At 41.8% G+C, this 72,089-nt stretch overlaps 3 protein-coding genes across 4 annotated transcripts; 2 read left to right on the forward strand and 1 right to left on the reverse strand.

The window, feature by feature from the left end:
* The first annotated feature begins 4,812 nt into the window (after positions 1–4,812).
* Positions 4,813–10,704, forward strand: LOC149290415 (uncharacterized). Of its 2 annotated transcripts, XM_089489250.1 has the most exons (4): positions 4,813–4,834; positions 5,285–5,456; positions 7,767–7,887; positions 9,313–10,704. In XM_089489250.1, exons 2-4 carry the CDS (start codon positions 5,385–5,387, stop codon positions 10,212–10,214), a joined length of 1,095 nt encoding a protein of 364 aa, XP_089345376.1. In that variant the 5' UTR covers positions 4,813–4,834; positions 5,285–5,384; the 3' UTR covers positions 10,215–10,704. The 2 variants fall into 2 exon arrangements, with proteins under 2 accessions (XP_089345376.1, XP_089345375.1); XM_089489249.1 differs by lacking the exon at positions 4,813–4,834 and having other exon boundaries at positions 4,856–5,456.
* A 3,618-nt stretch (positions 10,705–14,322) lies between these two features.
* On the reverse strand, positions 14,323–40,382 carry LOC149290416 (uncharacterized). Its single transcript, XM_089489292.1, has 5 exons — positions 40,374–40,382; positions 27,336–27,456; positions 22,959–23,554; positions 15,096–15,167; positions 14,323–14,466 (listed from the first exon to the last, which is right to left on the reverse strand). The coding sequence occupies exons 1-5, from the start codon at positions 40,380–40,382 to the stop codon at positions 14,323–14,325; spliced, it is 942 nt and encodes a 313-aa protein (XP_089345418.1).
* A 1,304-nt stretch (positions 40,383–41,686) lies between these two features.
* LOC149290417 (uncharacterized) lies at positions 41,687–42,918 on the forward strand (the record flags this gene model as incomplete). The annotated part of the gene is made up of 1 exon (XM_089489293.1): positions 41,687–42,918. A coding segment is annotated over one exon (1,011 nt), but the record flags the coding sequence as incomplete, so codon positions are not given.
* Positions 42,919–72,089: the final 29,171 nt, after the last annotated feature.

Consider the following 72,089-nt stretch of genomic DNA (forward strand, 5'->3'; position numbering starts at 1 on the left):
AGGCACGGCCAATGTAACTTGCTTATGTAACTTGCTGTGATTTTTACAAACTCATGCGCAGTGAAGAAAAACCACAGTCCCTTGCCCAAGTACACACTTCTGAGAAGTACAGTGAACCCCAGGGCAAGTACATTTCTGCCATCTGTCTAAGAATAATGTCAAAATGTTCTCCATTTTGATCATGCCTACAAATATGCATTTATATTAATATTTTTTAAAAAAACCTCAATTTTTTGCGCGTCCTCCATTTTTATAAAAATGTGTCCTACATTTGAAAATGTTGCCCTACATTTGTCCTACATTTGTCCCGGTTTGGAGGTCCTCACTTATGGCAACCCTACTCACAAGGCATCTCTTAGCATTTGCCCAACACTGCTCTTGAACATGCAAAGATCAGGCAAGCAAGATCTGCTTTGCTGTTTGCAAAAAAAGATGGAAAAACAATGGGCCCTCGGTATCCTTTGGGATTTAGTTTGGATAGCAAAATCCATGGGTGCTCAAGTCCCATTATATAAAATGGGTGACCTTGGGTAAGTCACACTCTCTCAGCCTCAGAGGAAGACCAATGGCCAACTGGAAGGCGGACAACACAAACACACATCTACATGATGGAAATGGCATTCATTCTGGGCCATGAAACCCACTGCGGGGGAACCTTGAGCAGCAGACACTCTCTCAGCCTCAAAGGAAGACAAAGGGCAAAGTGGAAGGCAAACCTGAAGGCAAGGAAACCCTGGGAATAGGGTCACTAGACACAAGTTCAAGGCATGCAGCACACCCCCAGCCCCAAAGGCACACTCTCTCAGCCTCAAAGGATGGCAATGTTAAACACCCTTCGACAAACCCTACAAAGAGACTCCTGTGACAGTGTTGCCTTAGGATCCCCAGGAATGAAATGAAGGCACACAATTCTCTCCCCAAAGTCTGGGAGGAAAAGAGGAGGAAGGCTTAGAGGAAGAGGAGGAGGAGGAAGGCTTAGAGGAAGATCCTAAGTAGGAGGAGGAGGAACAGAGAGACCTCTGGAGGATTCTGCAGAGGAAGAAGAAGGAGAAGAAGAAGAAGGGGCTCCTGAGCATATGCAGAGGCCTCTGGGGCAGAAGCCACAGGGAGAAATCTCCTGGTTGTACCTTATTATTACTATTATTAGTAGTACTTGTAGCATTAGTATTATTAAATTTTCTTTATTTATCAAGACATGGAAAGACGTATTTATAAAGAGTATCTCAGTGAGTCTCTATATTATAGCATCAGGAAAGATTTTAGGTGTTGTTCAGGTTTGGAAATCCTGTTTGGGGTCCCTTCTGACTTTGGGGCCCTTTCCTCCTCCATTTTGGGTTCAATGAAGGCCTCAAACTGCCAAGTACAGAGGCAGAGGCAGCCATTTTGTGTTCTGGAGGCCATTTTGTGCTGCTTGTGACTCTGGGGAAAAATGTTCTGGAACCTTCTCTGAGCCTCAGTTGAACAGAGGCTTCTCTTTCTCTCCTGAGGCTCCAAAGAGAGAAGGAGGCCAGGCTCCTTGGGCCAAAAGGAAGGAAGTGTGTGTCTTTTGTGTCTCTTTTCTGAAAGGGTTTTCTTATTACACAGCTCTGCTCCTTCTGGGGAACATGGGTTTTAAAAGGGATCAGAAATGGAGAGGATAGTTTTAATACATGCATTATTATTATTATTCACAAACATTGGGCTTTGGCTTCTAAGAGGAGGCTAGTCCCCCCAAAAAGGCCAAAAGTGGCTCCTTTTGGAGGTTTTAAAAGTCTCCCCAGTTTCCTTATTAATAGATTTTCAGGCAAGAAGGAAGGAGACAGACCATGATAACCCATTTTACCAAGAATGAAACAAACAAACATAGAAGCAAACAAGAACAAGAAAAATAAGGATTAGACAGAAAAGCAAACTGCTTTTATTGAAAAAAAGCAAAACCATTCTTAACAGGATAAAAGTACGAATTGGGTTCTTCTATCCTTTATAACCGACTGAGGCTTTGTCTGAACTACAGAAATAATCCGGTTGGAAGCCACTTTTTTTCTTTTGTAATTTGTTTATAAACAATCCTTTACAAACAAAAATGAAAAAAACATATCAAGACATTTGCATAACAAATACAGCTACAACAACAAAAAAGTACAAATACCTATAACATAGACATACAACATGCAATAAATAACATCCTGATATACAAAACTGTCAGAAATGTACTATTAAGTTACTTCCCAGTTAAGCTAAGATGACCCTTTTATTTAATTTACTTAAATTCCTACAAGGTATCGATACGTGTTAAACCTTTAATGTTCCTGTAGACTTTCCATATGATATCTGGGATTGTAAATAAATAATTAGTATTACAAAATAAATCAAAGCATGACCAGTCCTCTTTAGTTTTCTCACCTGGTTTATCCCTCATGATTGCGGTTAAAATGTCCAATCCCTTTGCTTCTCTTAGTTTAATTATCCACTCCGCTATTTTAGGAATTTGGATGTTTTTCCAATACTGTGAGTGACCATCTACAAAATTAGTCTGGAAAATCTTTTAGCTACTTCCTTTTCCAGTTTACATGTCATATTGAGCAAAAAGATCAAAGGGTTTAAAGGTATTTCTTCCTGTAAATTCCATTAAAGAAAATGCCATCAAAGAAAACCATTATCCTGAAACATGGAAACAAGCTAATATAACTTTGCTGTTAAAACAAGATAGAGATGCAACTGAGGTAAAGAGCTATAGGCTTATTTCCTTATTAAATATGGATTGTAAATTATTTTCTATGATTTTGACCCATAGACTCAAAAAAAGGTTCTTAAACACTGGATTCATAAGGACAAGTCAGTGGTAATATACAAAACGTCTGAAATATAATTGAATATTTTCAAAGGCACAACAAAAAAACACATATCTTTTTAGAAAAGGCCTTCAATAACATAGGATGGGGATATGTTATTTGTGACACTTGAAAAATGGAAATAGGAGCTTCTTATTATAGATGGATAAAGGCAATGTATAAAGATCAAAGACTAATTGTTAACTATAAAAACCAGAAGAGTTTAAGATTTCTAAAGGTAAATGGCAAGCTTTCACACTATCACCCTTTTTCTTCATTCTGATCCTAGAAGCACTGAATAATAGGATAGGATTAGACAATAAGATCAATGGGATAAAAATTAAAAACAACTGAGTTTAAAATGAGAGTCTTCTCAGACGACATTTGTATTCCCTGGAGAACCCAGAAAAGAGCACAAGGCAATTGATGGATGTAATAGTGGAATTGGAATATGTTTCAGGACTAAAAGTAAACAGAGACAAAACAACATTAATAACATAAAATATGGGGAAAAGGAAGAACAAATCCTGGAAGAAATTAGTGGATTTAAAGAGGGAAAGAAAGTTAAATATCTAGGAATAAATTTAACAAATAAAAACTCAGATCCATTTCACAATAACTATGAGACACATGGAAGGAAATCAGAAAAGACCTAGAAAAATGGGGGAAATTACACTTATCGCTATTAGGAAAAATATCACTGATCCAAATGAGTTTCCTTCCTGAAATACTGTTTCTGTTCCAAGCGATTCCCATCATCCAGAATGAAAAACCATTGAATCTATGGCAAAAGGGAATCTCAAAATTTATTTGGAATAAAAAAGAGCCAGGATAAATACGAAAATAATTTGTGATGACAAAAGTAGAGGAGGGCTGGGTTTACCAAACTTAAAACTTTATTTTGCTGCTTGTTGTTTAGTTTGGATTAGAGAATGGGTTCTGTCAGAGAATGAACAGTTGTTATGTCTGGAGGGTGAACATTTAAGATTTGGGTGGCATGTATATCTAATTTACGGTAAAGAGAAAGTTCATAAAGAAAGCACAAATCATTTAGTAAGAAAAGCTCTATTGAAGATCTGGGGAAAAACAAGTGTAGAATATGTCCAAAAATACCTTTTGAAGGAAGGAAGTCTTTTTAGAATGAATGTTGGAATGGTGATGGGAAGGGTGGAGGGATAAATGTTTTGTTTTGTTTTGTTTTTCTTTTCTTTTGGATTTTTGTTGTTGTTGTTATTGTTGTTGTTTCTTTCTTTTTTTCTTTGAAGTAAGAATTATTATATATAGATATGTGTTTATTTGTTTGTTTGTGTTTGATCAAATTTAATAAAAAATTAATTTAAAAAAAATACCTTTATGGTGTTTGCCGCATGAGGCTCTTTTTGGGAGGAAAGGTATCCAGAAAACTAAATGTTTGAGATACAAGGATGTACTGAAAGAATCGCAAGGAAAACTAGAGATCAAAACACAAGAAGAACCTAAAGAATCTGGCCTAGATTGTCCCTGGTATCTTTATCGTCAAATGAGGGAGAGGTTTAAAATAGATGTGAAATTAGGAGGAATACAAAATGAAAAGTGGAATTGTGGAAGCCATGCTCCATGTTCATTCCATGCCTGATGAGAGTGTTGGGTGCGAGGCATTGGAGAAGCATCCAGCTGTGTTTCTCTAGCCAGAAGCAAAGGGAAGGCATTCTCCTCTGAGGGCCACTGGGGAGGTCAGGAGGTTTCAGCAGATGATGCGCTCATTTCACATCTAGCTACAGGGACATAGCCAGGGTCCTCTCCAATTCCCCATCCCCTGACCCCCTCCACTCTCACAAGGCATGGAGTGTCAGGACCATGGTGAACAGGTCTCAGGAAATGAAATGCATGTGGCCACTAGGTGGCGCTCTTGTGGAAGTCATTGACAGCTCTAGTGGCAGTTAATGTGTCAGCATTTAAACAGTGCATCATTGGAATGTTGATGCAACTGCCAACTGTCATTCTCAACTGTCACGGAGGAAGAGTCAGACAGTGTGTGCCTCAGAGTGGGTTGTTACTGGTGTGGATGGTGGAGGGTGTCGATGTATATAGTGTTGTACACAGTGGAACTTCTTATATGAATAAAAGCCTCATCTGAGAGAAGATTACATTGAGAAAGCGACAGGTGTTTCTTCAGCTCACAAGCTACTGACTACAGTCAAGGTCGAGAATCTGGCGCCATACGTTAACGTGTTGCCTCACATGCTGTGCAACATAGCAACGTCAAAAGCGTTTTAACATGGAGTATCTCTTGTGTACGGCAGCTGCAGTGAATCTATGCTAGGTCCATGGGGCTTTATTTGGTGCAGAGAGAGGAAGGGCATACCCATCTCTGCATTGGCCCAAAGGAGGCATATGTCACCTGCATATCTCACTAGCAGCATGCTGTTCTCTGTGTCTTTGAGTGATGTAGGGCTTCTTGACAAACCAAGCCTAACCCTAGTCTCTTTTCTCAGGAACTTCATCTCAGCCTCCTTCTACACAGCTTTGTGAAATATTTTGCTGGAAGAGACCCAAGTGCAGGGCCACCAGGACACCCTCCCCCTTTCCCACCTAATGGCCAACACAGAGGCCAAGCAGAGGGAGTTGGGCTCCAAGAAAAAGAGGCTGTCGAAGTACAACTCTTTGGTGAGTTGACATCCTATTAGTTTCATTTGTGTCACTGCTGGGCCAGCTCATGAAAACAAGTGGAGAACATATTGTCCCAGTTTGGCAGAGAAAGTCCTGGTAAATCCTCTGTCACCCCACTTTTTCAGAGGCTTTCAAAAATGTCCAGGTTTCTCTCTCCTCCCACTTTCCCCCCTTCTCCTCAGCTCTCTTGTGTTGCTGCAAAATGACTTCCAAGGAGTTTGCACCCCATCAACCCAAAAGGGGGGATAGGAGAGGAGATAGGTTGCCAGGGTCTTCCCTTGCCAGGAGGCTGTGGCAAAAGCAAACTGCTGTGCCCTTCATAGCTTGTGTGACCTTCCTCATAAACAACTTTGGCCATCCTCACCACCTTCTGGTGTTGCTTGTCCACATGTGCCTTGCTTTTACTGTCTGTGAAATGTTGGGGATATGGGAGACCATCTCTGAATCTAAACTGAGGGTGGGCCCAGTGGACCTCAAGTCCAGCATCCTCCCCAGAACAGGTTTTTAAAAATGACATTTGCCTCCAAAATTTGGCAAGAAATGGCTAAATGCACCATAATACTTTTGTGGCTAAACATACTATATGTGTTGGGATAGTTAGTATCCTAATCCATAATCAATATCCCAGCCATGGCCTAAATTATATTTTTTATTATATTTTATATTATATTTAAAAGATTCAAGACAAACTGGATCTCAAATGCAGTAGCTTTTTTGTATACGTCTCATATGATGGGCACAATGGGACAAAGTCTTTAATGAACATCTGTTGAGGAAACCTTTCATTAATAACTGGCTAACTGTGAAAAAATGTTTTACATTGGACTTCCACTTTGGGTTTCCCCATAAGAGGCTTTTTAGCCAATGGGGAAAGAATCAGAAATGGATAAGGTATAGAGACATATGAACTCATGACAATGAAGGAAATGTTATATTAAGATTAAAGGAAGAAATCATGACTAAAATAGGCCATATGAATTGGTTGAATTATATTCAACTTAAAGAAAGAATCATAGAATCGTAGAGTTGGAAGAGACCACAAGGGCCATCCAGTCCAACCCCTGCCATGCAGGAATTCACAATCAAAGCTTGCCCAACAGTATGCAAAGGAATCTTGTAGCACCTTGAAACCAACTAAAAGGAAGAGATTGGCAACATGAACCTTCATGGACTTGTGCCCAATTCATCATGCGCATGATAGACCTTGTCACAATAGGTCTACCAAGCCAGATTTACAAAGGATAAGAGTTTATTTGGTTTTGAGAAAGAATATAATGAATATTAATGAAAGCAGTTGAAAAAATATATTATGTAAAATATATAACATCTTACTGAAGAGATCCCTTGAAGAAGTGGAAATTAAAGGTTCGATGATAAAATGGGCATTTGGGATACAATTTAGACTTGGAGAAATGGGGGAAAGCTAGATTAAAAACAAAAAAAATTACTGTAGCACAAACAATAAAAGAAAATTATTTTAAAGTTGTAAATAGATGGTATCAAACACCATGCTCACTAGAAAAAATTATAAAGTAAAGGATAACTGGTGTTGGAGATGCCAAAAAGAAATAGGTACATATTTGCATATGTGGTGGCAATGCGCAAATATAAAGTCTTTTGGGTCAAGATTCGTTTGGAAATAAAGTTAATATTAAAAATAGATTTTGAGTTTAGATCAGAAATATATCTGTTAAACAAGACCATATTACTAGACCCAGAGGAAGAAAGGAAATATTGGGAAATATTATTATACTTAATATCGGCTGCCAGAAGGATAATAGCAAAGAACTGGAAATTACCTATAACCCCACAAATAGAGACTTGGCAAAACGAAATCCGGGAATTGAAAGATCTAGACAGATTAACAGCATTAATAAACAAGAAGGATATGGTTAAATGGGAAAAGGATTGGGAAGCTGTCAGACTTTATTTAGCGGCTGCTCAGTAAGGAGAGGTACAAGAAACAAAACCTTTCTATTCATACCTAGAGATAGGGGAATAAGATGTTGTTTTAAAAGATAAAATTATACAGTTTCTTGTGGAGAGTTATCAGGTATAAGCCTAATATATAACAGATTTATAGCTTGTTGATATATGTTTTTATTTATCTTGTTATAAACATTGTAAAAAAAAGATATATATATTTTCATAAAATAAAAAAGGCAGTAGCTTTTTTCTTGCTAACAGAATTTAAAGTTTATTTCCTGGACTGAATTCTGAGGTGGTGAAATAATATTTGAATGAACCATGTGCTTTCTTCCCCTTTTGCTTAGTCACTCTCTGGATGAGGGCTATTTTCTATTTCAGGTGACCTTTGCAGATGTGGCAGTATATTTCTCAGAGGATGAATGGAAACTGTTGACGAAGAAACAGAAACTTTTGTACAATTATGTAATGATGGACAATTATGAGAATGTGGCTTCTGTAGGTAAGGAACCTGAATCCATTGCTCTTTCTATAAAGACTGAGGGCCCTTTCATACTCTATTATCATGTCGCTATGGTTCCACTAGAATTGTAGAATCATAGAGTTGGAATAGACTACAAGGGCCATCCAGTTCAACCCCCTTCTGCCATGCAGGAATACACATTCAAATCACCCCCAAGAGATGGCCATCCAGCTGCTCTTTAAAGACCTCCACCAAAATCTAAGGGAGTATATTCCACTGTCAAAGAGCTCTTACTGTCACAAAGTTCCTCCTAATGTTTAGGTGGAACCTCTTTCCCTGTGGCTTGCATCCATTGTGGTGTCTCCTTTTTTCTGTAGCAGCAGAAAGCAAGCCTTGCGCAAAATGACACTCTTTCAAATATTTAAACATGGATATCATATCCACTTTTTATCTTCTTTTCTCCAGGCTAAACATAACCAGCTTTCTAAGCTGCTCCTCATAGAGCTTGATGGCTTTCATACCCTTCACCACTTTGGTTGCCCTCCTTTGGACATGCTCCAATTTGTCAACATCCTTTTTGAATTGTGGGGCCCAGAACTGGACACAGGATTATTCCATGTGAGGCCTGACCAAAGCAGAATAGATTGGCACTATTACTTCCCTTGATCTAGAAACTATTCTTGTATTGATGTAGCCTAGAATCACATTGGCCTTTTTAGCTGCCGCATCACACTGTTGGGCCATGTTCAACTTGTGGTCTACTAGGAGTCCTAGATCCCTTTCAAGCCTAGTTTAATTGTGATAGCAACATCCTGTAGAATATTTGAATCTGTACTTCAGTGAGGCAGTATTGCTCTCTAGTGTCTAAGGATTCTAATTACTCCATCCTAAACTGCCAATTCTAGGATTTTGTGGAAAGAAGCCATGGAGATTAATGCTTTTCACACCCAAATGGTACTCAGCACATCCCTGAGCAAGTTTCCTACCATTTTTGGCCCTTCTTCTATCCTTTTAAGGCTCTGGAGAGTCTTCGTGGGGGAAAGCCCTCCTTTGGGCCTGCAATGGCTCAGAGAGGGCCCAACAGTGGCAAAATGGCCTCCTCTTCCCCAAACAGATGCTGTTGGATGTTGGGGGTAAAACATTATTTCAACCCCCCCCCCCCGCCCCGGCAATACAATGTGCGGTTGCCCCTGAGATCTCCTCCAAACCTCATCAGTAGTCCATGCCTGTCTTATAATGTTTTAATGCTGTTTTAAGGCTGCTCCCTGGCACTTGACCCTCAACAAAATTGGAGTCCAGGTCCCAGCCCCCTTACTCTGCCTTTGCAAATGAGTTATTGGAATCTGACTCCAACTTAATTTAATATCAAATAGGAAGGAGTAAACACAGGGCTAAATCTTGGGCTAACACTTTCCTCCCTTACCTCTGATATTCAGTATTATCTGTCATTATCCTTCTTTACAGAAGAACTTGTCAATCATGGGAGAGTCCACACATCAGAGAAGCCATACAAATGCCAGCATTGTGGGAAATGTTTTTCTCAGCACTCAAAACTACTGACACACCAGAGAGTCCACACAGGGGAAAAGCCATACAAATGCCAGCATTGTGGGAAAGGTTTTTCTCAGAAGTCAAACCTAGTGACACACCAGAGAGCCCACACAGGAGAGAAGCCATACAAATGCCAGCATTGTGGGAAATGTTTTTCTGACAAGTCAGCCCAAGTGAAACATCAGAGAGTCCACACAGGAGAGAAGCCATACAAATGCCAGCATTGTGGGAAATGTTTTTCTGACAAGTCAGTCCAAGTGAAACATCAGAGAGTCCACACAGGAGAGAAGCCATACAAATGCCAGCATTGTGGGAAATGTTTTTCTCAGCAGTCAATCCTAATGGCACACCAGAGAATCCACACAGGAGAGAAGCCATACAAATGCCAGCATTGTGGGAACTGTTTTTCTTTGAAGTCATACCTAGTGACACACCAGAGAATCCACACTGGAGAGAAGCCATATAAATGTCAGCATTGTGGGAACTGTTTTTCTCGGCAGTCAACCCTACTGACACACCAGAGAGTCCACATAGGAGAGAAGCCATACAAATGCCAGCATTGTGGGAAATGTTTTTCTTTGAAGTTAAACCTACTGACACACCAGAGAGTCCACACAGGAGAGAAGCCATACAAATGCCAGCATTGTGGGAAATGTTTTACTTCAAAGTCAGACCTAGTGAAACATCAGAGAGTCCACACAGGAGAGAAGCCATACAAATGCCAGCAGTGTGGAAAATGCTTTTCTTGGAGGTCAGGCCTATTCAATCACCAGAGAGGCCACACAGGAGAGGAGCCACACACATCCAAGCAGTGAACGAACATTATTTTTGTAAAGAAGGAATACAAAAATACTGTTTCAATCCGGCAGTGATAAGAAAAGGCCCTCATGATTTTATTTGTACATTTTTTTCTGTCCATATGTCTGTTTATGTTTTAAAGTTATGTTTTGTTAAGTTTAGGCTTTAATTGCTACTAGTATAGATAATTGTTTTGGGTTATAAATTTGGCTGGGGATTATGGGTCATGGTTTATGTTAGTTAGATGGGGGACTGGGATTTGTTGCAGCTAGCTAGAATAGCAATGATAGCATTCAGAATTTGTGGGATGTTGGCTGAAGAAAGTTGGGGACCAGTAGTAACAGAAAGGGATCTAGTTTCTTCAAATGTCTGGGGCAGGGAGAGATTGTGCGTGTGAGAAGGATGGCAAAGTGGGGCTGGTTAATAATGGGGGATAGATGGTGGGAATTGTAGGTGGGGGCTAGGTTTGGTAGAAGGTGGCGTTTTAGGTTTTGGGGTTTCAATATATTCTGGGCAGTTCTGGCTTATACATATTTCTGATATGTGTTTTCAATAAAGGTCTTTGCTATTTCAACACACTGGATTCTTTGATGCACAGAATTTGTGAATATGCACAAAACTGACACTTTCTTCTCTCCTCAATCCTCAGCTCCATTGCCAGCTGTAAGAACAGCAGAGACAAACACACATCTGTCTGTCTGTCTGTCTGTCTGTCTATCTATCTATCTATCTATCTATCTATCTATCTATCTATGTGTGTCTATACAGTATACACAGAGAGACTATTTCCAAAGCAGAGCCTTCCTTTCCTGCCTTTCCTGGGCTCCATTGCGGCCTCTTCAAAATCTCCTCAAAAGACGGAAGGAAGGAAAGAAGGGAGGAAGGAAGGGAGGAAGGAAGGAAGGAAGAGGAGGCTGCTGAACCCTGGTACCCTCCTTCCCTTCCCTCAAAGGCCGCCAGTGGAATAAACAGCAGCAACAGTAAGGCCCTGGTGATCCCTGCACATGATCAGAAGGGGCCTTTGGATGTATGTGCACATGTGCAGTCTCAGACCAATGTCTGTTCTGAGGGATGGAAATGGGGGACAACCTCATTCGCTTAGAGGAATGGTTTGAGGATTTTCTGGGGGGGGGGGGGGGCTTGGGGGTTATAAGAAGAAAGGAAGCCCCTCTTTCCTCAAAGAAAGGCATGGGGCTGCCAGGCCTCCTCTCCCTCTTCCCTTCCTTGCCTCCTCCTTGGAGGATTCCTTGGGGCCCAGGTACTTGGGGGTTATTATGAGAAAAGAGGGCGGGGGGGGGGGTCCCTTAGAGAGAGGCATGGCCATGGAGGGGATCGTGATCCAAATATAAAAAGGTCTTTGAGGAGCACCCTCCCCCCTGGAAATTGGAATAGAGGAAAGACCCTGGAATAATGTGTCCAGTTCTGGGCACCATAATTTAAAAAGGATGTGAAGAAAGTGGAGCATGTCCAAAGGAGTGTGACTAAAATGGTGAAGGGTCTGGAAACCATGCCCTATGAAGAACACCTTAGCGAACTGGGAGTGTTTAGCCTGGAGAAGAGACGGTTAAGAGATGATATGACAGCCCTGTTTAAATAGTTGAAGGGATGTAATGTTGAGGAGGGAGGAAGCTTGTTTTCTAATGCTCCAGAGACTTGGACCCGGAACAATGGATGCAAGCTCCAGGAAAAAGAGATTTCACCTCAACATTAGGAAAAAGGAACTGACAGTAAGAGCGGTTCAACACTGGAACACACTCCTTCCTCAGAGCGCAGTCGAGTCTCCTTCCTCGGAGGTCTTTAAACAGACGCTTGATGGCCATCTGTCAGGGATGCTTTGATTGAGATTTCCTGCATGGCATAATAGGGTTGGACTGGATGGCCATTGTGGTCTCTTCCAACTCTACGATTCTATGATTCTATGAGTATATACAGTATAGCCCCCGGAATTCCAAAGCATGGAGCCATCAATCTGCATTAATCCTACAGTGTAGGTGCAGCTTTATTATCTGTCTTTTATTGCCCTTTGTCCATATGAGTAAGAAGGGGAATGGCCTCTGCCTGCATTGAGATCCTTCACTATCATCTTAACTGAGAAGCTCTACAGACCATCCCTAAGGGATGGCCTGCAGTCGCCCCTTTTTGCGATGGATCAGGGCTGCGGCAGGCTCACCCCGTGCCCCTGATCTGGCCTTTCAAGGGTGCAAAAAGCAGCTCCTTTTTGCACCCTTGAAAGGGCACCATAGCTGCATTGCCACAGTTATTCAGCACTTGTTTGGGGCTGTGTCATGTGGAGCAGCACATGGCATCAGGGCGTCCTGAGAGACAGAGTTGGGCATGCAACTTAAGAACACTATGCCCTGACACCGCCCCTATGCCGGTCTTAATGGCCGGTGTGTACAGGGCCTGAGTAACATCAGAGGCAGCATGTAGGCCTGTGGCTCCATCACAAAGTGTTTTGAGCACTGGTTTATGACTCTGGAGACCAGGGTTCAAATCCTAGCCCAACCATGAAAGCCACTGAGTGACCGTAGTCAGGCTACACATTCCCAGCCTCAGAGGATGATCAAGGCAAAGCCCCTCTGAAGAAGTGTGACAAGAAACCTCCTGATAGGGTCTCCATAAGTCATAAATGACTTGAAGGCACACAGCAACAGTTATTTATTTGTTTATTGTAACCTAAAACATAACATAAACTAATGACATGACATACAAAATGACATAAAATATATAATAAGAATTCCTTTCATTCTTTCTCTCCTTCCTAAGATATCTATGCTTGGTGTTTATACATATTTTTGGTAATGTTCCTTCCTTATATACACATGATAATAGATAATAATAAAGGCTGCACCTACAATGTAGAATCAATGCTGTTACTTATATACAAATGATTTTTGGATCTATCTTAAATATATGGCTCTTCCCAAATTCTGAATAACTATAAAACAGCTTCTCTTACTTAATCCTGAAAACCAAGAATTGACATTTCTCCCAACATGTTACTTAAATATTTTATTACCATTTCCCAAATACTGACAAGTTTCCCCAGGGTTTCGGGTTTCATGGCTTTTATATGGGGTAGATGTATTAGATAATGCGTTTTCACTTTTGTATGTTTTTAACCTTAATTTTAAATTGTTTTAATGGTCTTATTTTAAATTGGTTTTTTTTATTGTTTTAAAGGCGTTTTATCTTGAGAGCTGCCTTGGGAGAAAGGCGGTGTATAAATAAATAAACAAATGCATGAGACATATCCATTTGTCTCTTTCAGCCATTTCCAATAGTTTTAATGACCAATCTTGCACCAAAAGGATTGAACTCTCTTTCCAATTCGATGCTATTAAGATTCTGGCTACCAATGTCACATAATTCAATATCTTAGCATCTCTGCCGGACGAAGAAGCCAGTGAAGCTTTGAAAGTTTGCACGATGCAACTTTTTTCCCATTTTGGGTAGCCAATAAAGGTATATATTTTGTATTGTGGACAAGTCTTGGTTTCCAAATCTTTGATCATCTTCACTCATCCTTCCCTGGAGACATTATTCCAGCTTGTCCACATCCTCTTGAATCGTGGTGCCAAGAACTGGACATAGGATTCCAGCAGAGGCTTGACCAGAGCAGAATACAGTGGCACTATTACTTCCTATGATCTAGAGTCCTACTGATTCAGCCTGAAATCATACTAACTTTTCTGGCTGCTACTCCACACTGTTGACACGTTTAGCTTGGTGTCTACTAAGGCCTCAAGATCCGTTTCACAAGTGTTCCTTTCAAGCAAGGTGTCACCCATCCTAAGCTGAGCCTGTCATACTTTGGACATGCCACGTAAAGACCTGAATCACTAGAAAAAGACAATAAAGCTTGGCAAGGTAGACCACGGGAGCCAGGGTGCAGTAGTGGACTCCTCCTGCCCTTCCTCTGGCCTCTAGTTGTGGACGATGGATCTGGAGACCAGGGTTCAAATCCCCGCTCGGCCATGTAAACCCACTGGGTGATCTTGGGCAAGTCATACGCTCTCAGCCTCAAGGGAAAGCCATGGCAAACCTCCTCTAAACAAATCTCACAAGAAACCCCCATGATAGGTTCACCTTGGGGTCACCATAACATCCTGCATTTTGCATTGCCTAGGCCTCTTTTGCGGTGATGCTGAACATTTCTAGGTCCGCGTGCTGGGGGCGGGGCTTCTGCCCTCTGTGGGTGGGACTTCTGCCATCCATGGGCGGGGCTTCCACCATCGGAGGCGGGGCTTCCAGGGCAGGAAGAGACAGCTGGAAGCCGGGGGAAATTAGGGGGGTGATGGGCAGATGCTTTTGCTCCTGCTCCTCCTGCCCTTCCCCTGGCCTCCAGCTGTCTCTCAGCTGGGGGAGAGTAGGGGCCCCTGGTGGGGAGGAGCAATGGGCCCGCGCCTCTGCTGCTCTCCGCGAGGCTTTGCCAGTCCTGAGGTCTACTTCCAGGGACCATTGGATTTGATTCAAATTTCTGCATGTCTTTCGCTTCAAATTGTTTTAAAAGGCTGTTGGCTCTTCTTTTAATTTGCCATATTTTAAGATTAAGCCCACTTAAATCACTCTTGTCTTAAATTGCATTGCCATCTTGTGGCACCTGTGAGACTAACTGAGCAACAGAAGTTGAAGCATAAACTTTTGTAGACTTGATCTCCGTCCTCAGATGCATGGAGTCAACAGGTGCCCAGGAAAGACCTTAGATCCTTCCGGAGCACCCTCTCACTCCTTGCATCTGCCGAAGGAGATCAAGTCTACAAAAGCTGATGCTAAAACTTCTCTCGAAGGCAAAAGACCTGGTCCAGCTCCTCTTGGCTTCTCCACTGGGTTTTTGGCACAACTGGCCTCACTTTTATCTTTCACACAATCCTTTTCCTCCTCCATTTCTAGACTACATTCAGCAGGTAGTGAACTCGGGCTTGGAGCTGCTTCTCCTGTGGCCTTTTGTATCTCTCAACTAACATGACCTATGGATGGGAAAATGAATAAGAAAAAGGAAATAAAATCTCACCTATTTTTTAATTAAAATTCCCTGCCGGAGCAGGAGAAGCAAGAGCTGGAAGGCGACAGTCTGAACCTGATGTGAACATTGTTTTCTGGGGGCAGGTTGTAGGTGGCACATCTGGTTCACATGGTCATCATGATATTACTGGTTGCTCTTTTGTAATTGGAAAACAACAATGCATGCTCTTTGGTTGCAGTTTTTCTCCTTCTCATTCTGTATTAATAAACATAACACTGAGAAATAACAGACACGTAAAGGTAATGATGCAATAAACAAACAAATGAGTTCCGACAACGATTTCCAAATCATGTCAGACAGGAAAACCCAGCAAGACAAATCATTTGGACCTGTGTACCTTTCTACAAATAGACGCAGGAGGTTTAAAGGAAGATGTGTCTATTTTTGTTTACATATGCAATGCAGATATCCCAAATCTCCAACAAAAATGTTGTATAGTGAAATATTCTCTTGTATCTGGGAAATGTCTAATTAACAATTTGTAAGCCACTCTGATAGCCTTGGTTGAAGAGCGGGGCATAAGTAAACTATTATTATTATTAGTTGTGTGTTTATTTTGGTAAGGAATTCACTTTATATACTTCCCCCCCAGTAGTGATAGGCATTGATCTGCACCTTTTAATATATCTAAATGATAGGCTCTGACCTGCACCTTGATATCAAAAGTGCATCTTGGCATGAGTAGCTGTATGGTCCTAGCATGGGACCTAAATAACAGGTTCCCACTGAAACAAGGGGAAGCCATGGGTTTTGATATGTAAATTAATTTCCTTTCCCAGCTCTGAAGATGGGTGAGATCATGCCAGGAGCTGCTTAGCTGCTATCAGGCAGATGCCTTAAGGAAGTATTTCTCTCTTGCGATTGAGGGGGAGCCATTTGAATCAAAAGAATGGCATTCGCATAGCCATTTTGGGTCCCTACTCTAGCAGAAACATTTGGTGAGATCAAAACATGGACCCAAGATGTGAAATACACTTCAAACAGTTTCAGACTGATTGCCCTTTGTCTAGAGACCCTGTTAAACCCTTAAAAGGTCTCCTAAATTTAGGGATGTGCTGCTGCCAGCCACTCTCAGCTGCCTCCCTCACCCAGGTCAGTCACCGCTTGTCTCTGGTCATTTTGCAGCCAACATCTATGTCAGACTAAAATCAGAGTCGCTCTGACCTGGTCTGCTAAGTCTTAAATATTAAGCAGACTTACAAACCCTCACACAAATTGGACTTCCCAAGATAGAACCTCTACATCAGGTGAGTATTACCATAAGAAAAGCCTATTATCTATCCCACATCTACCAGGTTATTTCCTGAGCCTTGTATGAATGCATGTGCGTATGCGCCTGTGCGTGTTTGAACTCCTGTTTCCAATAAAAGAGACATTGATTGTACTTAGAGACTCTGCCTCATTTGGGGATTTCTAGTTCCTGGTATCCAGATCGAAGGGGCGATCCCTGAGGTGTAGCAACAGGCCTCCTCTTGTGACCCTGAGCTAATTAAATTCCCCATTGATAATTTAGTCACTCTTCACTGTTACAGTAGAAAGGTGGTATGTAAATAAACCTGACTTGCCTCATAAAATTCATTGAATGGCTCTCACTAAAGACAAAGGTCTGTGTCCCATTATATCCAACCTCCTTAGTGGCTTCCATCTTAGTGGGACAGTGAATCCATGTTGGTTTTAATCTTGACTGTCCAAGACATTGAATTTATTGGGGGGAAGAGAGTTGAGTAAAAAGTTTGGGGTGGATTTAATGCCCTGACCTCCGTTACTTTAAGGATAAATTCTCACTGGGGAGGAATAACTAACTCTCTTTGCAAGACAGCCAGATGTGAACACGCTGCCCAACTCTAAAACACCATGGAAAGCGCATAGGCTTCTTCTGTACCTTGTCAGTTAGTTCCAGGTCGTCTGATTCTATGAGATCCATGTTTCTGAAGCCATGCCAGTAAGATCCCAGCGGCAAATGTGAGTCATCCTCCAATCCGCATTCAACATCCAAATGGGCTCTTTGACTCCGCAGGTCAGAGAAAACCTGTCCATTTGAACGAAGAGTAGAAAGATGAGCTGGTGCCCCTTTTCCATATTGCGGCTTTTCTCCTAAGGCCAAGAACCTCTTGCATAAAAGTGTCCCAGACTCACTTGGCTCCTTCCTCCGGGTCAGAAAGAATTGTCTGGTTCACGATCGCCGTCTCTTCTTCATTTCGCATGATGCCTTTGTCATTCATCTTAAGGCCAGACAATTTTGTGGAGGGACCTTTCTTCTTTCCAAGTCCTTTGTCTGGAGAAGATTTTTGTTTTAAGAACAGTCTAACAAATAAATACAATTTTACCTGAGCAAATTAAGTGAAACTCAGAAGAAGCATCATAGGATATATCAGGCAGACTCTTCATCATGTAAACCTTTAACAGGTTCGCTAGTGGTCAAGTTGAAGGCAGTTCTTCATTAGTCTGTGTTCAAAGGAGGTTTCTCATAGGCCACCTCCACCGTATGACTGTGGATGAAAAAGCCCACCAGCCTCTATGCCTAGAAAAGAAATTGAGGGCACCTTCCTGGTAGGATTTTTCTTGAACTGCCTCCCAAATAATATGTCTTCTGTGAAAGATTACAAGCCTTGTGTTTTTTAAGGAGCCAAACTGTCTCTAAGAATGGCCATGAAAGAGGTTCATACATTACTGCAGGAGGTTGAAAAAGTAGAAGGAGACACAGTTTTCTCCTTCTCTCTTCTTGCTTGATCTTGGGGTCATTTAGTGGAGATGGGAAATTCAGGACAGATAACAGCAAAACAAAAACCACATTTCACACAGTTCATGTAAACTTTGACAGACTGTGACTTCCATATTATTGGGGCATTGAATTTCAACAACAATTATGATAATTAGCTTCTTATTCCCCAAACCAGAGAGTTTTCTGAAATCTGAAAGACTGTGTTTATCACACGGAGGTTTTTGCAGCTCTTTGCAGCTCAGATCCGAAGCCACTGCAGGTCAAACAATGCGAATCCACGCGAAAATGTGAGTGTCATCACACAGGATTCCTTTCTATGGGGGCTCCTTCCATGGGGCTTCCGCAGTGGTTCCAAAGTGACCCCTCATTTTGGTGAAATAGGTAACAAGTGAATGCTCAGAAATTGCTTCCAAGCTCACTCTGATTCCACTCCGAATTGGTCTGGTGTGGAATGCAGCTTTGCTTCTGCTCTGTTTCACCACTGCAAAACCCCCGGTTGCAAATTTCCCATGATGCAGTGCTGCAATTCCCCCCACTTCCTTCCGGTGGTCCTTTCACTTTCAGGGCAACCAAGGGGGGGGGGGAATAGGCAGCCAATGGGAGCAGAGGAAGGTCCAGGAAAAGGGAAGGAGGCCACGCCCCCTCAGGAATGGGGAGCCAATCTGGTGGCCACTCTGGGCAATTCACTAATAGCAATTAACCAAATTAAACGGTATATAAAACAAAAACATGAAACAAGCTAGACAAGGTAACTGTTACATGGAATTGTAATTGGTTGACCAGCCGAACCGAAAGGGTGCTCAACAATGACTCCTTTTCATCCTGGATAGAAGTGACCAGTGCTGTGTCCAGTGGGCTCCTTTCCTGGGCCCAGTGCTATTCAACATCTTTATCAATTATTTGGATGACAGAATTGGGGGCATACTTATCAAATTTGCAGATGACACCAAATTAGGAGGAGTAGCTAATACCCCAAAGGACAGGATCAAAATTCAAAAGGACCTGAATAGACTAGAAAGCTGGGTCAAAGCTAACAAAATGAAAATTAACATGGAGAAATGTAAGGTACTGCATTAAGGGCAGAAAAATGAAATGTACAGATATAGGATTATGGGGGACACCTTGATGAATGAAACTATGTGTGAAAGGGATCTAGGAGTCCAAGTAGACCACAAGTTGAACATGAGTCAACAGTGCGATGTGGCAGCTAAGAAGGCCAACGCGATTTTAGGCTGCATCAATAGAAGTATAGTGCCTAGATCAAGGGAAGTAATAGTGCCACTCTATTCTGCTCTGGTCAGGCCCCACATGGAATACTGTGTCCAGTTCTGGGCCCCACAATTCAAAAGGATGTTGAGAAACTGGAGGACACCCAAAGGAGGGCAACTAAAATGGTGAAGGATTTGGAAATCACAATGGGACATCCTCAGTGCTTCAGGCAATGAGCATCAGCTGCCCTCGGTTCGCCTCTGACATCTTCCTCCTCCATATCTTTAATTTCGACACCATCCACTTAATAAGGTCCTTTAATTCCTTTATGTCTTCCTCCATTCGATAAACGTCTACCTGGGGTTCTTCTGTCCTGGGGCGGCTATTAAGCGACTCCCCCACTGCCAGGTCCCAGGCTGTCCCTCTGCCCCCCGACAGCCTTCCTTTCCCCAGTCTGGGGCCGGAAACCCAAATCCTCCAGTGGTGGCCTGGATGGTGTGAGCTTCATAAGGTTTCCCAGTCTTGGGCTTGGCCCTAGTTCCTCTGAAGAAGGCACCTGCTCCTCCACCACCGGACTCTCCAGAACCACCGGGTTCCCCAAGGACTCTTCTTGTTCCTGGGTCTCCATTGGAGGTAAAACTGTGAGACTTTGCAAACAGTGAGATCTGGAGTCAGTCCTGTGCTCAAAAAATAAAACTCATTTGAAACAAAAGAAGCTTTATTGATGAATCGAGGCAGAAACATCCATTAACACCTTTTTGCAAAGTCTGAAGTCCAAAGGTACTTGCTCAATCCCTCCCTAAGCCAGCCCCCAATTCCCAAGCTAAAGCAACACAAGCGGAGGTTGCATAGATACCAAGGTTGTGTATACTTCCCTTCCCTTCTCCCAGACAGCCTCACCTTGAAGAGCGGTCTTCCCAAGCCAGCTTCACTCCTCCTTGAGAACCATCTCCAGCTGCAACCCCATCGATCTCTCCAAACGCCCTCCTTCATCTAAAAGCCACTCGATCTGTCCTTCTAATTTCCCACTACATGCTTTCTATAACCCATCACTCTACACTACCTACTATGAACTACAACTATAACTCCTACTTTAATAACCAAACCCTAATATTTTTAGCCTTTATGACAGAACTCTGACACACAATGGGCCAGTCTCAATCCTTCAGGGACACACCACCAGTTTGAAGTGACAATTCTCCCATCTCAATCGTTCAGGCAAGGAGCATCAGCCTGAGGTTGCAATGGGTCAGTCTAAATCTTTCAGGTAAAGAGCACCACCCTGAAGTCACAATAGTACTCTCTCAATGCTTCAGCCAAGGAAACTCAGGCTGAGATCACAATGGGCCAGTCTCAGTGTTTCAGGCAAGCAGCATCAGCCTCAGGTTGCAATGGTCACATCTCCAACCTTCAGATAAGCAGTATTAGCCTAAATTCACAATGATCCCATCTCATTGCTGCAGGCAAGGAGCATCAGCCTGAGGTCGCAATGGGCCAGTCTCATTCAGGTAAGGAGCACCAGCCTGAGGTCACATTATGTCATGAATACCTTTATTTATGCATCTATTCATTTAGGGATTCATGTCATAAGGGTTATAGGTTTAGGTTTAGGTTAGAGTTAAGATAGATGGGATTTATGGTGGGTTAAAATAATATGTTTTAATATGTGCTTTAATAGAAGATACTAGAAAGAGGTAGGGAGATCATGGCTAAAGAATGTGGTTCTTTGCTAGGATTGGAATGTGTGGGAATCACTCTTCTAACAGAGGCTTGAGTTTAAAAGACTGGTCTCTGGAAAAGGAGGGGAAACATAGAGAGTTATGGATATTTTTATATTATATTATGTTGCTATGGGTTTAGGCATATTATATTTTCATGTGGTATCATATTATGTGGAGATTGATAGGGTTTTATATTATAGATAGCTATATATATTGCTAAGCCATAATGTAAATTAAAACCGTTGTGTGGCTGAGTTCTGTGGTCCAAGGCCACAGGTGCAGTGGTTGAGAAAAGGCACATGAGAGCTTCATTGCTTTTAGGAAAGCTGCCAGAATCCCGGATGGGAGGACACTGCACCTAAAAGGGCGGGAGAACGCTGTGCGGGAAAGGGCTACCTGATTAATTAGCTTCATTGGTAAATGGAGTGAGGTGGATGCATATGGTTATAAAAGGGATATGTTTATACCTTCTTTAATTCCTGACAAAAAAGTCACTTCCATTACTACTTCTTCAATAAAAGCTATTCCTTTTTCAAAGTACTGCCTTTTGTGTTGCAAGATGGGCTGCAATTAGGACCCTGACAGATATCTCTCTCCCCTTCCATTCACCCTTCTATCCCAAAAGGGCTGGAGAGCATACCAAACCAACCATGTGTAATGCCAGGTCAGTCAAAAATACAACGCAGATAGTCTAGGATCTCCTACTGGACGAAGAGGCTGACCTGGCTTGTTTCATGGAGACCTGGCTGCGTGATGATAGCTCAGCCACCTGGGATCAGGCCTTACCAGCCGGGTTCTCCGTCAGTGAGCAGGTAAGGGGACATCATTTTGGTCCATAAAGACAATCTTGCCTTGAGCAGGATACCTATCCATATGATCGACCACATCAAATGTATTTGCCTCAGCTTAAAGACTAGGCGAAGTCTAGGGATTCTGTTGGTTTAATGTCCACCCCGTTCCTTAACAGACTCCCTAGCGGAGCTGACACAACTGGTCTCTGAGATGCTGCTGGAGTCACCTAGGCTTTTGGTCCTGGGCGACCTCAACATCCCCCTCGAGGCCCCTCCTCAACATGCGCAGGATTTGCAAAGGCCTGTCTGCTGCTGCTGCTTATTCCACTGGTGGCCTTTGCGGGAAAGGAAGGTATGCGCTGGGGATTCAGCAGTCTCCCCTTTCTTCCCTTCTTTCTTCCTTTGAGGAGACTCCAGGCGAGCCCAAGGTGCAGAGCTGGACTCAGGAGGAAAAGGCAGGAAAGGAAGGCTCTGCTTTGGAAATAAAGCTCTCTCTGTGTATCTTCTATGTTTGTGTTTGTGTGCGTTTGCCTCTGCTGTTCTTATGGCTGGGAATGGAACAGAAAACTGAGGAGGGAATAAAGGGTCAGTTTAGCACAAATTCACAACTTCTGTCCAGTTTGTTGAAATAGTAAAGAACTTTATTAAGAACACAGAGTCAAAAATTCAGTGGTTAAGCCAGAACTGCCCATTCCAAGCAAATACATTAAAACCCCAAACACCTAAAACTGCTCCCTCTTCCAAGCCTAGCTCCCCCCTCCAATTCCTACAGTCTATGCCCCACAGGTAACAAGCCCCTCTCTGCCATCCCTAGAAACTAGCCCTTTCTGTTAATACCAGCCTCCGACTTTCTTCAGCCAACATCCCACACAATGCAAAAGCTATCATTCCCATAAATATTCTAGACAGCTGCAACAAATCCCAGCCCCTCATCTAGCTAACCTATACCATGACCCACAATCCCCAGCCAAATAGACAACCCATAGCAACTATCTATACTATTAGCAAATAAAACCTAAACTTAACAAAATACAACTTTAAAACAAACAGACATATGGACAGAGAAACCTTACAAACAAAATCACAAGGGCCTTTTCTTAGCACCGTTGGATTGAAAATATTTTATATTCCTTATTGACAAAAATAATGTTAGTTTACTGCTGAGATTTGTGTGGCTTCGCTCCTGTGTGGACTCTCTGATGTGTCACTAGGCTTGACCTCTGAGAAAAACATTTCCCACAGTACTGGCATTTGTATGGCTTCTCTCCTGTGTGGACTCCCTGATGTCTCACTAGGTCTGATTTCTGAGAAAAACATTTCCCACAATGCTGGCATTTGTATGGCTTCTCTCCTGTGTGGATTCTCTGATGAATCACTAAGTGTGACATCTGGGAAAAACACTTCCCACAATGCTGGCATTTGTATGGCTTCTCTCCTGTGTGGACTCTCTGATGTCTCACTAGGTTTGACTTCGAAGTAAAACATTTCTCACAATGCTGGCATTTGTATGGCTTCTCTCCAGTGTGGACTCTCTGATGTGTCACTAGGTCTGACTTCTGAGAAAGACATTTCCCACAATGCTGGCATTTGTATGGCTTCTCTCCTGTATGGACTCTCTGATGTGTCACTAGGTCTGACTTCAGAGAAAAACATTTCCCACAATGCTGGCATTTGTATGGCTTCTCTCCAGTGTGGACTCTTTGATGTATCACTAGGTGTGACTTCATAGAAAAACATTTCCCACAATGCTGGCATTTGTATGGCTTCTCTCCTGTATGGACCCTTCGATGCATGACAAGGATTGACTTGTAAGCAAAATGTCTCCCACAATGCTGGCATTTATGTGACTTCTTTCCTGTGTGGATTCTCTCATGACTCAAATATTTTTCTGTAAAGAAGCACAGTGACAGATAAGACTGAAAATCAGCGTTAAGGGAGGAGGGTGTTACCCATGATTTAGCCCTCATTAACCCCTCCTTATTAGAGATTAAATTAAGAGAGTTTCTGTTAGTAACCCAAGGATGACTGTACTACTTATGCCCCTAAATCCATGGAACAATTGTATCCTTATTTATAGGAGTTAACAGAGAAGAGATTGGAGGGGGACTTAAGGGAATCACTGGAAGCAGATAGTGAGAAAAAGGAATGTTGCAAAAAATATTCTATTAAACATGTGGAGAAATAGTTTGATTGGCAAGTGGCATTATATCCTGTGAGACTGCCATAAAGTCCTGAGTCAGAGACCAAGGCATGATGGAAGCTAACTGCAGAGGTCCCTTCATGCTGTGTGGCACCAGGAGATGACTCACAACCAATACAGTATACAGCTCACATGTGGATTGGTGTGGATTAGAGTTGTGTGTACAAGGGATGGTGAAGTTGATGGAAGTCGGAGAAGAGAGCTTGCAAATAATTGTATTATTAGGAGCAGGTAACTGTTAAAGTTGCCAGATATTGTGCATCTGCGATTATTTGTAGCAGATTTTTTTTTTGGAACAGATGTAGAAACACCCATGAAATATCTTGAAATAATTATGACCCAGAGTCAGGCTATTACATTTTTATACAACTTCCATTTTGGAATTAATAGGATTGTATACGGTGTTTTCTGCACTATATCCATTTGACTGTTCTGTTTTATATGAATCATTTTAGAAGTTTGAAGTTAATGAGTGGACTGCCACTATAAACACTATAAACACGCCATGTGCAGCTTGTATTCTGCTTGAAATGTTATATAACTCAGCTTGGGAGATACTCGATTAGGATACAACTTTCTAAGCAACCGTGCAAAAGCTACTATTTTAAGTCTATATGTCTCAAAGTTATTTGGGACAATTTTTACCTGCCAGGTTTAGGATTTCATTTTATGGATTGATGTTTACTCTTATTGCTACAATACAAATTACTTCTTGTGATGCTTTGTGTGTTTTTTAAGCTAGGCGATCCTGGCTTTGCTCCTGCCTTCCCCTCCTGGATCCCAGAGGCCTGATCCCCTTCCTTTTCTCCCTCCGCTCTCCAACCCTGCCTCTTGCCCATCTGCACTGCTTTACCATTTGACCTTCAGCATCTCTTCCCTGACTTTCTGTTTTTCACATTGCCTCCATCTCTCTATCACAGACACACACCCACAGAGTGTGATGCACAAAAGGGACACTTTGAGGCTCATTCCTTGAGAAAGGCAAGACAATCACTATACAACTAATGCATTAGGAAAGGCAGAACAAGGAGTCTGGGACCTGGTTTCTGATATTAGTGAGGGTCAAGTGTGAGGGATGAGCCTTAAAACAACCTTAAGGCATCTCTAAGACAGAGATGGACTACTGTTGGGAAGTGGGGTGGTCACATTGGACCCCAGGGGATCTCAGGGGAAACCCCAAATTGTGTTGCCTAAAAATATGGTATAATGTTTTGCCCCTCAATATCCCACAGCATCCCTTTGGGGAAGTGGAGGCCATTTTGCCACTGTTGGGCCCTCTCTGATCCATTGCAGGGCCAAGGGAGGCCTTTTTCCCATGAAGCCTCTCCAGAGCCTCAAAAGGCTGGAAGAGGGGCCACAAAAACCAGGAAACTTGCTCAGGAAAGGGCTGAGGACCATTTAGGGGCAAAAAGCATTAATCTCCATGGCTCCTTACCACAAAATTCCAGAATTGGCAGTTTAGGATTGGATATTGAGAATCCTTACAAAGTGGAGAACAATAATGCCTCACTAAAACTAGAAATTCCAAGATTCCACAGGAAGTTGTTATGACAATTAAATTACGTGTGAAAGGGAACTAGGAATGGTAGTAGAGCACAACTTGAACATGTGTCAACAGTGTGATGCAGCAGCTAAAAAGGCCAATGTGATCCTAGGCTGTATCAATAGGAGTATAGTGTCAAGATCAAGGGAAGTAATAGTGCCACTCTATTCTGTTTTGGTCAGGGCTCACTTGCAATGATCCTGTGTCCAGTTCTGGGCACCACAATTCAAATAGATGTTGAGAAACTGGAGCATGTCCAGAGGAAGGAAACCAAAATGGTGAATGGTCTGGAAACCATGCTCTCTGAGGAATGACTTAAGGAGCTGGGTATGTTTAGCTTGGAGAAGAGAAGGTTAAGAGTGGATATGACAGCCCTGTTCAAGTATTTGAAGAGATACTGAGTATGGAGCAAGCTTGCTTTCTGCTGCTCTAGAACAAAGGACACAGAACAATGGACGCCAGTGTTAGGAAGGATCGAATCAGGGGAATTTAATTAGCTCAAATTTACAAGAGGCGTGTCCTAACAACGCACGCAGCGGATTGGGTCCCTATGTGTATACCAGAGGTCATATAGTCCAACCCCAAGAAACAGAGACTGCAATGTCAATGAGTTGCAATTAAAATATAAACATTTATTAAAACCACACAACCAAAAAGGGATCACACACGCACACGCACATTCAATGCTAAAGCAAGGGAGGGGAAGAGTTGGGGGTAAAGGAGAAAGGATAGAGGCACCGTTGAAATATTTACCTTAGGAGTCTTCTCCAAGCGACAGATGTGAGGGATGTTGGTAAGTGAACACGGCAGCGGGGAACAGAAAGCAAGCGGCAACCGCGATGGCTAGGAGCTAAGTTCCAGCGGGCTAAGCTAACAAGAGGCCCGAAAGAGACAGTGGGCTTTGGCTTGCCCAAGTGATTTCAGCAGGGCACAGTGCCCAAGAGAGCTCCGGAGCGATTGCTCGACAGAGTTGAGGTTTGGAACTGTAGCTCAGAAAGCCCAAAGGAGGGCTGGAATCTGGGTCTTATTTATACTGCGAAACGTATCCTCAGGCTATAGCTACCTGCAGAACAAAGGTCTTCATGGCTATCTATTGACTAAGACTAAAGTTAAACAATGGATACACAAAAGGGTCTGCCACTTCTTTGGGAGAAGACTACTATGTAGATGGCTGGGTACTTAATACCATCAATAGGTGAGGCAAACTTCCTTTGTCCTCATTCAGGTTGCCTGCGACAATGGCAACTCCCAGAACTGGTTTTAAAGGTTTAAATCTACCTTTCTGCTTTAGCCATGGCCTGCTAGGCTTGTCTGGCTACGTGGTCAGCTCGCTTTTGGGATAATGGCGGCTGTGATGGGGTCAGTCAGGGGTCATGATTTTTGATCGCTTGGTACCCAAAATTTATATAAATCCAAACTCGATCACACAAGCCACAGGAAAAAAGGTTCCACCAAAATATTAGGAGGAACTTCCTGTCAATAAGAGCTATTCAACAGTGGAATATACTCCATCTAGAGCATGGTGGCATCGCATTATGGTTATTATTATTATTATTATTATTATTATTATTAATTTCAAATTAATGGACATGGAACAATGGATGCAAGCCACAGGGACAAGAGATTCCACTTAAACCTTAGGAGGAACTTCCTGATAGTAAGAGCTCTTCAAAAGTGGAATATACTCCCTCAGAGTTTGGTGGAGTCTCTTTCTTTGGAGGTCTTTAAACAGAGGCTGGATGGCCATCTCTTGGGGGTGTTTTGAATGTCTATTCCTGCATGGCAGAAGATTGAACCGGATGATCCTTGTGGTCTATTTCAACTCTTTGATTTTATAATTCTAAAGTGGAATCATAGCACTCTGACAGTGAATTATGAAAGGGCCCTCAGTCTTCAAAGGAAGTGAAATGGATTCAGGTTCCTTACCCACAGAGGCTACATTTCCATAATTCTCCATCATCACATAACTGTACATCAGTCTCTGTTTCTTCGTTAACAGTTTCCATTCCTCCTCAGTGAAATATACAGCCACATCCGCAAAGGTCACCTGCAATAGAAAATAGCCCTGATCCAGAGAGTGACTAAACAAAAGGGGAGGAAAGCACATGGTGCATTGCAAATATTATTTCAACACTTCAGAATTCAGTCCAGGAAATAAACTTTAAATTCTGCAAGAAAGCAAAAAGCTACAGCCTTTGAGATCCAGTTTGTCTCGAATCCTTTCAATATAATATACAATATGATAAACAATATAATTTCGGCCATTTCTGGAATATTATTGATTGATTAACATACTGGCTATTCCAACATGTATATTCGTTTTCATTTAGCCATATTTCACCTAATTTCAGAGGCAAATTTCATTTTTAATAAACAGTTCTGGGGAGTACTCTGAGCTTCAGGGCCACTGGGCCCACCCTCAATTTAAGCCCAGAGATATTCTTCCATATCATCCAGCATTTCACAGATGGGGAAAGCAACACACATGTGGACAAGCAACACCAGAAGTGGGTCAAGATGGCCAAAGTTGTTAATGATAAAGATCACACAAGCGAGAAAGGGTACAGCATTTTGCTTTTGGCTCAGACTCCTGGCAAGGGCAAGACCCTGCCCCCTTCTCTCCTCCCCTCTCCCCTCTTTTGCATTGATGGGCTGTAGACTCTTTTGAACCTGGAATGCACTTTGCAGCAACTGAACTGACCTGAGGAGAAAGGAGGAAATGGGAGGAGGAGAGTGAAATAGGACATTTCCTAAGCCCCTGAAAAAATGAGGAGACAGAGGATTAACCAAGACTCTCTCTGCCAAACTGGGACAGTATCTTCTTCGCTTGCTTTCGTGATCCAGCCCAGACACAGATGAAAATAACAGTCAGGATGGCAACTTACCAAAGAGCTGTTAACCCTCAGCAGCCTCTTTCTGTTGGAGCCCAGCTCCGTCTGCTTGGCCTTTGTGTTGGCCATCAGGTGGGCAGGGGGATCCTGGTGGCCCTGCACTTTGGTCTCTTCCAGCAAACAATGTCCCAACGCTGTGTACAAGGGAATCGCGATGAAGTTCCTGAGAAAAGAGACCAGGGTAAGGCTTGGTTTAGCAAGAAACCCTGCAGCAGTCAAAGACACAGAGAACAGCATCCTGCTGATGACATATGCAGGTAACATATGCCTCCTTTGGGCCGATGTAGAGGTGAGCATCCGCTTCCTCCCTCTGCACCAAACAAAACCCCCTGGACCTAGCACAGACTCACTGCAGCTCCCCTACACAACAGTTACTCCATGCCTTGTGAGAGTAGCTGGGGATCAGGGGATGGGGAATTGGAAAGGGTCCTGACTATGTCCTCATAGCTGGATGTGAAATGAATGCATTATCTGCTGAAACCTGCAGAGGTCCACAATGCCCTCAGAGGAAGATTTCTTCAGTTTGCTTCTGACTACAGAAACACAGCTGGATGCTTCTCTAATACCTCACACCAACACTCTCACCAGGCATGGAATGGCCATGCGGGATGCCTTCCACAACTGTATGGTAGGACCTGGGTCACTGAATGGCCAGTTGTAGTCTGATTCCATTTGGAGCAACACTGGAGCATAGACGGTTTTGCTGGGTCAGGCTGTCTGGCCTGGTGGTTCCTCATTCTCCCAGTGGCCAAACCAGAACTCTCTATGCTCCAGTGTTGCTCTGGGTGGAATGGGTCTACAAATGGCCCTTCCCCAGGGAGGCCCCTTGTCAGGAAGGGCAGGAAAGGAGCTCTCTCTTCTCAGGTTATTCCCCTTCCATGGGATCCAGCCCTTCCATTGAGCTGATGGAAAGGGAGCACCCAATTCCCATGGCAGCCTTCTGCACGCAGAGAAGTCACAATTCTGATAGTGTCTTTGCCCATGTGGAGAGTGCCCATTTTCCACACTGTTGCCTGTCCATCTTGTCTTGGGAATATCCTGTTCCAGCCACATGCAGACCTAAATCCTAGCCTCTATCTTGTGCCTAGTCCTGATCAGAGTAGAATCACTGAATCATTTGGATTTATCTATATGTCGACTCACCAGTCACTTATGGTTTCAGTGGGTCTGCTCTCTAGGGTTAACCAACAGGATTCAGGACTCCTCAGATTTTTAAATGCAGGAATGCAAATTTTTCATGCTATGTCATCATGACTGATGAGAATTTGACTTCTCTTTCACACAGAGGAGGAGGGGAGGGCCTGCTTTATGTCCCAGGTGGAGAAGCTCTAGCTCTAGGGCTGGATGAGACATGAATTACTTTACAGATGTAATCCATGCCCTCCCATCATCATGGCCTCCTTCCCATTTAGACACTGGCCAAAATAATTATTTCATTTTTGCAGATGAGACTATTTCTCTAAGCTTAACTGCTGTGTTTGTCCATGTCAGTCATAGCAGGAGCATGAGGTATCTACCTCCTCCCTCTTCTTGCTAAAGCCACATAGAAATTGAGGCATGTACATTTGTGTGCATTGTTTCTGAATGGATCTATTGTTAAAATCACAATTTCTTCATTTTTCCTTGAATATTTTTAAAAAAGATGCACACTGCTGAATATGTTGCACTTGATATAACAAATATATATAAATGTATAGCTTTATGACTTGAATATTGCACCCTGGATTATGCTCATTTGGGGTAAGTGAAGATGTATATAAATTCATCTTATAAACCCAGTGAAACTAATATTTCACAAAGTTCTAGTAAACAACACATACACACACAGTTCCCATAAAAAGGACTCACTTGCGCACTGTGTGTCTGAGGTCTGGAAATCTCCCTTCCACCTTCTGGGAAGACAATGCTGTTAGAGAGCGAATTTGGGGCTTTATGCCTGCAAAGCATGGGCTCACTCTCTCAGCTGCAACCTTTCCATACAATCCTGGACTGAAACATTTAAACAAAGGTCCTCTTTCAGCTCCAGGAATAAAGGTCTACCTTCAGTACAAAAACACTGATTCCTGGAGCCCCAGAAAGGGCTCTCCTGCAGTCTTTTATGGCCGGAGCTTCCCTGGGTCAGAGGCCGTCTCCTCAGCCGTAGAGAAGGGTTGCTCTGAGTGCGAAGGAGGAGGAGGTCCAAGGGCTGAGGGAGGGAAGGCAATGGGAAAAGGTCAGTGCCAATGGCCATGGAGGGCAGAAGGTGACAATGCCTAGGAAACTCCTCTGAGTCCAAGCCATTCTAGGAATGAGTGGCAGGAGTTAGTCCAGGGGGCTGAGGGGGTCCCCTTTCCCAAAGGGGGAGGAAAGGACCGGTGGGACCCCCCCAGCTAGGGCCCAAAGGGAGGGTCTCTGTCCCAACTCTCTCTTCCAGTCCCCAAAGCCCAGCCTCCCCACTGGCCCTGAGTGCCCAGAACATTGTTCCCCACAATCCCAAGCAGCACAAAATGGCCACCAGAACACAAAATGGCCGCCTCTGCCTCAGCGCTTGGCAATTGCCAGTTTGAGGCCTTCTGGGAACCCAAAATGGAGGATGAAAGGGCCTCAAAGTCGGAAGGGCCCCAAACAGGATTTCTGATCCTAAAGAAAGGTTTTCCTGATCGCACCCGATGGCTGTGAGAACACAAAAAGTCCCCAAACAGTCCCTTATCCTTGTTTGTTTGTTTATATGTTTGCTTGTTTGTTTCATTCTTGATAATATGAGATGGTCTGGTCTTCCTTCTTGCCTGAAAATCTATTAATAAGGAAACTGGGGAGACATTTAAAAACTCCCAAAGGAGCTCCTTTTGGCCTTTTTTGGGGAACAAGCCTCCTCTTAGAAGCCAAAGACCGATGTTTGTGAAGAAGAAGAATAAGGCTTGTATTAAAACTATCCTCCCATTTCTGATCCCTTTTAAAACCCATGTTCCCCAGAAATAGCAGAGCTGTGTAATAAGAAAACCCTCTCAGAAAAGAGACACAAAGAGACACACTTCCTTCCTTTTGGCCCAAGGAGCCTGGCCTCCTTTTGACTCTGGAGCCTCAGGAGAGAAAGAGGAGCCTCGGTTCAACTGAGGCCTCAGAGAAGGTTCTGGAACATTATTCCCCACAGTCACAAGCAGCACAAAATGGTCGCCAGAACACAAAATGGCTGCCTCTGCCTCAGTGCTTGGCATTTGGCAGTTTGAGGCCTCCAGGGACCCCAAAATGGAGGATGAAAGGGCCCCAAAGTCGGAAGGGATCCCAAACAGGATTTCCAAACCTTAACATTACCTAAAATGCCAAACAAAAAGAACAGTCCCAGAGTTCCATGACACTGAGCCATGGCCATTACAGTGCTTCAGAGCAAGAAGGCCTAGCGACAGTGGCATTAATGATGATTAAGGTCTGGCGGCAGCTCCATCCCCCCCAGGCCTGATATCATCATCATCATCATCATCATCATCATCATCATCATCATCTTTGGTACAGCATGAGAGCCACCATTAAAAGCATTGAAATCCCTTTTGGGGAGCCCCACTCTCCCACCTTCAGAGAGACTGGGCCTTGCCTAGAAGGGCTGCTGGGCCTCCTTCCTCCCCTCCTTAATGGCAGTGGCCAAAGGAAAGCACCAGCAGCAGTAGACTCAAGCCAGGCCCAGCCAGACCTCAGGGCAGCAGTGAAGCCTAGTGGTTCCAGGCCTTGTCTCTCTGCTGTCGCTTCACTCCACTCCCCCCTCTCTCTCCTTCCTTCCTCCCTTAATGTCTGTCCCTTTCTCCCTCTAAAACGCTGCTGCTCTCTCCTCATTCTCTCTTCCCCACCGAGAGCTAAATATAGAAGCTGAAGCTCCGCCTCTTCTTGAAGCTGGCCAATGGGGGCAGAGCAGCTGGAAGACCCCGCCCCCTGCCCCAGACTCACATTTTGCCTTCTAGCAGCCATTTTGTGTGCTGCTTGTGACTGTGGGGAATAATGTTCCAGAACCTTCTCTAAGGCCTCAGTTGAACTGACCATTGGCTTCTCTTTCTCTCCTGAGGCTCCAGAGAGAGAAGGAGGCCAGGCTCCTTGGGCCAAAAGGGAGGAAGTGTGTCTTTTGTGTCTCTTTTCTGAGAGTGTTTTCTTACACAGTTCTGCTCTCTCTGGGGAACATGGGTTTTAAAAGGGATCAGAAATGGGGAAGATAGTTTTAATACACCTCACAAACCACTCTATGATATTGTGTAATAGAGCACCACATTCAAGACATATTAGTTCAAAACCACAATCATATCCCCTGTCCAAGCAAGAGGTAAACTACAAAGTGCCCTTCCGTTACCCTTCCGAATGGATGGGAATTGAATCCAAGGCAAGTCACATGATGTGGATTCAGGCAAAGCAGAGCGAGTGCAAATTGTATCACCACACCGGTGCATACCATTCAGATTCAACGATTTTAACTGGGAGCCTTGCGCATGCTCAGTGGGGGTCTGAACGCATCCTGAACCTTTGCACTTCCGGGGTGAAGAAAGGAGCCTGGTTCCACTTTCACATGAATGCTAGCCTCACCTGAATGACAGCTGCACCTTTCTTCCTCCCTTCCATTTCCCCATCCCTGGCAGCCAAATTCAGAGCCCCCATCCATTTCAGCCACATCTACATCTATCCTCCTGTCATTCTCCTCATCTATTTCATCTACATCTCTCCTTCCCTTCGTAACAGTTGCCTTCTCTTAAATTGCATCCACACTGAGGAGATAATCTGGTTTAACTCCACTTTAACTGTCCTGGTTCAGTGCTATGGAATTCTGGGAACTGTAGTGTCCTGAGACATTGAGCCTTCTCTGCCAGAGAGCTCTGGTGCCTCAGCAAACTAATTTAATTAATGAATACAAATTAATCAGATGCAACTGATTGGGGTAACTTCATTAGACTTTATTCCGAAACTAGATTAGGTTCATGGTATGATAAAATACGGCCATACCTCCTCATTTACAAATTTTACGGTTAAATCAAGCCATCTATACAGATTTTGAGATTATATTATAAAATATTACATCTGTTTAACAAACTTTTTACAGTTAACTGCTATTAAGAGACAAAGCTATGAGAATCTAGGATATGGGGTGCACTATAAACCTTTTAATAAATGAACAGGAATTGCAATCCTATATATTCATATTATCAGACATAACTCCAGATAATGTTAGCCTTTTGGATGCCAGAAGGTTCCCCTCATTCTTCAGAGCAAGAAGCAACACTTCAGCTGCCTTCTAGAAGATAAAGCAAAAAGGCTTCCAAAAGAACTGAAGCCTTGGGCAAGTCACACTCTCTCAGCCTCAGAGGATGGCCATGGGAAACCCACTCTGAAGGAACCTGCCAAGAAAACCCCTTCAGAGACTCCCATAAGGTCACCATAAGACCTGGAAACAACTGGGAGGCAGAGACCAAGAACAACATTGAGAAATAGGTGCAAGCCTTGCCTTGGGAAAGTGTAATGACTGGGCTCCAGTCAATGGAGGTCTTCTTCAGGCAGTAAAGGGAGGTCTATGCAAATGCAGAATGACATCACTGCTACGGAAGGCTCACTTGACCAATCAGAGAGCAAGATAAATGTTCTTCTGGAAGCTTCCGTGAGAAGGAGATATAAGGCCTGAGAGAGCAAGAGACAGTTGGGGGAATTGTGTCGGTTGGAGATCGAGAGAGAGAGTTAAAGAGCAGATCTTGGAAGTTAGTCTCAGAATTGGACGTTTAGGTCTATTTTTTATTTTAATAGCTTGTATGAATTGAATATTATATTCTTACAAATATTGTACCTGCAAGATTCTTAATATCTTGTATGACTTATATTTCAGTTATATTTTGTTATTTATAGTAAATATCTCCTTGGAGTATCTACTACTCATTGCTCCTTTTACACGTGTCTTGGATCAGTTGATGCTTGGAAAGATCAGTAAAGAAGTAGAAATAAGATTCCTTAACTGGTCCAAGTGTAGGTTAAGGGAAACCCTTTTATAATTCACTGGATGATGGCGGCGGGATTTCAGGACTTTAAGGGTCTTCTGGGCTAAGAGCCATAATGTCTAAATGTCTAATTAACAATTTGTAATCCACTCTGATAGCCTTTTGGCTGAAGAGAGGTTATAAAACTATTATTATTATTATTATTATTATTATTATTATTATTATTATTCCAGGGCCGCAGTTTGGCTGCTTGGACCACCGGAGATCATTACAGTGAGGCAGTTGGAAAAGCCCATCTCACTCCAAAAAATAAAGGTACTTCAGGAGTTTGCACTCTACATCTTTCTGTAATAATAGCTACGAAACTGATAATAGCATTTGGGACATTTAGTCTTTTAATAACAAATATGGTAGATTTAAATGCTGCTTTAAAACCTCTTTCCATCTGCCAGCTTTGTGCTGGTTTTGGGGGGAAATGCGAAAGTGTTGGGAGGGAGGGACTTATTGTAGCACCAGAGCCCTCTGACAGAGAAGGATCAATGTCTCACAAAACTACATTTCCCAAAATTCCTTAACACTGACCCAAAGCAGTTAAAGCAATCTCAGATTGGATTATTGCTGCAGTGTGTTTTGGACTTAGGTGACCCTTGGCAAGTCACACTCTCTCAGCCTCAATGGCATTGGAGACCCCTCTCTGATGAAACATACCAAGGAAACCCCATGATAAGGTTGCCTTAGGGTCACCATAAGTTAGAAATGACTTGAAGACACACATGAAGAACAGAAATAAGTCTGCAATTATTTCACAAGTTGTACATGGGAATGGGAGGCAGTGTGGTGCAGTGGTTTGAGTGTTGGGTTTCAACTCTGGAGGCCAGAGTCTAGTGCCCCACTCCTCCATGAAACCAGCTGGGTCCCTTGGGCAAGAAGCCACACTCTCTCAGCCTCAGGGAAGGCAATGGCAAATCTCCTTTGAACAACTCTTGCCAAGAAAACCCCAGGAGAGGCTCCCCAGAAGTCGGCAATGAATTCGGGCCACTCCACAAAAAACAACAAAGCCTGAAAAAAGAGACAGTGTGGATTAGTGGCTGGAGCATTGGACTGTGACCCTGGAGTCCAGGGTTCGAATGCCCTTTTGGCCATGGAAACTCACTGAGTGACCTTAGGCAGGTCACACTCTCTCAGCCTCAGAGGGAGGCACTTGCAAAACCACTTCTGAACAAATCTTGCCAAGAAAACCCTGCAACAGGCTTTCCTTAGGGTTGCCATACGTTAGAAACAACTTGGAGGCACACAACGACAACAAGAGCAGTAACACCACTAACACAAGGCAGCTAGGGAGAAAGAAAGAAAGAAAGAAAGAAAGAAAGAAAGAAAGAAAGAAAGAAAGAAGACATGGGAGTTGTAGTCCTCAGTTCAGAGGGATTGGAGGGACCTTACTGCAGGGCCCCCTTTTCTTTCTGGCCATGTGGATGCTGGGAGATCCTGTCCAGGAAATACACTTTAAGTCCCATTGGAAAGAGACAAGGCTACTACTGCCTTTCAGACCCACTTTGCCCCAAATCCTTTATGAGGCCAGAAACCCCTTTGTTAGGAAGCGAACACTGAATATCTCAGGAAGGCCCTAGATCTCCCAAGGCCCCTGCCCTCCAGGACCTCCTTCCACTCTTCCCCTCAGTCTCTCTCTCTCCCCTGAAGGCCTCAAATGTTAACTGCCAAGTGCTTAGGCGGAAGCAGCCATTTTGTGTTTCAGCTGCCATTTTGTGTTCTGGCAGCCATTTTGTGTTCTAGTGGCAATTTTGTGTTCTGGCAGCCATTTTGTGTTCTGGTGGCCATTTTGTGTTGTGGCAGCCATTTTGTGTTCTGGTGGACATTTTGTGCTGCTTGTGACTGTGGGGAATAATGTTCCGGAACCTTCTCTGAGGTCTCAATTGAACAGAGGCCTCTTTTCCTCTCCTGAGGCTCCAGAGTCAGAAGGGGGCCAGGCTCTTTGGGCCAAAAGGAAGGAAGTGTGTCTCTTTTCTGAGAGAGTTTTCTTATTACACAGCTCTGCTCCTTCTGGGGAACATGGGTTTTAAAAGGGATCAGAAATGGGGAGGACAGTTTTAATACAAGCCTTATTATTATTCTTCACAAACACTGGGCCTCTATTCTCCAGTGTTGCTACAAGTGGGATCAGGCTAAAACTGGCCATTCACTGACACAGGTCCTACCATAGAATTGTGGAAGCAATCCCATATGGCCATTCCATGCCTAGTGAGAGTGTTGGGTGTGAGGTATTGAAGAAGCATGCAGCTGTGTTTATGTAGTGAGAAGCAAAATTGAAGGCATCTTCCTCTGAGAGTCACTAGGGAGGTCAGGAGGTTTCAACAAATGATGCAACCATTTCACATCTAGCTACGGGGACATAACCATGGCCCTCTCCAATTCCCCATCCCCTGATCCCCCACCACTCCAAGAAGGAATGGAGTATCTCTTGTGTAGGGGAGCTGCAGTGAATCTATGCTAGGTCCAGGGGGCTTTATTTGATGCAGAGGGAGGAAGGGGATGCCCCCCTCTGCATTGGCCCAAAGGAGGCATATGTCACCTGCGTATCTCACCAGCAGGATGATGTTCTTTGTGTCTTTGCGTGCTGCAGTGTTTCTTGCCAAGTCAATCCTAATCCTGGTCCCTTCTCTCAGGAACTTCATCTCAGCCTCCTTGTACACGGCTTTGGGCCTCTCTTTCTGGAATTGACCAAGTGCAGGGCCACAAGGACCCCCTGCCTACCTGATGGCTGACACAGAGGCCAAGCGGAAGGAGTTGTGCTCGAAGAGAAAGAGGCTGCCGAAGTACAACAGCTCTTTGGTGAGTCACTATCCTAATAGCTTCATCTGTGTCACTTCTGGGCCAATTTATGAAAGGAAGCAAATAAAATACTTTCGGAGTTTGGCAGAGACAGTCCTGGTTAATCCTCTGTCACCTCATTATTTCAGGGGCTTTTAAAAATGTCCTGGTTGCTCTCTCCTCCTCCCACTTCCCCCTTCTCAGCTCACTTCAGTTCCTGAGTGCAATGGAGTCTGCACCCCATCAACTCAAAAGTGGGGAGAGAAGAGGAAAGAAGGAGACAGGATATGGCCCTTCCCAGGAGGCTGAAGCAAAAGCAAACTGCTGTGCCCTTCCTAGCTTATGTGTTCTTCTTCAGAAACAACTTTGGCCATCTTTACTGCCTTCTGGGTTGCTTGTCCACATGTGTCTTGCTTTTCCCATCTATGAAATGTTTGGGGCTATGGAAGAACATCTCTGGATCTAAATATGGGGTGGGCCCAGTGGCCCTCAAGCCCAGAGTGCTCCCCAGAACTGTTATTAAAAATGATGTTTGCCCCAGAAATGTGGCAAGAAATGTCTAAATGCACCATAATTCTTTGGTGGTTAAATGTACTGTATGTGTTGGGATAGTCAGTATCCTAATCCATCATCAATAATAATAATAATAAAACATATTATTAATATCCCAGGCATGGCCTAAATTATATTATGTATTATATTGAAAAGATTCTAGACAAACTGGATCTCAAAGGCAGTAGCTTTTTTCTTGCTGACAGAATTTAAAGTTTATTTCCTGGACTGAATTCTAAAGTGATCAAATAATATTTGGATGAACCATGTGCTTTCCTCCCCTTTTGCTTAGTCATTCTCTGGATGAGGGCTATTTTCTGTTGCAGGTAACCTTTGCGGATGTGGCTGTATATTTCACTGAGGACGAATGGAAACTGTTGACGAAGAAGCAGAGACTTATGTACAAGGATGTGATGATGGAGAATTACGAGAATGTGGCCTCTGTGGGTAAGGAAGCTGAATTCATTGCCTTTCCTATGAAGACTGAGGTCCCTTTCATACTACATTATCATGGCACTATGATTCCACTTTAGAATCATAGAATCATAGGAGATTATCGCACTGCGTTCTGAGACCGTTCTCATCACGTGATGAGAACGGAACGCATTTGAGTATACCGCACGTATGTGTTCCAATCGGGTTCTCAGAACGTTTAAATGTGTTCCAAATGTGTTCCAGGAGGGTACAGATATGAATGTGTTCCCAGAGAGCTGAAACGTGATGAGAACGTTCCAACAGAGGTGTGTGCGATATTCTTATCTGTTCTCAAATCCGTTCTCTCATTCCTCCGTCTCCTGATTGGCTGAAAGAATGACAGGCAGGGAGGGAGGCAGGCAGGCGAGCGACTGCAGTGAGGGAAGGTGTGTGTGTGTGAGGGGGGGAAAGAAGGAGGGAGGGAAGGGAGGAAAGTTGGGACAAGTGAGAGAAGAGGAAAGAAGGGAAAGAGAGAGAAAGAGAGAGGGAAACAGGGGGGCCAGAGCAAGAGGAAGAGGGTCTGGCTGCTTCTGCGGGGGCCTCTAGTGTCATGTCCAGCGGGGCTCCTGTGCTGGCAGCCTGCAGGAGGCAAGGATGGCAGGGATGCCCAGGACCTTCTCCTCCTTCCCTCCAGGAAGGAACCCACAAAAGCTCCTCTGTTTGGAGCAACACACAAAAGCAAGCAAACAACTCCCAGAATTCCATAGCAAAGAGCCAGACAAGAATTAAAGCGGGGAGGGAAGCTCACAGGCCCCACCTGGAATATTGTGTCCAGTTCTGGGCACCACAATTCAAAAAGGAGCGTGTCCAAAGGAGGGCGACTAAAATGGTGAAAGGTCTGGAAACCATGCCCTACAAGGAACGACTTAAGGAGCTGGGGATGTTTAACCTGGAGAAGAGAAGATTAAGAGGTGATATGATAGCCCTGTTTAAATATTTGAAGGGATGTCACATTGATGAGGGAGCAAGCTTGTTTTCTGCTGCTCCAGAGACTAGGACCCGGAGCAATGGATGCAAGCTCCAGGAAAAGAGATCCCACTTCAATATTAGGAGGAACTTCCTGAGAGTAAGGGCTGTTCGACAGTGGAACACACTCTTTCCTCAGAGTGTAGGGGAGTCTCCTTCCTTGGAGGTCTTTAAGCAGAGGCTGGATGGCCATCTGTTGGGGATGCTTTGATTGTGATTTCCTGCATGGCAGAATGGGGTTGGACTGGATGGCCCTTGTGGTCTCTTCCAACTCTATGATTCTATGATTCTATGAAGGCACACATTACATGCGCACACACACAGGAGGCAAAAGGCTGACAAGCAGCCAAAATGAGGAATTGGGATGACAGCAGAGGACTCTTCTTTTCTAACCGGTTTAAAGAGCTGCTATGGCTGCCGGGGCTCTGCCCTTGGCCCAGTCCCCTCCCTGGCAACTTGCTTTTCTTCGGCTTGAAGAGACCTGCATGGAGCTCCTCCTTCTTCCCAGCCTTGCAAAGGAGGTTTGGGATGTAACTTGCAAGGCTCATCTCTCCCCATTTCTCTTTCTCCCTGCCTTCCTCCCGATCCCTCCTTCTTCCCTCCCTTCTCTCCCTCCTCCTTTCCCCCCTCTCTCTCACACACACCCCTTCCCTCACTGCAGTCGCTCGCCTGCCTGCTTCACTGCCTCCCTGCCTGTCATTCTTTCAGCCAATCAGGAGACGGAGGCGGCCTTGGTGGAATATGTTCTCGGAACGGTTTCAGGAATCGCTGTGCGGTAAAATGCAGTTCTGATCACGTTCTGATCACGTTCTAGTTTACTAATGCAGTAATATCTGTTCCAGGAACGTTCTCATCACGTGATGATAGGAACGTTCTCAGAACACAGTGCGATAATCTCCATAGAGTTGGAATAGACCACAAGGACCATCTGGTTCAAGCCGTTGCCATGCAGGAAACACATTGAAAGAATACCCAGTAGATGGCAACCCAGCCTTTGTTTAAAGTCCTTCAAAGACCTTTAAAACCCTTCAAAGAAGGAATAATAGTAATAACCAGAATGAGACGCTAATATGCTCTGAGGGAGTATATTCCACTGTTGAATAGCTCTTACTGTTAGGAAGTTCTTCCTAATGTTTAGGCTGAACCTCTTTTCCTGTGCCTTGCTTCCATTGTTCTGTCCTTTTTGAATTGTGGTGTCTAGAACTGGACACAGTATTCCAGGTGGGCTCTGACCAAAGCAGAATAGAGTGGCACTATTACTTCCCTTGTTCTAGACACTATACTTCTATTGATGCAGCCAAAAACTGTATTGGCCTTTGTACCTGCCGCATCACACTGTTGACTCATGTTCAACTTGTGGTCTACTTGGACTCCTAGATCCCTTTCACATGTAGTTTCATTCAGCCAGGAGTCACCCATCTTATATCTGTGCATTTATTTTTCCGGCCTGAGTACAGTACCTTACATTTCCCTATGTTGAAATTCATTTTTTTAGCTTTGGCCCAGCTTTGTCTATTCAGGTCATACTGAAGTTTGATCCATTCCTCAGAGGTATTAGCTACTCCTCCTAATTTGGTGTCATCTGCAAATTTGATAAGTATACCCTCAATTCTGTCATCCAGGTCATTGATAAAAATTTTGAATAGCACTGGGCCCAGGACAGAACCCTGTGGGACCCCACTGATCACTTCTCTCCAGGATGAAAAGGAGCCATCATTGGGTTCAGCCAGTCAACCAGTTACAAATCCATGTAACCGAGTGTTCAAAAAGGTTTAAATCACTTTAGAATGTTTCTGGCGGGGGAGGGGGGGGGATGGTCTGAAACCAAATTGAATGCAATGGGTCCTTGGTGCAAATATCTCAGACAAAAATCATTAGCACATAGCATCTTGAGTCCTTCTTGGCTCCGAATTTCGATTGTGTTCAAAATCCAGTGTACACTACAATCTGAGGGTGACACTTTGAGATGCAGCTCAGCAATAACATAGCAGAGTATGGAAGTAAATAGCCAGATATATAGATATTGGCAATGCACTGACCACTTTTCACACTTAAAAATAAGTCACAAACACAGTTGATTTCATCTAAATCCTTAGAGGTTCTCTATCTTGAGTTGCAAAATAATACAAATATTTGCAAGCTCTCCTCTCTGAATTCCATTATCTTCAACATCCCTTGTACATACAACTCCTATCCTATCCACACCAATCCGCATGAGAGCTGCATACTGTATTGGTTGTGAGTCATCTCCTGGTGCCAAACAGCATGAAGGGACCTCTGCATTTAGCTTCCATCATGCCTTGGGCTGTGACTTAGGACTCGATGGCAGTCTCACAGGATATGATGCCACCTGTCAATCAAAGTATTTTTGCACATGTTTAATGGAATATTTTTTCAACAGTCCTTTGTCTGAATATCTCCTTCTAGTGATTCCCTTAAGGTAGACCCCCTCCAATCTCTTCTTTGTTAACTCTTATAAGTAAATATACAATCGTTCCATGGATTTAGGGCCATAAACAGCAGGGTCATGCTTCAGTTACTCACAGAAACTTTCTTAATTTTATCTCTAATAAGGAGGGATGAATGAGGGCTAAACCATGGGGTAACACCCTCCTCTCTTAACTCTGATTTTCAATCTCATCTGTGCTTGTCTTTCTTTACAGAAGAACACTTGAGTCATGAGAGAGTCCACAGAGGAAAGAAGTCACATAAATGCCAGCATTGTGGGAAACATTTTGCTTACAAGTCAATCCTTGTCATACATCAGAGAGTCCACACAGGAGAGAAGCCATACAGATGCCAGCATTGTGGGAAATGTTTTTGTTTGAAGTCACACCTAGTGACACATCAGAGAGTCCACACAGGAGAGAAGCCATACAAATGCCAGCATTGTGGGAAATGTTTTTCTCAGAAGTCAGACCTAGTGATACATCAGAGAGTCCACACAGGAGAGAAGCCATACAAATGCCAGGATTGTGGCAAATGTTTTTCTCGGAAGTCAATCCTCGTGACACATCAGAGAGTCTACACAGGAGAGAAGCCATACAAATGCCAGCATTGTGGGAAAGGTTTTCCTCGGAGGTCACACCTAGTGATACATCAGAGAGTCCACACAGGAGAGAAGCCATACAAATGCCAGGATTGTGGCAAATGTTTTTCTCGGAAGTCAATCCTCGTGACACATCAGAGAGTCCACACAGGAGAGAAGCCATACAAATGCCAGCATTGTGGGAAATGTTTTTCTTCGAAGTCAGTCCAAGTGATCCATCAGAGAGTCCACACAGGAGAGAAGCCATACAAATGCCAGCATTGTGGGAAATGTTTTTGTTTGAAGTCACACCTAGTGACACATCAGAGAGTCCACATAGGAGCGAAGCCATACAAATGCCAGCATTGTGGGAAATGTTTTTCTACGAAGTCAGTCCAAGTGACCCATCAGAGAGTCCACACAGGAGAGAAGCCATACAAATGCCAGCATTGTGGGAAATGTTTTTATTTGAAGTCAGTCTTAGTGAGACATCAGAGAGTCCACACAGGAGAGAAGCCACACAAATGCCAGCATTGTGGGAAATGTTTTGCTCAGAGGTCAGACCTAGTAAAACATCAGAGAGTCCACACAGGAGAGAAGCCACACAAAACCCAGTAGTGACCTAATGTTATTTTTGTCATTAAGGAATACAAAAAATATATGTTCAATCCAGTTGTGCTAAGAATAGTCCCTTGTGATTTTGCTTGTAAGGTTTGTCTATCTATATGTCTATGTTTTAAGGTTGTATTTTGTTAAGTTTGGGTTTTTATTGGTAATAGTATATGTAGATAATTACTTTGGCTTGTAAATTGTGGGTTGTGGTATAGTTTAGGTAGCTGGGGGGGGGGGCTGGGATTTGTTATATATATGAGTTATGGGAATGATAGCTTTTGGAATTTGTGGGATGTTGGCTGAAGAAAGTTGGAGGTCGGTATTCAAAGAAAGGGCTAGTTTGTGGGAATTGCGAAGGCGCCTTGTTACCTGTGCGGCATAGACTGTGGGAACTGGAGGTGGGGGCTAGGTTTGGAAGAGGGTGATATTTTAGGTTTTGGGGTTTTAATATATTGTTTGGATTGGAGTGGACAGTTCTGGCTTAAACACTGAATTTCTATGTCTTCTCAATAAAGTTATTTGCTATTTCAACACACTGGACTCTTTGATGCAAAGAAGTTCTGAATTTGCCCAAACTGAACCTTTCTTCTCTCCTCAGTCCTCCGCTCCATTCCCAGCCATAACAACAGCAGAGGCAAATACACACACACACACACAAACATACAGGATACACAGAGAGAGCTTTACTTCCAAATCAGAGCCTTCCTTTCCTGACTTTCCCTCCTGAGTCTAGCTCTGCACCTTGGGCTCCATTGCTGTCTCCTCAAAGGAAGAAAGGAGGGAAGGAAGGGGAGGCTGCTGAATCCCTGGCACATACCTTCATTTCCTGCAAAGGCCGCCAGTAGAATAAGCAGCAGCATCTAGGCCTTGGCAATCCCTGCGCATGCTGAGGAGGGGTCTTTGGGGGCATCTGTGTATGCACAGTCTCAGCCCCTGAAGCCATTGCTGCCTTCACAGTCTGTTCTGAGGGAGGGAGAGAAGTGGAGAGAGCCCTCATTCATTCAGAGGAATGGCTGGAGGGTCTTCTGGGGGCCCTTGAGGGGTTATAAGAAGGAAGGAAGCCCCTCTTCTCCCCCAAAGAAATGCAAGGGGCTTGTCAGGCTTCCTCTCCCTCTTTCCTTTCCTACCCCTCCTCGGGGGATTCCTTGGGGCCCAGGTGTTTGGGGGGTTATTATGATAAAAGGGGGCAGGGGGGACCCTTGGAGAGAGGCATGACCATGGAGGGGAGGGGGATCCAAAGGTAAAAAGGTCTTTGAGGAGCTCCCTCCCTCCTGGAAAGTGGGGCAGAGGAGAGACCCTCCCTTCTGATTCCTCATTTGGAGAAGGGTTTTGTGCCAAATAGAAAGCATCATACAGGATAGGGTTCAATAGCATTGGAAGCAACATATTTTTTGGGGGGAGAGAAGTTTTCTCTGGAGTCCTGGGGGAGGGGGCTCTGGGTTGGGGGGAGAGAAGAACCAAAATCTAAGCCAAGGCCAAGAGAAGGGAGACAGGGACCTCAGAGCTCTGGCAATCCCCTGGCAACGCGGGGACTAGGCTTAGACGCCCACAGGATCCGAATTGGGCACCCCCTCACATACTTACCTTTTCCCTCACAACAACCCTGCAGAGGAGGACCAACAGAGAGACCCACAGCCCCAGAAACACCCCTCCCCCTTGGTTCTGGGAGCATTCTGAAAGGGCCTTGGATTCCCCTGAAGGGATGTTGTTGTTGTTGTTGTTGTTATTATTATTATTATTATTATTATTTCTTTATATTCCACCTTTTCTCAAAGGAATCAAAGTGGATTACTATAATAAAATAACATACAATTTCAGAAATACAATTAAAATTCCAAACCCCCAACCCTCCTCCCAATTATAAATGGGTCATTTTCTGAAGGCAAGAGGGGAGGGCAGGAACGATACATCAGTAACAATTTCCATAACAGTAATAATAATAAATAATAATAATAAAATTTATTTATATACCGCTATTCCATGGATCATAGTGGTTTACAGCATAGTAAAAACAATTTAAAAACACAATATACAATAAAATAACAAGATAAAAACAACAGTACAATTACAAGGCTGACAGAATGGAAAAACGGCACATTCAGGGGGAGAAAAATAACACCAACATTCATGGGGGGAATGCCTGACGAAAAAGGTAAGTCTTCAAGTTTTTCTTGAAAACGTCAAGGGAAGTGGACATGCGGAGTTCATTAGGGAATGCGTTCCAGAGTCTAGGGGCTGAGACAGAATAAGCCCTCCTTGTGACAGCGTAGCGGACATATGGAACCGTCAACAGATGTCTTTCTCCTGATCTAAGAGTGCGGGGCGGACTATATGGGGAGAGGCGGTCCTCCAAGTACCCTGGGCCCAAGCCATTTAGGGCTTTATAGGTGATAACCAACACCTTGTATTCGGCCCAGAAGCGAATAGGCAGCCAATGGAGAGCTTTCAGAACAGGTGTTATATGGCTGGCCCTGGAGCAACCAGTGACCAGCCTTGCTGCCATATTCTGCACTAATTGAAGCTTCCGAGATTGGTACAAGGGTTGCCCCATGTAAAGCGCATTACAGAAATCTAGTCGAGAGGTTACCAGAGCATATACAACGGTTTCAAGGTCCCCCGGGTCCAAGAAGGGTTGCAGTTGGCGTATCAGCCAAAGCTGATAACAGGTGCTCCTACACCTGAGATGTAAGGTGGAGCGACGAGTCAAGGAGCACCCCCAAACTGCGAACCGAGTCCTTCACAGGGAGCGTGACCCCATTCAGGACAGGTGGAAAAACTTTCTTACCTGGACCAGGAGAACCTATCACCAGTACTTCCGTTTTCTCTGGATTCACACTGAGTCTGTTTTCCCTCATCCAACCCATTACCGACTCCAAGCAGGCATCAAGAGGAGAGATGCCATCCTTAGTTACTGCATCAGTCGGAGACATAGAGAAGACTATTTGGGTGTCATCAGCATACTGATAACACCGCGCCCCATGTCTCCGGATGATCTCTCCCAGCGGCTTCATGTAAATGTTAAATAGCATAGGGGACAAAATCGCTCCCTGAGGGACCCCAGATGTAAGGGCCCTCTTGTCGGAACGACAGTCCCCCAGCTCCACCATCTGGAATCTGCCCGAGAGGTAGGAACGGAACCACTGCAAAGCAGAGCCCCCGATACCTAACTAAGGCGATCCAGAAGGATACCATGGTCGATGGTATCGAAGGCCGCTGAGATGTCCAAGAGCACTAACAGGGACACGCTTCCCCTGTCCATGCCCAGATGGAGATCATCAACTAAGGCGACCATGGCAGTCTCAACTCTATAGCCCGCCCGGAACCCGGTTTGAAATGGGTCGAGATAATCCGTTTCATCCAGGAGTCCCTGAAGCTGAAAGGCGACTGCCCTCTCGATCACCTTCCCTAAAAATGGCAGCAGCGAGACAGGCCGATAATTATTCCGAATTAGGGGGTCAAGGGAGGGCTTTTTTAATAGAGGTTTTACTATGGCCATCTTTAATGCAGATGGAAATTGCCCATCCCTGAGAGATGTATTGATGATTTGGTGTAACATACTAGTCACAACCGTTCCCCCTTGAGCTGTCAGTCATGAAGGACAGGGATCGAGAGAGCAAGTTTTCTTCCTAACACTTCGCAGAATCCTGTCCACATCCTCAGTACAGACAAACTCAAAATGATCCAGTTTAACCAAGTCCACGGAAGCTCTGGACACCTCTACTCTATATTCTGAACTAATGCTGGCATCAAGATCAGCCCTTATCCGAGAGATTTTATCCGCAAAGAAGTTGTTAAATTCGTCACAACAGGCTTTAGATGGTTCCAGAATAGGGTTCGGGGCAGGGGATAGCCGAGGGGGACTCCAGTAACGATGGCAAGGGTAAGGGTCAGGGGGAGGGAGAGGCATTCAGTAGATCTAATCTAGTCTGGAAAGGCCTGCCAAAGAGATCCGTCTTAATAGCCTTCCTAAAGGCTTCCAAGGTGGAAATATGTTCCAGAGCTTGGGAGCGGCTGAAGAGAAGGACCTCTGGGTCACTGCTGAAAGTCTGGTCTTCTTGAGTTGTAGCAGGTTCTTCCCAGAGGACCTGAGTCTCCGGATGGATCGTATGGGAGGAGGCGCTCCCTCAAGTAGTCAAGACCCAAGCCATGGAGAGCTTTACAGGTTAAAACCAATACTTTGTATCTTGTCAGGAAACGAATGGGCAGCCAGTGGAGGGATTTAAGAACCGTTGCAATGTGGGCAATTCTAGAAGTGCCCATAACCAACTTGGCTGCCATATTCTGTACCAATTGAAGTCTCTGAACTTGGCACAAGGGTAGCCCCATGTAGAGTGTGTTACAGAAGTCTAGCCGAGAGGTGACCAGTGCATGTACTACTGTTTCAAAGTCTCCCTGCTCCAGGAAGCGGCGCAGTTGGCATATCATCCAAAGCTGATAACAAGTGCTCCTGACCTTTGCATCCACCTGAGCTGTCAGATGAAGTGATGAACCCAGGAGCACTCCCAAACTGCAGACAGAGCCTTTCAGGGGAAGTGTGACCCCATCCAGAACTGGCTGATATAACTCCATTCCCAGATTAAGGTCCCTCTTACAAGTACCTCCATTTTACCTGGATTCCATTTGACTATGTTGGGATAGCAGGGTGAATGGAAGGGGAGATAGATATTTGTCAGGCTCCTAATTGCAGCCCCTCTTCCAACACAAAAGGCAGTACTTTGAAAAAGGAACAGCTTTTATTGAAGAAGATACATGCAATAGAAGTGACTTTTTTGTCAGGAATGAAAGTATAAACATATCACTTTTATAACCATATCAATTAACCCCACCCCATTAACCAATAAAGCTAATTAATTGGATAGCCTGTTCCCGCGCAGTGTTTTCCCATCCAGGATTCATGATTAACAATATATATATATATATATATATATATATATATATATATATATAATATGAAACCCCATCAATCCCAATCTAATATGATACCATATGAAAATATAATAAGCACAAACCCATAGCAACATAATACAATATAAAACTACCAATAACTCTCTATGTTGCCCCTCCTTTTACAGAGACATATCTTTTAAAATCAAGCCTCTGTTAGAAGGATGATTCCCACACATTCCAACCCTAGGAGAGAAGCACATTCTTTAGCCATGATCTCCCTACTTCTTTATAGTATCTTCTATTAAAGCACATAATAAAACATATTATTTTAACCCACCATAAATACCATCTATCTTAACTCTAATTTAAACCTAAACCTATAACCCTTATGGCATGAATCCCTAAATGAATAAATGAATAAATGCATGAATAAAGGGATTAATGACATATTGTGACTTCAGGCTGGTGCTCCTTGCCTCCAGCAATGAGATGGAACCATTGTGAATTTAGGCTAATGCTGCTTACCTGTAGGTTTGAGATATGACCATTGCAACTTGAGGCTGATGCTTCTAGCCTGAAACATTGAGACTGGCCCATTGCGATCTCAGGCTGATTCTCGTTGCCTGAGAGACCGAGATTGGCCCATTGTGACTTCAGTCTGATGCTCCTTGGATGAAGGATTGAGACGGTACTATTGTGACTTCAGGATGGTGCTCTTTAACTGAAGGACTGAGACTGGCACTTTGCAACCTCAGGCTGATGCTCCTTGTCTGAAAGGTTGAGACAGGAGAACTGTCACTTCAGACTGGTGCTATGTACCTGAAGGATTGGGACTGGCCCATTGCATGTCAGTGTATAAGTGTCATAAACATTAAAAATATTAGGGTTTGATTATTAGAGTTAAAGTAGGAGTTATAGTTGTAGTTCATAGTAAGTAGTGTAGAGTGATGGGTTATAGAAAGCATGTAGTGGGAAATGTTAGAAAGACAGATGATTAAGGAGGGTGTGTTGAAAGACGGATGGGGTTGCAGCTGGAGACTGGTTATTAAGGAGAAGTGAAGCTGGCTTAGGAACAGAGCTCTTCAAGGTGAGGCTGTCTGGGAGAAGGGAAGGGAAGTATAGACAACCTTGGTATCTATGCAACCTCTGCTTGGGTTGCTTTAGTTTGGGAATTGGGGGCTGGCTCAGGGAGGGGTTGAGCTAGTTCCTTCGGACTTCAGACTTTGCAAAAAGGTGTTAATGGATGTTTCTGCCTGGATTCATCAATAAAGCTTCTTTAGTTCCAAATGAGTTTTATTTTTTAAGCACAGGACTGATTCCAGATCTCACATTGCAACTTCAGGCTGATGCCCTTTGCCTGAGAGATAGAGACTGTCATATTGTGACCTCAGGCTGATGTTCCTTTACTGATTGATTGAGACCAAACTATTGTTAGTTCAGGAAGATGTTCTTTCCTGAAGGATCGAGACTGTCCCATTGTGATCTCAGGCTAATGCTCCTTGCCTGAAGCATTGAGACTGTGCATTCAAGCTGATGCTCCTGGGTTGAAGGATTTAGACTATCCCATTGTGACTTCAGGCTGATGCTTCTTTCCCGAAAGACTGGGGATGGCTCATTGTGACCTCAGGCTGATTCTTGTTGCCTGAGAGATTGTGACTCCAGGCTGCTCCTTCCTTACCTGAACACATGAGATTGGCCCATTGCTATCTCAGACTGATGCTCCTTTTCTGAAGGACTGACACTAACTCATTGTGACTTTGGGCTGATGCTCCTTCCCTGAAGGATTAAGATGGGCTTATAGACTACAGGCAGGTGTTCCTTACCTGAAGGATTGAGCCTGGCCCATAGCGACCAAAGGGTTATGATCCTTGTCTGAAGCATTGAGGCTGTCCCATTGAGATCTCAGCCTGAGGCACCTTTCCTGAAAGATTGTGACGGGACTATTATGAGTTTAGACTGATGCTCCTTGCCTGAAGGATTGAGACTGGACCATTGAGATCCTTACCTGAAGCATTGAGATTGTCACATTGTAATCTCAAAGCCATCCAGTCCAACCTCCTTCTGCCATGAAGAAAATCTCAATCAAAGCATATCTGACAGATGGCCATCCAGACTCTGTTTAAAGGCCTCCAAAGAAGGAGACTCCATCATTCTCTATTGAAGGAGTGTGTTCCACTGTCAAACAGCCCTTTCTGTCAGGAGGTCCCTCCTAATGTTGAGCTGGAATCTCTTTTCCTGGAGCTTGCATCCATTGTTCTGGGTTCTCTTCTCTGGAGCAGCAGAAAACAAGCTAACTGCCTTCTCAGTATGACATCCCTTCAAATATTTAAACAGGGCTTTCATATCACCTCTTAACCTTCTTTTCTCCAGGTCTTCAAGCAGAGGCTGGATGGCCATCTGTCGGGGATGCTTTGATTTGCATTTCCTGCATGGCAGAATGGGGTTGGACTGGATGGCCCTAGTGGTCTCTTCCAACTCTATGATTCTATGATTCTAGATAAAGAAGAGATGAAGTTGGATTCATTTGCAGATGATGATCCTCTGATAATGACACAGAAACCGAATGAAGCTGTAATCAAGTTATTGGAAATATTTCAGACATTTGAAAACATTTCTGGGCTTAATATTAATTAATATTAATTAATATTTAATATGGATAAATCAGAGATAATGTTTATGAATACGAATTAGCTGGAAGAAAAAGGAACCCAAATTGTGTCAGGATTGAAATTGGGGATTAAAAATGTGAGATATTTAGGTGTGAATTTACCAATTAAGTTAGATAATATTGTAAAAGGTAATCATAGTCAATTAAGGGGGAAATTAATAATCAGATTTCTAAATGGACAAGTAAAAATGGGAAAATGTTAACAAAAATTAGAGTGTTTAAAACGATGGTATTACCGAAGTTTTTGTATTTATTTCAAATGATCCCAGAAATAATTCCTAGCAAAGTTTTAAAGAAATGGAAAAGGTCAATATTAAAATGGATATCAGGAAAAAAAAGCCAGGTTATCTAAGGCATTATTACTGAATATGAGGATTAAAGTAATGGAGGATGGGGAGCTCCATCCCTCGAATGATATTTTGAGGCGGTTCAATGGCTAAGAATGATAGAGGCAGAATATAACCATGATATAAAGTGGGTTGAATTAGAAAGACAGAGCAATCAAATGGAAAATGTCTTTGTCTTTCAGGGGAAAATATGGGGGGAGGTATGAATTTTAAACATGAGGACACTCTGAGGGGCTGCCATTGGCTTGAATCCCCTTCCCTCCCTCCATCCCTGGCCCTGATTGGCTGGAATCCCAGTCCCTCCCACCATCCCTGGCCCTGATTGGCTGGAATCCCAGTCCCACCCACCATCCCTGGACATGATTGGCTGGAATCCCCTCCCTCCACCATCCCTGGCCCTCATTGGCTGGAATCCCTGTCCCTCCCACCATCCCTGGCCCTGATTGGCTGGAATCCCTGTCCCTCCCACCATCCCTGGCCCTGATTGGCTGGAATACCTGTCCCTCCCACCATCCCTGGCCCTGATTGGCTGGAATCCCCTCCCTCCCACCATCCCTGGCCCTGATTGGCTGGAATCTCAGTCCATCCATCGATCCCTGGCTACTTTGTGTTCTGGCATCCATTTTGTGTTCCAGTGGCCATTTTGTTCTGGAACCTTCCCTGAGGCTTCAGTTGAACAGAGGCTCCTCTTTCTCTCCTGAGGCTCCAGAGTCAGAAGGAGGCCAGGCTCCTTGGGCCAAAAGGGAGGAAGTGTGTCTCTTTGTGGGTCTCTTTGTATCTCTTTTCTGAGAGGGTTTTCTTACACAGCTCTGCTCCTTCTGGGGATCATAGGTTTTTAAAGGGATCAGAAATGGGAGGATAGTTTTAATACAAGCCTTTTTCTTCTTCTTCTTCACAAACATGGGGCTTTGGCTCCTAAGAGGAAGCTAGTCCCGCAAAAAAGGCCACAAGTGGCTCCTTTGGGAGGTTTTAAAAGTCTCCCCCGTTTCCTTATTAAGAGACTTTCAGGCAAGAAGGAAGGAGGCAGACCAGAATAACTCATATTACCAAGAATGAAACAAACAACAACAACAACAAAGATAAGGATTAGAAACTAAAACAAACTACTTATTTTTTTAAGGAAATCCATTATTAGGAGGGTAAAAACAAGAATTGGATGCTTCTACCATTATAAAACCAGCTCACGCTGTATCTGCACTGCAGAAATAACCCAATTAGAAACCACATTAACTCTCCTGGCTCCATCCTGTGGATTCCTGGGATTTGTAGTTCTTTGTGGCATGAGAGCTCTTTGGCAGAGAAGGCTAAGTGTCCCAAAGGTAAAATCCCAGGATTCCATAGCACTGAGTATTTAAAGCGGTTTGAGAGTGCCTTGTTTCTATAGTGCGGATGCAGCCTTCTTGGGAAAGGGGCTGATGCTGGAGAAAATCACTGGGGACCTCTGGAGGTTTCAGCAGATGATTTATTTGTTTGTTTGTTTGTTTATGATGCACTCATTTCACATCTAGCTACAGGGACATAACAAGGGCCCTCTCCAATTCCTCATCCCCTCATCCTTCACCACTCTAATAAGGCATGGAGTAACTGTTGTGTAGGGGAGCTGCAGTGAATCTATGCTAGGTCCAGGACGCTTTGGTTGGAGCAGAGGGAGGAAGGGGATGCCCACCTCTGCATTGGCCCAAAGGAGGCATATGTCACCTGTGTATGTCACCAGCAGCATGCTGTTCTCTGTGTCTTTGAGGGCTGCAGGGCTTCTTGCCAAGCCAATCCTAACCCTGGTCCCTTTTCTTAGGACCTTCATCTCGGCCCCCTTGGACACGGCTTTGGGGCCTCTCTTGCTGGAAGTGACCAAGTGCAAGACCACCAGGACCCCTGCCCACCTGATGGCCAACACAGAGGCCAAGCGGAGGGAGTTGGGCTCCAAAAGAAACAGGCTGCGGAGGTACAAGAATTCTTTGGTGAGTTGAAGTTCTTGACTATTAATTTCTTTTTTTAAAATAATTATTATTTATTTATTAAAATTAAAACAATACAAAATTATATAAACATACACACGACATTCAAACCTATCCATTTATACCTTTACATAGATCATATTACATAATAAAGATACTCATTATAAAATTGTGCTATATATTTGTAAAAACTCCCCATTCCATCTATCTATCAACTTATCTATCTAACCCTAAAATTTACTTAACTCTTCTTCACTTCTTCTTAACTACACTAATCTAAATCTTTCTCTCCTTCTTCCCTAACCCATACATTCTTCTTCTCTTCGTTATGATCTCAATTTCTTACTCTAAGCCCTCTCTAAACTAAAATTCTAGGCTTCCAAATTGTACTTTTCGTATCTTCCACTCTTCTTCAAAATCTCATTCTCTCTTCATTCTTACACGCTAATTGGCTTCCTTCTTACCAGTATGTACTACCTTGATTAATTTACTTTCTTAAAATTTAACAGAAAGGAAATATGGGTTCTATCTTACCAAATCAAGGTATATTAATAGCTGCTAAATTCCCCAAATTCTCTTTCAAAAATTTGATAACCACACTCCATTCTTCCGTTAATTTCCCCTTATTTTCATTCCTCAATGTCTGAGTTAATTTGTCCATTTCTATTCCATCATACAATTTTATCATCCAGTCCTCCTTTGTTGGAATATCACTACATTTCCATTTTTGAGCATAACATATCCGGCCAAGAGAAGCCATATAAAAAACAATTTTTCCATATTTAGAGGGAATTTCATCTCCAAATATACCCAAAAGATATCATTCGGGATTTAAATGTAAATTGATATTTAAAATTTTGCTGATCCTTAATCATTGCCCAAATTTTTTTAGCCCAATCACACGTCCACCACCAATATTCTTTTTACATTTCCAGCATCTGTTGCTATTGTTTTTATAGATGTTTACTAGTTTGTCTGGTGAGAGATACCATTGATAAAACATTTTGTAAAAATTCTCCCTCGTTTTGAGAAGCTGTATATCTAAATCCGTTTTTCCAAACTCTTTCCCATTGTGAAAGTAATATAGGGTGGCCAACACTCCTTGCCCCTTTAATCATCTGGTGTTTTACCACCTCCTCTTCTGTGTCATACTGTAATAGTGTTTTATAGATTTTGCTAATTAATTTATTTTCTTCAAGGGCCAAAATCTTTCCTAAATGACAGCCATCCTCCTTTCTTACAAAACCATATGTTTTCTCATCTAACCTAAATCGTTCATAGATCTGTCTGTATGTGAACCATGTTCCTTTCCATCCTTCTTCCAGTAGTTTTTCTATTGTTTTAATTATCCAATTTCCTTTCTGAAATTCCAACAAATCATTATAATTATGCCATTTTGAGTCTTTGGCCATTTCCTTTCTAAAGAAGGCTTCATGAGGGGAGACCCATCCGTTCAATTTAGGTAGGATTCTATCTTTGTAACGGTTCCAAATTTTTAACAGGGGTTTCCTGATACAATGATCCATAAAAATTTTATTTTGTTGGGATTTCCCATATGCCAAGTAAGCATGCCAACCAAATTTCAACCCATTCCCTTCCAATTCCAGAAGTCTTTCATCCTCTAGAGTTACCCAATCCTTAACCCACAACAACATGAAAGCAAGCGGAGAACATATTCTCCCAATATGGCAGAGACAGCCCTGGTTAACCCTCTGTCACCCCACTTTTTCAGGGGATTTTAAAAATTTCCCGGTTGCTCTCTCCTCCTCCGACTTTCCCCCTTCTCAGCTCACTTCAATTCCTGAGTGCCATTCAGTTTGCACCCCATCAACTCAAAAGTGGGGAGAAGAGAGGAAAGACGGAGGCAGGATATTGCCCTTCCTAGGAGGCTGAAGCAAAAGCAAACTGCTGTGCCCTTCACCGTTTGTGTGACCTTCCTCATAAATAACTTTGGCCATCTTCACCGCCTTCTGGATTGCTTGTCCACATGTGTCTTGCTTTTCCCATCTGTGCAATGTTGGAGGATATGGGGGAACATCTCTGGATCTAAATATGGGGTAGCCCCAGTGGCCCTCAATCCCAGCGTGCTCCCCAAAACTGTTATTAAAAATGACGTTTGCCTCTGAAATGTGGCAAGAAATTTCTAAATGCACTATAATTCTTGGGTGGCTAAATGTTCTGTATGTGTTGGGATAGTGAGTATCCTAATACATCCTCAATATCCCAGCAATGGCCTAAATAGTATTGTTTATGATATTAGAATCATAGAGTTGGAAGAGAGCACAAGGGCCATCCAGTCCAACCCCCTGCCATGCAAGAACTCTCAATCAAAGCATACACATCAGATGGCCATCCAGCCTCATCTTAAAGACCTCCAAGGAAGGAGATGCCACTGCATTCCGAGGAAGGAGTGTGTTCCACTGTCAAATAGCCCTTACTGTCAGGACGTTCCTCCTAATGTTCAGGTGGAATCTCTTTTCCTGGAGCTTGCATCCATTGTTCCAGGTCCTATTCTCTGGAGCAGCAGAAAACAAGCTTGCTCCCTCCTCAATATGACATCCCTTCAAAAATTTAAACAGGGCTATTATATCACCTCTTAACCTTGTCTTCTCCAGGCTAAACATGTCCAGCTCCCTAAGTATATTATATTGAAAGGATTCGAGACAAACTGGATTTAAAGGCAGCAGGTTTTTGCTTGCTAACATAATTTAAAGTTTATTTCCTGCACTGAATTCTGAAGTGATGAAATAATATTTGGATGCATTATGTGATTTCCTCCCCTTTTCCTTAGTCACTCTCTGGATGAAGGCTGTTTTCTGTTGCAGGTGACCTTTGCGGATGTGGCAGTATATTTCACTGAGGATGAATGGAATCTGTTGACGAAGAAGCAGAGACTTATGTACAATTGTGTAATGATGGAGAATTATGAGAATGTGGCTTCTGTGGGTAAGGAACCTGAATCCATTCTCCTTTCTATGAAGATTGAGCTCCCTTTTATGCTAAATTATCCTGGTGTTATGATTCCACTAGAATTATAGAATCATTTCCAAACACCATCCAGCCTCTGTTTAAAGACCACCAAGGAAGAGGACTCCACGAAACTAAGGGAGTTGCACTGTCAAAGAGCTCTTACTGTCGCTCCTCAAAGGGCTTGATGGTTTCAAGATCCTTCACCACGTTGGCTGCCTTCCTCTGGGCATGTTCCAACTTGACAACATCTTTTTGAAATTGTGGGGCCCTGAACTGGACACAGGATTATTCTGACTAAAGCTGAATAGAGTAGCACTGTTACATCCCTTGATCTAGAAACTTTACTCGTATTGATGCAACCTAGAATGACATTGGCTTTTTTAGCTGTATACTGTATTGGTTGTGAGTCATCTCCTGGTGGCACACAGCATGAAGCATCCTCTGCAGTTAGCTTGCATCATGCCATGTGCTCTGACTCAACACTCAATGGCAGCCTCACAGGAAATGATGCCATTTTTCAATGAAAGTATTTTTACACATATTTATTGGAATATTTTTCAACTGCCTGATTATCTGCTTCCACTGATTTCCTCATGGCAGTTCCCCTACAATCTCTTCTTTGCTAGCTACTATGAGTAAAGATACAGTCATTATATGGATTTGGGGGCATCCAGAACAGTGTCATGCTCATGTCACTCACACCAACTTTATTAATTTAACCTGAAATAGGGAGGCGTGAACGTAGGGCTAAATCTTGGGGTAACACCTTCCTCTCTTAACGCTGAGATTAAGTCTTGTCTGTCATTGTCCTTGTTTACAGAAGAACTTGTCAGTCATGAGAGAGTCCACACAGGAAAGAAGTCACATAAATGTCAGCATTGTGGAAAAAAATTTGCCTACAAGTCAGTCCTTGTCAAGCATCAGAGAGTCCACACAGGAGAGAAGCCGTACAAATGCCAACATTGTGGGAAATGTTTTTCTTCAAAGTCATGCCTAGTGATACATCAGAGATCTCACACAGGAGCAAAGCCATACAAATGCCAGGATTGTGGGAAATGTTTTTCTCAGAAGGCACACCTAGTGATACATCAGAGATCTCACACAGGAGCAAAGCCATACAAATGCCAGCATTGTGGGAAATGTTTTTCTCAGAAGGCACACCTAGTGATACATCAGAGATCTCACACAGGAGCAAAGCCATACAAATGCCAGCATTGTGGGAAATGTTTTTCTCAGAAGGCACACCTAGTGATACATCAGAGATCTCACACAGGAGCAAAGCCGTACAAATGCCAGCATTGTGGGAAATGTTTTTCTTTGAAGTCATACCTAGTGATACATCAGAGAGGCCACACAGGAGAGAAGCCCTACAAATGCCAGCATTGTGGGAAATGTTTTTCATCAAAGTCATACCTAGTGATACATCAGAGAGGCCACACAGGAGAGAAGCCACACAAATGCCAGCATTGTGGGAAATGTTTTTGTTGGAAGTCACACCTAGTGAAACATTTGAGAGTCCACACAGGAGTGAAGCCATTCAGATGCCAGCATTGTGGACAGTGTTTTTCTCAGAAGTCAAACCTACTGACACATCAGAGAGGCCACACAGGAGAGAAGCCAAACAAATCCTAGAAGTGAACTAACATTATTTTTTCAAGAATTAATATAGAAAATATATTTTCAATCCAGCAGTGAAAAGGCCCTTATGGTTTTGTTTGTCAGGTTGTCTATCCATATGTCTGTGGTTTGTCTGTGGATAAGTCTGTTTATGTTTTAAAGTTATATTTTGTTAAGTTTAGGTTTTCATTGCTGTTAGTATAGATCATAGTTTATAAATTTGACTGGAGATTGTAGTATAGTTTAGCGAAATAGAGGAGTGGGACTTGTTGCAGCTGGCTCGAATAGTTATGGGAATGATATTAACAGGAAGGGGGTTAGTTCTGGGGGTGGCAAAGGGGGTCTTGTTACCTGTGGGGCATAGACTGTAGGAATTGGAGGTGGGGACTAGACTGGGAAGAGGGTGGTGTTTTAGGTTTTGGGTTTTAATGTATAGTTTGGCTTGGAGTGGGCTTAAACACTGAATTCCTTCTATGTGTTCTCAATAAAGTTCTTTGCTATTTCAACACAATTGACTCTTTGATGCACAGAAGTTCTGCATTTGCACAAAATTGATACTTTCTTCTCTTCCCCAGTCCTCAACTCCATTCACAGCCATAAGAACAGCAGAGGCAAACACACACACACACACACACTGAGAGAGAAAGCACTATATGTACAAAGCAGAGTCTTCCCAGCCTTTCTCTCCTGAGTCCAGTTCTGCAGCTTGGGCTCCATTCCGGAAGGAAAGATGGAAGGAAGGAAGGAAGGAAGGAAGGAAGGAAGGAAGGAAGGAAGGGCGTACTCCTTCCCTTCTTCCAGAGGCAGACATTATTGTAGAGGCTATAGGTGAGGTGTCCAGTAACTCAGTGAATAAGATCATACTGGATCAATTTGAATCTGTGAGTACTGAGGACATGGAGAAGCTCCTTGGAAGTGTGAAGAAGACAACTTGCCCTCGCAACCCTTGCCCTTCATGGCTAGTCCTCCAAGTAGGAGATGCACTTAGGACTCACCTGAGATGTATCATAGATGCATCTCTTAGGGAGGGCTATTTTCCATCTTGCTTAAAAGAAGCAGTGCTTCAGCGTCTTCTGAAAAAGCCCTCCCTAGATCCCTTGGACATGAACAATTACAGCTCCATCTTCCATTTCTAAGCAAGGTGATTGAGAAGGAAGTTGCTCTTCAACTCCAAGCATTCTTGGAAGAATCAGATTATCTAGATCCATTTCAAACTGGCTTCAAGACGGGATGCGGAGTCGAGAATGCTATAGTCGCCTTAGTAGATGATCTTTGCTTGAACACCGACAGATGAAGTGTGACCCTGTTGAAGCTTTTGGATCTCTCAGTGGCTTTCAATACCATCAACCATGGTATCGTTCTGGAAAGCCTGAGGGAATTGGGGATTGGGGGCAATGCATTGCAATGGGTCCGGTCCTATCTCTCAAGCAGATTCCAGACAGAGATGCTTGGGGACAGTTGTTCCTTTAAAAGGGGGTTTAAATTTGGCGTTCCTCAGGGCATCATCCTGTCACTAATGCTGTTTAACATGAAACCACTGGGAAAGATAATCTGGAGACATGGAGTGCTATCAGTACACTGATGACACCCAACTATATCTCTTCATGCCGCAGACCTCTGCATCAACTAAGGAAGGCATCTCCCCTCTGAATGAATGTCTTGGGGCAGTAATGTGCTGGATGAGGAGAAACAGATTACAACTGAATCCAGATAAGACCGAGGTACTTGATGAAGATCCTAATCCAGGTATGGAGGTTTGTCAACCGGTCCTGGATGGGGTCACACTCCCCCTAAAGGACTGTGTTTGCAGTTTTGGGTGTGCTCCTGAATCCGTTGCTCCAGATGTGAGTTCAGATAGATGCAATGGCCAGGAGTGCCTGTTATCAGCTTTGGTTGATATGGCAACTGCGCCCCTTCCTGGAACTTGTAGCCCCGAAAACTATCATGCATGCTCTGGTAACCTCACGTCTTGACTTCTGTAATGCGCTCTACCTAAGCTACCCTTGTACCAAGTCTGGAAAATTCAACTAATCCAAAATATGACTGCCAGAGTAGTCACTGGAAGGTCTAGAGGTGACCATATCACACCTATATTAAAATCTCTTAATTGGCTGCCTATTAATTTCAGGGCACAGTACAAGGTCTTGGTTATAACCTTACTTACGGGATCACCTTCTCCCATACAATCCGCCCCACACATTGAGGTCCTCTGGTAAAAGCCTTGCTACCATTACCTTCTTCTGAGACTGAGAAAGTGTAACTTGCCCAAGGGCAGCCAGTGAGTTTCTTTCTTTCTTTTTTTTTTTTATAATTTTATTGGTAGAATGAAATTAATAAATTGATAAAATATTGATTAAATTCACCTTACAATAATATATAAAAAAGACTTTTACATTATATTCCCCATACATATAATATATCCCTTTATATTCCATTCTTTACTACTTTATCTAACTTTAATTCATATTTCCTTTCATCATATATGTTTCATAATTCCCCCCTTCCCCCAAGTGCTCCCCATCCCCTGAGCCTAATATCTTCTTATTACTCTATCTCCAGAATTGTAACTCTTACTCTGCTGGTAAAACACCTCCTTCTTTTCCTAAAACTTTTTGTACAAATGTTTTCCATATTGCTTCGAAATCATTTCTCTTGATTATTCCTCTTCTAAACTTAATTTCACTAGTTAACTTATCATTAATTGCTATTTGCCAAATCTCTCTATACCAATCTTGCATTTGTAAATCTCCCTGGTCTTTCCACTTTTTTGCTATCATTAATCTTGCCGCTGTTAATAAATTTGTAATTAGATCCTTTATAACTTGGGTGCAGTTAATTTTATCATATAAAGATAATAAAGCTATCTTTGGACTAAATTCTAAATCAATTTTTGTTATTTCTTTTATCTCCTCAAATACCATTTGCCAAAATCTCCTTACGGTTCTGCAACCCCACCACATATGCATATAAGTGCCTATCTCTTGACTCCCTCTCCAACATAACCTTGAATAATTCTTATTTAAATGACTTAACCTTACAGGCGTTAAATACCATTTCCAAATTATTTTGTAGTAGTTCTCTTTTATTCGTATAGAATAAAATTTTAAATGGCGTTGATTCCAAATTTTCCCCCATTCGTGGTCATTTATTTTTTGTACTAAATCATCCTCCCATGTTGTCTTTAAATAATCTTCTTTCTCATTATATTTTAATAATAATTTATATATTTCACTTGTGACCCCTTTCAAAGTTTCATTCGCCTCTATACTTTCTCTTTGCCTAATCAACTGTTCAAATTTTGTGTATTCTCTAATCTCTCCTATATTTTCTCATACTTCTTTATCCATTGTTCCAATTGAATACAATTATACCAAGTTAATTCTGATCCTTGCAATTTCTCCTTTATTTTCCCTTTCTCCCTCATAATCTTCATCCATTCTTTTATCCTATATATTTCTTGACCTTTTACTAATTTCTCTACTTCTTCCTTTAAATTTACTGGAAAAATTTTTAGCATTATAACTGGTGTTAAAGGTGAAATAGCTGGCATTAATTTTTCTTTATTTTTTTCCCAAATTTCTAATATATTCTTTAAAAAGGGGTTTTCTATTTCCTTCATTTCTTTCATAGTAAGTTCTTTAAAAAATATATTTTCCAATGTTTCCTCTATTCCTGTTGTTTCCATCTCTAACCAATCTAATTCCCCTTTCTCTATGATTCCATCTATAATATATCTTCTTTGGTTTGCATTATAGTACAAGTTTAAATTTGGGAGACCCAAACCTCCTTCTTTTTGGGGTTTATACCAATATCTTTTATTAATCCTTGCTTTTTTATTCCCGTTACAATAATTATTCACTAATACTTGCCAATTTTTAATTTCAACCTCTGATATTTGTATTGGCAACATCCTAAACAAAAAATTAATCTTAGGCAGAATTTTCATTTTTATTAATGCGATTCTACCGAACCATGATAATTTTATATTTTTATATTCTTCTAATTTCCTTTTAATTTCTATTCTTAATTTTTTATAGTTCTGATCCTCTAATTTGTGTAGATTTTTTGTAATTTTTATTCCTAGATATTTAATTGTATCTTTTACCTTTATATCTATCTTTCCATCCTTTACAAATTCCTGTTCTTCCGTTTTTAAATAATTGAACAACATTAGCTCTGATTTATTCCAATTGACTCTTAGTCCTGTCATTTGTCCAAACTCCTTTAAATGGTTTTTCACATTGTTCATTTTTTCCAAGGGGTCTCTAATTGTGAATAGAGTATCATCTGCAAATAAACTTATCTTATTCAATTTTCTCATCCCAATTCCTTCCAGATTTTTATCCTTCCTAATAATATTTGCTAATATTTCAATAATTATTGCAAAGAAAACCGGGGAAAGAGGGCATCCTTGCCTTGTTCCTCTAGAAATTGAAATTTGTTCTGTTATTCCATCATTTATTGTTACTACTGCTGTGTTATTTAAATATAACTGATCTATCAATCCTCTAAACTTTTCTCCCATACCTAATTTCCTTAACGTTATTTTTAATGCTGGCCATTCCACACAATCAAAAGCTTTATAAATATCTTTAATTTAATTTTAATTTAAATTAAAGTGGGAGGAAATTTTAGTAATTGGATAGGGAAGATTTATAATAATCAGAAAGCACAACTGAGAATTAATGGTGAAAGGTCACAAAATATAGAGATTCAAAGAGGAACAAGACAGGGTTGCCCACTCTCACCGCTACTATTCATACTTGTCATGGATTTGCTGATAAAGGAAATTAAATTAAATACTAAATTAAAAGGAACAAAAATAAAGAAACACGACTATAAAATTAGAGCCTTTGCAGATGACGTGATTATAATTACGGAAGATCCGATGGAGAATTTGGCAGAACTTTTGAATATATTAGACCTATTCGGCAAAATTACAGGTTGTAAAATTAACAAAGAAAAATCTATTATCTTGACAAAAAACATTAAAAAAGACGAAGTGAAGGAAATAGAAGGAAAGTTTGGATTTAAAACGGGAAAGAAAACCAAATACTTAGGGGTTCAAATAACAGACAGGTCTATTGAATTGTTTGAGAATAATTACAAGAAATTATGGTCCCAAATAAGAACAGATTTAATTAATTGGAACAAACTTAACCTGTCATTGATGGGAAGGATATCAGTGATTAAAATGAATGTGTTGCCGAGGATGTTATATCTATTCCAAACAGTACCAATAATAAATTCGGACAAACCTTTTAAAGATTGGCACAAAGACATAGCCCAATTTATATGGAGAGGAAGGAAACCGAGAGTTAAATTAAAGACATTACAAGATGCTAGAATTAGAGGTGGATTAAACCTTCCAAATTTAAAGTTGTACTTTGAGGCATGCACATTAACTTGGATTAAAGAATGGGTAGTTTTAGAAGAAGAGAGACTATTGGAACTAGAAGGTGAGGGTTTGAGCTTTGGATGGCATGCCTATTTAGTGTATGAGAAAGCAAAACAAAATAAAGATTTTATGAATCACTGCATTAGGAGACCTCTAATTAGAATTTGGAACAGATATAAAGGAAGGATAATCCAGAAAATGAACGGATGGGTTTCTACTCAAGAGGCTTTTTACAGAAAAGAAATGATTAAAGATGGTAAATGGTTTAAATATAGTGATTTGATTGAAAACAAGAATGGGGTATGGAGAATCAAAACAAAAGAAGAATTGGCAGAGATAGGATGGAAAGGGTCATGGCTCACATATAGGCAAATCTATGAAAAGTTTAAAGTAGATCTTAAAGAATATGGATTTGAGAAAAAGGGGGAGGAATCACAACTGGGGAAGATTCTGGCTTTTGAGGATAATAAATTAATTGGTAAAATCTATAAAATTCTCTTGGAATATGACACAGAAGAAGAGACAATAAAACATCAGATGATCCAGTGGGCGAAAAATATTGGGCGTCCTATACTTGTGGCACAATGGGAAAAAGTATGGAAAAATGGTTTCAAATATTCGGCCTCCCAAAATTTGAGGGAAAACTTTTATAAAATGTTTTATCAATGGTACCTCTCACCCGATAAGATTGCAAAAATATATAAAAGAAAAGAAAATAGATGTTGGAAATGTAAAAAAGAAATAGGCACCTTTTACCACTGTTGGTGGACTTGCAGATGGGCAAAGAAATACTGGACAATGATAAATGAAATGGTCAGTGAAATTTTAGATATCAAAGTGAAGCTAAAACCAGAATTTTATCTACTAGGTATATTTGGGAAGGAAATTAGTCCAAAATATGAGAAGATTGTCTATTATATGATTACCTTAGCTCGGGTGTGCTTCGCACAGAAATGGAAATGTGAGGATATACCAACAAAGGAGGATTGGATGTGGAAGCTGTATGATGGGATGGAAATGGATAGATTAACACAAGTACTAAGAAATGACACCAAAAGCAAATTAAAGGAAGACTGGGAGAGAGTGATGGAATTCTTAAAAGAGAAGTTGGGTGAATACGCATATATTAAACTGGATTAGAATAATATGATGGATCTTATAAGTTAAACAATGGATTTATAGGGAAAACAAGACAGAAATCTGGATCAAGAGGGTAAGCAGGAAGTCAATTTGTATGTATGAAAGAGAGTAGAGTGAAAGAGATAAGGGGACGAGAAGTGTATTCGTGGAGAACGAAGAGTGGAAATTTAGATGATATAAGAAGTAGGGAAAAAATGGATAGGGAATTGTGAAGAGTAGGAAGTGTAGGAAGTAGAAATAATTGAAGACATAGAAATATGAGTTTGTATGTGATTTATATAATGTAAAACATCATGTATGGGGTGTATGTAATGTTGTATGTTTGTAATTGTTTGTCTTTTCTTTTTAATTTTATTAATAAAATTTATTTAAAAAAAAAAAAAAAAAGCTTTATAAATATCTAATGCCATTATTCCTGCTTTCTGCTTTCTTTTCTCTATTATATTTATTTTATTCAGTACTCTTCCTATTAAATTTGACATTTGTCTTCCTTGCACAAATCCACATTGATCATTTTGAATATATTTATATATAAACTTATTCATTCTTTTTGCCATTATGGCTGTTAATATTTTAGCATCCTGATTGATAAGAGATATAGGTCTATATGACCCTGGGTCTAACAAGTCTTTATCTGGTTTTGGAATCAGTATTATCATTGAATGATCCCATGATGGTGGGATCCTTTCTCCATTTAAAATTTTATTGTATAACACTTCTAATTTAGGTATTAAAACCTTTTTAAAAGTTTTATAATATTCTGGTCCTAATCCATCCATTCCTGGTGATTTCCCTCCTTTTAATTTATCTATCACTTCTTCAATTTCTTTTTTCGAAACTGGTTGTTCCATTATTTCTTTATCCTCTTCTTCTATCTTTGTTCTCCAATTTTTCTCTACATATTCCTCAATTTTGTCAATTGAACTATCCCCTGCTGTATATAAATCTTTGTAGTATTCTTCAAATATCTTTATCTTTTCTTTCATCAGCATACATTTTTTCCCTGTTTTGTCCTTTATAACCCCTATCAGATTTTTCTCTTTCTTTTTTTGTGTTAATCTTGCTAACATTTTTGAATTTTTGTTACTATATTAAAAAAACTCCCTCCGTAAATATATCAAATTTTTCTGGATCTGATCTATTTCTATCTTCTCTAATTCCTTTCTTTTCGCTTGCAGCTTTATATATATATTTTTACTTCTATTCTTTATATAATCCTTATTTAATTTTTCAATTTCCGTTTCCAATTTGATTTTTCTCTCTTCCTTTTGTCTCCTTACCTTGCATGTTTCCCTAATACAAATCCCTCTTGCCACTGCTTTCATAGTATCCCATAATAAAGCTTGAGAAATCTCTTTGTTATTAATATCCCATATAACCTGCCATTCTTCCTCTATTTTATTCACTATTTCTTTATTATTAAGTATGCTAGTGTCTAACCTCCATCTTTTTGCTTCTCTATAATCTTTTTTAATTATGAAATCCATGTTTGCTATTCCATGATCTGTAACTTTTATTCCTTCTATTTCACTATTTAATGCCCTTGACATCATATTTTTGGATACAAAAATGAAATCTATTGGCGGCAGCGGCGGCGGCGGCGGAGGAAGCAGCGCTTTTGGGGCTGCTTAGGCCCCCGGGTCATCCCTTCCCCAGCAGCAGCAGCAGCAGCGCAGAAGCAGCGGGGCTCCGCCCCAGGGGCCCATAAAGGCCCAGGAACACCGGCTCCAGCGCGGCAGCGGCGGCGGCGGCGGAGGAAGCAGCGCTTTTGGGGCTGCTTAGGCCCCCGGGTCATCCCTTCCCCAGCAGCAGCAGCAGCAGCGCAGAAGCAGCGGGGCTCCGCCCCAGGGGCCCATAAAGGCCCAGGAACACCGGCTCCAGCGCGGCAGCTGCGGCGGCGGCGGAGGAAGCAGCGCTTTTGGGGCTGCTTAGGCCCCCGGGTCATCCCTTCCCCAGCAGCAGCAGCAGCAGCGCAGAAGCAGCGGGGCTCCGCCCCAGGGGCCCATAAAGGCCCAGGAACACCGGCTCCAGCGCGGCAGCGGCGGCGGCGGCGGAGGAAGCAGCGCATTCAGGGCTGTTTGGGCCCCCGGGTCATCGCATCTTTGCCCAGACGTTACTGCCCCCCTTCAGGGTGTACAGCAAACAATGGTAGTTTGAAGCTTATATGGCTTCAACTACCCTTCTACTGGGAGTGGTCTCATCATTGGGAGGAATTTTTTGACCGAAGAAGGGGCAGGAATTTAGGGGCCTATTGGGGGTTCACCAGGATGATACCTCCTATCTTGACGTAACTTAAGGGTTGCTGTTAAGCTAAGGGGGAATCTAGGAACCATTGAGCAGCCTCTGCTCTCAGTAGTAGCTTTAGCACCAGTTTGCATTCACCCTTTTTTAAATATGCACATCTTTGAGGCTATTTAAGATCCAGGCATAACCATTGGGCAATTTGAGAGCAAGAAGGCACTGAGCATAATAATAAACCCTTTAAGAGAAGGGGTGGGAATAGAATATTAGACATATACTCTTAAAAGTAAGTTTGTAAGAAAAGAAAAGGGGGTTTAGTTCCTGTTTTAGATAACTAACAATCGCAGTGTGGATAGGAGTATTACCTTTTGAACCTTTGCTTAAAGGAAGACTAGTAGGAGTCAGAATTTACTTACTTCATACCCGTTTCTTTTGTCTTTTAAAAAAACCCACTTAGAAGTGCTTATAGAATATATTTGGCGAAAATTGAGAATTATGGCATCAGGAGTGAGATCAAGGCAAACCACACAAGGATTACCACAGAGTCTTTCAAACCCTCGTAGAGGTTCTTCTGAGTTTATATATAAACAGGCTGATATTTCAGCTATGATATTACAGGAATTGAGAGACTTTAAGAAAGCTTTTAAGAAAGAAATAAGAGAGGAACTGAAGGAATCCAGAGAGGAAATAAGAGCAGATTTAAGAAAGGAAATAGAAGTGCTTTCTAATAAGATGGACAAGATCTCAGAAGAATTAAAAGACCTAAGAACAGACGTGGAACAACTTAGCATAAAAACAAAGGAAGTAGAAAGGAAAGCTGATGTATTAGCACTAGAACAGCAAATAAACAATCAAACAACACTAATCCAAGAAATGAGACATAGAGAAAGGTGTCTTAAGCTAAGAGGGGTTCCAGAAATAGAAAAAGAACAATTATTCGACCGGATAATACCTGAACTAGCTGCTTTTTTGAATATGACTAATGAAATGCTTGATTTACAAACTGAAAAAATCTTTAGGATTAATTCTACTTTTGCAAAGGAAAGAAACATCGATAGGGACATTGCAATTTGTTTTACCAATGTAAGAATTAGAAATAGAATTTGTCAACTTAATTTTGAAAACAGACTGATAATTGATGGAAGGGAAATCGAAATCTACAAAGACTTGCCTACACAGGTATTAAGAAAAAGGCAAGACTATAAATTTCTCACCCAAGCTTTAAGAAAGCATGAGATCAGATACAAATGAGAAAAATTAGAGGGAGTGTCCTTTTTGTATAAGCAGAAAAGGTTTAAGATCAACTCAGTAGATAAAGCTAAGGATTTTTTTTAGAAGAGTACTAGATAAAAGAAAGACTGATCAGAAAGAATACAAAAGGAAAGACACTAACCCGATAGATAAAGAGATTAAAGATTCAGTCGATAGAACAGCAGAAGAAGAAGGTATTTCTGATAAAGAAGGAGAAAACTTAGAAGCAGAAGAGTTTAGTTAAGAAAGGAAAATGAAATTGAAAGTGGGCTCACTAAATGTCAGAGGATTAAACAATGTAAGTAAAAGGAGACAAATTTTTCACTATTTAGAAAAATCGAAATGCGATATCTTATGTATACAGGAAACCAAAATTAGAGAAAATGAAATAAAGTATTTAAGAAACCCTAATCTAGGCCATATGTTTTATTCCTCAGATAAAAAAAAGAGAAGAAGAGGAGTGGCAATTTATGTAAAAAAAAACTACGAGGTTAAAGAAACTTTTAAAGATCAGAAAGGTAGATATGTAGCTATACAGATCATGGTACTAGATCAAAAAGTAGATGTGGTTTGTGTTTACGCCTCGTTGGAAAAGAAAGACTCTTTCTTTAAATCGTTAAGTCAAGATCTGAAAAAATTCATTGGGGATAAAGCAATATTGGCAGGTGATTTTAATGGGGTAATAAATCCCAAAATAGATAGGAGTTCAAAAAAGAAAATCAATAAGAATCAAGGTAAATTACCACTAAGTTGCTTGAATATGTTTGAAGAATATAATTTAATAGATGTGTGGTCATTTTTATATAAAGACAAAAGAGGAGTTACTTTCTTCTCTGAGGTACACCAATCGGCGTCCAGAATTGATTTATTTCTAAGTACTAAAGAATTACTGCCTAAGATTAATGATATGGAGATAGCACCTAGATATATCTCAGATCATAATATGATTGAAACCACTATAGAAATAAGTAAAAGGAAAAAAGAATGGATATGGAGATTAAATGAGGACATCATTAAGGATGAGAACTATGTAAAATGCTTAAAGGAAGAAATAAAAATTTTATTAGAACTAAATAATACACCGGACGTAAAGTATAAAACAATATGGGATACGTGTAAAGTGGTTTTAAGGGGATTATTAATTAAAAAAGCCTCTGAAATTAAAAAAGAAAAGGAAAAACAAGATAGAGCAGTTGAACGAGAATTGAAAAAAATGGAGGAAGAAGTTACTCTTTATCCGGAAAATAAAAAACTCAGAGCAAAATATGAAATAGTTAAGATGAAAAAGTATAAGCAGGATATGAAGGAGATTTTAAAGAAAACAAAAACTGCTAGGAAAATATACTTTGCAGAGGCAAACAAACCAAACCGCTGGCTAGCACGGAAATTAAGGGAAGAAAGAGAGAAGAAATTGATAACAGAAATACAATATAAAGGGAAAAGATTTACTAAACAGCAGGAAATTAAGAAAGCATTCAAAGAGTTTTATATAAACCTATTTAAAGAAAATTGTGATAGTTCGATTCTAATAGAAAAAAGTAAAAAATACCTGGAGATGAAAAATATTTATAAAATTAATGAGACCCAAAATGAAATATTGAATAATCCCTTCACGGAAAAAGAAATTATAGAAGCAATTCAGGGTTTAAAATCCGGAAAAGCCCCAGGACCAGATGGTTATACGGCTTCTTTCTATAAAACATTCTGCAAAGAAATAGCTGGAATTTTATGTAACACTTTCAACAATATTAATGTAGATGGAAAACCAACCTCTTGGAACTCTGCAGATGTTGTTCTGATCCCAAAAGAAGGGAAAGATTTGAGAAATATGGGTAACTATAGGCCTATTGCTTTGCTTAATCAGGATTATAAACTGTATACTTCAATTTTGGCTAATAGACTGAAAAAAGTTTTGGTGGAAGCTATCCACCCTGATCAGTGTGGTTTTCTCCCTGAAAGACAAATTAGGCATAATGTAAGGACGATCTTAAATATTATTGAATATTATACATTACACAATGAAAAAAAGGCTGCCCTTGTCTTCCTGGACGCCGAAAAGGCTTTTGACACGGTTAAGTGGGAGTTTATGTTTGAAGTGTTAGAGAAAATGAATATCGGAAGTTTCTTTTTGTCAAACATAAAAGAAATATATTCTCAGCAAAAAATCCAATTAATTGTGAATTACGAAAAAACAGAGAGTATACCGATAAACAAAGGAACAAGGCAGGGGTGCCCTTTGTCTCCACTTTTGTTTATTACTATTTTGGAGGTCCTAAACAATTCAATTAGAGCTAATAAGAAAATTAGGGGGCTAAAAATTAAGGGGCACGAACATAAACTTAGAGCCTACGCAGATGACATTTGCATTATTTTGGAAGACCCACTAAACTCTATAGTTTGGGCGTTGGAAGAGTTAAATGAATTCAGAAACTTGTCAGGTATTAAGATAAATAAGGAAAAGACCCTAATGTTAACTAAGAATTTGAAAGAAAAGGAAATAAAGGAACTATCTTTAAGATCCGGTTTAAAAGCAGAAAAGAAAATAAAATATCTGGGTATCTGGCTTACGGACAGAAACATAAATCTTTTTGAGAATAACTATAAGCCTGTTTGGAGTAAGATCTCTAAGGACTTGGTTAAATGGAAATCTTACGACCTATCAATTTTGGGAAGAATCGCCACCATCAAAATGGCGGTATTGCCAAAACTTATGTATTTGTTTTTAAATCTGCCGATTATCACGAATGAAAATGTATTCAAAGAATGGGAAAGATCTATATTGAATTTTGTATGGAGAGGGAAAAGAGCAAGAATACAAAAGAAATATCTTATAAGACCTAAATCTTTAGGCGGATGTGCCCTTCCGGATCTGAAGTTATATTTTAGGGCATGTTGCATGATTTGGATCCAAGATTGGATCAATTTGGAAAAAAGACAGCTACTCAATCTTGAAGCAGATAACCTGAGATTCGGATGGCATGCATACATTTGGTATGATAAAAACAAAGTTAATAAAGATTTCCATAACCATTCTATCAGGAAGCCCCTTTTCCAAACGTGGGAAAAAACCAAAGGGAAATTCTATCGGGGAATCCCTAAATGGGTATCGGTACACGAAGCTTTCTTGGGAAGATGGGAGGGAAACCCTAACTGGATCAGATATAAGGACGTATTAAAAAAAGAGCATGTTAACAATCTAAAGCTGATCTCTAGAGAAGACCTGAATGCCATGGGAAAGCCTATTGGGTGGTTTGGATACTATCAATTGAATCAGAGATTTAAAGAAGATCTGCAAAAAGAAGGTTTTGAAAAAGATCAAAATGAGCTAGATAAAGTATTAGGATTAAAAGATAAAGGTAAAATCGCGAGACTGTATAAATTGTTTTTGAGCAGGGAGTTAGAACAGGAGGTGATAACTACATATATGCTGTCATGGGCTATGGAAATTGGCCATGAAATTCCTTTTGATTATTGGGAAATCGCCTGGAAACGATCTTGTAAGTTTTCCACATCACAAGAATTAAGAGAAAACTGTGTGAAAGTGATGAATAAGTGGTATTATACACCTGCTAGAATTGCTAAAATATACAAAATAAAAGATAACCTCTGCTGGAAATGCCATAAAGAAAAAGGAACATATATACATGTATGGTGGACCTGTCCGAAAGTGAAAGATTTTTGGATGAAAATTCATAAGAACATCAAACAGATATTAAACATTGACTTTCCTTTTAGCCCTGAACTATACCTATTAAATATGACTCCGCTGCTAGGTACAGAGAATGAAAAAAAATATTGGAGAATATTTATGAATTTTACCACCTGTGCCAGAATTTTATTAGCAAAAAATTGGAAATTAACCTATTTACCTGACATAAATGAATGGTTACTAAAACTATTGGAAATTAAGGATATGGAAAGTGGGGAATCATCTGATAGAGAGAACTCCACGGAGTACTCAATAAAACAAAAAGAATGGATGCTAATTCAGAGGTTCATAGAAAACAAATGGAATTTGGAACTATGATGTTAGAATAAAGAAAATGAGGATATCTGGGGGGGATACTATTGTAAGTATTTTTATTATTTGTAAGGTTTATTTGTTAAGAAAAGATTCTATTTAAACGTAAAAATAGATGATACGCATTAGATAAAGGGAATTCTTTTGCTTTAAGAAAGAAGGATGAAAGATGTTCGCTCTGGTTAATCTCATAATTGCTCAAAGGTTACGATTAACGTATAACGATGTGTGGTTAGCGATGAATTAACATGATGGAAATGTGATTTAACGATGTAATACTCTGAAATTACTTAATAAAGAATATTGAAAAAAAAATGAAATCTATTCTAGAATAATTTTTATGAACCGCTGAATAGTAAGTATAGTTCTTTTCATCTCCTTTAATCAATCTCCATACATCTTTTAATTCTTTCCTATTCATTATCTTGTTCAAAGGTGTAATCTTATTAAGTCTGTCCCTTATTGTTGGGTCTGATTTATCTTTAACCTTATCCATGACCATATTGAAATCTCCTGCCATAATTGTGTAATCTCCCTGCATATCCTCCATTTCCTTAAATACTTTTTCATAAAATTCCATTTGATTTTCATTTGGAGCATACACATTTACCAACAAGTATTTTTCTCCCCCCATCGTTCCTTGCACCAATACAAATCTTCCTTTTTCATCTGACTTAACTTTTAGTATATCAAACCCACATTTCTTAGATATTAAGGTTGCTACTCCTCTTGCTTTAGAAGTACCATATGCTTTTTCATATGTGGCAACCCAGTTCATCTTCAATTCCGACGATCCTGATTTCGCTTGGTGCGTTTCCTGAATAAAAAAAATATCCGCTTTCTGTTTTTTCATTAATGATTCAATCCTTTTCCTTTTAATTACAGACCCCAGACTATTTAATT

This window comes from Sceloporus occidentalis, unplaced genomic scaffold (genome assembly GCF_023333645.1).
Source record: "Sceloporus occidentalis isolate IW3139 unplaced genomic scaffold, rSceOcc1.0.p SCAF_39, whole genome shotgun sequence".
Taxonomy (NCBI): Eukaryota; Metazoa; Chordata; class Lepidosauria; order Squamata; family Phrynosomatidae; genus Sceloporus; species Sceloporus occidentalis.

Excerpts from the sequence above, each read along its gene's own strand:
- LOC149290416 (XM_089489292.1), bottom strand. Across the intron at positions 23,555-27,335 it reads TGGAAATGTAGCCTCTGTGG|AAAAATATTTGAGTCATGAG; the intron begins GTAAGGAACCTG and ends GCTTCTTTACAG. Across the intron at positions 15,168-22,958 it reads TTTCTCAGAAATCAGACCTA|GTCATGTTAGTTGAGAGATA; the intron begins GTGAGACATCAG and ends TCCCATCCATAG.
- LOC149290415 (XM_089489250.1), top strand. The coding sequence starts at position 5,385 with ATGGCCAACACAGAGGCCAAGCAGAGGGAGTTGGGCTCCAAGAAAAAG. Across the intron at positions 5,457-7,766 it reads TGTCGAAGTACAACTCTTTG|GTGACCTTTGCAGATGTGGC; the intron begins GTGAGTTGACAT and ends TTTCTATTTCAG. Across the intron at positions 7,888-9,312 it reads TGAGAATGTGGCTTCTGTAG|AAGAACTTGTCAATCATGGG; the intron begins GTAAGGAACCTG and ends CCTTCTTTACAG.